Below are 72,089 nucleotides of genomic sequence, written 5' to 3'. Positions count from 1 at the left end.
ATAATCCCACTCAAAGAGACCTACTAATTAAATTTGATGTATCCTTCTAATTCTGTTTGTATTCATGTATATATCATTTACCTCAAAACAGTACACATGCTATGTTTTCTTCTATAACACTTTTTATCTGTTGATATGTCAAAGTTTCTTTCTGTTTCATTAAATACAGTCTGGACAACTACTTTAATAACTCTATGCTAGTCCTTCATATGGCTGTGTCAGAACTTACTTAACTGTACCCCTACTGTGGGATGTTTCTTTCCTATTTTTTGCTGTAAAAAAACTAAATGGATTGAGATAATTATTCTTTTGGTGCATATCTAAATTATTTTTTGGAGACAAGATTTCTGGAAATGTATTTGTTAGGTTAAAGGATATACAGTGTTCCTGGGCATGTATCTGGAGAAAAACATGGTCTGAAAGGATGCATGCACCCTAGTGTCCACTGCAGCACTGCTCACAATAGCCGTGACATGGAAGCAGCCTAAATTTCTCTCTACGGAGGAATGGATGAAGACGATGTGGTGCATATATACAATGGAATATCACTCAGTCATAAAAAAAAATGAAATAATGCCATTTAGAGCACCATGGAGGGTCCTAGAGATTATTATACCAAGTGAAGTCAGACAGAGAAGGAGAAGTAATGTATGGCATTCCTTATACATGAAATCTAAAGAGAAATAATACAAATGAACTTACAAAGCAGAAAGAGATCATAGGATTAGAGAACGAACTTATAGGTGCTCTGGAACAAGGGTGGGGGAAGGCACAGTTGGAGAGTTTGGGATGGACATGTACACACTGCTATATTAAAGTGGATAACCAACAAGGACCTACTGTGTGGCACATAGAACTCTACTCAACATTATACGGCAGCTTAGACCACAGGGGAGTTTGGGGGAGAATGGATACATGTATATGTATGACTGAGCCCCTTTGTAGTCCACCTGAAACTATCATAACCTTGTTAATCGGCTTTACCCTAATACAAAACAAAAAATTAAAAAAAAAAAAGATATGCAGTGTTAAGGCTGTTGATATGTATTGCAATCACAGTCACTGTGAAAATCCTACAACTTCCAAAGTAAACACAAAGAGAAAAATTGAAGGGACAATTATACAGTTCTAGATTTCTTCCCCATCGTCCACTTCCTCTGTGTCTCAAAGCAATGGGTTCCAGGCCAACACTGGCCAAGCCTGTTTGAGGAAAGGATACAGGACTGGGAGACAGGACGCGAGGCTTCTAATCCCAACTCACCCCTTACCCATTTGGGTGATAAGAAATATATCTGGACTTCTGGGCCTAAATTCCTTCACTCATGAAACTGGGGGTCAGCCAGATAGTTCTGAAAGGTCCTTTCTGCTCTTACATAGGAAATTAAGGAAACGGAGAGAAGTGAAGGTGAACTGCTATCAGTGTCCTTCCCACTGACTGTAGCTTCAGTGCTTTCCTCCCCCTTGTTTCCTCCCTTCCCTATGTCTCTGACATCATCCCTGGGCTTGACTGCATCTTTCTTTCACTTGAAAACTCACTCTTGGACAGAATTCAGTTAGCTGGTCAGCGATGACCAAGCCTTTCAATGTCTTTAGGAATTAGAAGTAATCTTTCCCCAATGTTCTTCTTTGCAGTTTATCTGGAGCCTTTGAAATGCAAATCACTCCAACCTGCAGCCAGAGAACTAGATTCTCTAGGGCCTCTGACTGACCTCCACAGCCTGAGCCAGGCCCTGAGCAGGCAGGACTGTACGGCCTGCTTCCGAAGATCAAAGGACCATTGTTCACCTAGAGTCACCACCAGAAAACCTAGATTAGCCAGTAGTTCCGCCCCCATCAATCTTAATATCAAACCTCTATTAACGCGGGCAGGATGCAGAGGCTTTGGCCCCTGGGCTTTGAGCAGCTCAAGGAGAGAAATCACTGTAACATCTCCAAAGAAGGACAGGTATCAGGTAAAGTGGCTTCTCTGATCTCTCTTGACCGAGAGAAAATCAAATTGATTTAGAGCAAGGGCTCAGAGTCAGCTGCCCTGGACTGGCATAGAAGGAGCTGCCAATTCAGGCATCTGGAAGAAACTGAAGGAATCCCTACAGCTGGGTCTAAGGTGACATACAATCCACAGTTTCAGTGGGATGTTTGCAGGCCCTTACTCCTCCTGGAATGAATCCTGACAGGTCAGTGGAGGTCAGCAGGCCCTGGCAAGTGGGGAGTGGATTCTGATCTGTCCAATCACCACTGTTTTCCACACTCGGCTGTTTGGTGGCCTGGACCCCAGACTTCTCTTTCGAGTGAATGCCCTGTGGATACACGTTATCTCCATTGCCTCCTGGAATCCCACTAAAGTGATAGTAAAGGAATGCAAAAGGCATGGGCCACAAGGACAAGAGGAGAGGCCAGGAGAGGAGGTGACAGGAAACAGAATTACAGAACCTGGAAAACAGATGGACTTGTAGTAACTAACTTGGCAGAGAGATGGATCATTTAACTTTCTCCAGTAGGTTAAGTGAACTAGAGAGGAGACAATAGTAAGCAAGAGATGTTGACAAAGTTCTAAAAGCAGAAAAGCGGATTAATGGTATCCAACTGAAAAGGGAGAGAAGGGAATCTAACCTTTCTTCAGTAGACTAGAAAAAACAGATATGAACCCTAGAACTACGGAAAAGTTCAATTGGGATCCCTAGACTTCTCTGAAGGAGAGGATTCAGAATGGGGCTAAAACCTGGAGAATTAGCCCAAAGTCTTCATACAGCGCAGTTAGACCTCCAGGTACCCTATTATATCCCAGACATCCATTTTGGCAAAATGCTGAAAGCTTACTCCCTAAACTATATTGTTGTAAGATTCTTATATATAGTACAATATTACTTTAAGATAGATGTAGAAACTTAAAGATGTATACTATAGACTATAAAGCAACCACTAAAGTAACATAACAAAGAATTGTAGGTAATAAATCAACAAAGGGGTTAAAATAGAATTCTAAAAAAAAAAACAAAACTGAATTCAGAACAATGCAGAAAAGGGGGTAATGGCGAAAAACACATGGAAGAAACAGAAAATAAATAGTAAGACTATATATTTGAACCCAAAGACATGAATAATTGCATTAAACAGAAATGGTCTAATGCAGAATTCCGAAGAATCGCAAAGTGAGTTAAGAAAGCCTTCCTCAGTGATCAATGCAAAAAGATAGAGGAAAACAATAGAATGGAAAAGACTAGAGATCTCTTCAAGAAAATTAGATACCAAGGGAATATATCATGCAAAGATGGGCACAATAATGGACAGAAATGGTATGGACCTAACAGAAGCAGAAGAGATTAAGAAGAGGTGGCAAGCATACATAAAAGAACTATACCAAAAAGAACTTCATGACCCAGATAATCACAATGGTATTGTCATTCACCTAGAGCCAGACATCCTAGAATGCAAAGTCAAGTGGGCCTTAGGAAGCATCACTACAAACAAAGCTAGTGGAGGTGATGGAATTCCAGTTGAGCTATTTCAAATCCTGAAAGATGATGCTGTGAAAGTGCTGTACTCAATATGCCAGCAAATTTGGAAAACTCAGCAGTGGCCACAGGATTGGAAAAAGTCAATCTTCATTCCAATCCCAAAGGAAGGCAATGCCAAAGAATGTTCAAACTACTGCACAATTGCACTCATCTCACACGCTAGTAAAGTAATGCTCAAAATTCTGCAACCCAGGCTTCAACAGTACATGAACTGTGAACTTCCATATGTTCAAGCAGGGTTTAGAAAAGGCAGAGGAACCAGAGATCAAATTGCTAACATCTGCTGGATCATGGAAAGAGCAAGAGAGTTCCAGAAAAACATCTATTTCTGCTTTATTGACTATGCCAAAGCCTTTGACTGTGTGGACCACAATAAACTGTGGAAAATTCTTCAAGGGATGGGAATACCAGACCACCTGACCTTCCTCTTGGGAAACCTGTATGCAGGTCAAGAAGCAACAGTTAGAACTGGACATGGAACAACAGTCTGGTTCCAAATAGGAAAAGGAGTATGTCAAGGCTGTATATTGTCACCTTGCTTATTTAACTTCTATGCAGAGTACATCATGAGAAACGCTGGGCTGGAGGAAACACAAGCTGGAATCAAGATTGCCGGCAGAAATATCAACAACCTCAGATATACAGATGATACCACCCTTATGGCAGAAAGTGAAGAGGAACTAAAAAGCCTCTTGATGAAAGTGAAAGAGGAGAGTGAAAAAGTTGGCTTAAAGCTCAACATTCAGAAAACTAAGATCATGGCATCTGGTCCCATCACTTCATGGAAAATAGATGGGGAAACAGTGGAAACAGTGTTGGGGGCTCCAAAATCACTGCAGATGGTGACTGCAGCCATGAAGTGGCTAAGTTATGACCAAACTACAGAGCATGTTAGAAAGCAGAGGCATTACTTTGCCAACAAAGGTCTATCTAGTCAAAGCTATGGTTTTTCCAGTTATCATGTATGGGTATGAGAGTTGGACTTTAAAGAAAGCTGAGCACAGAATTGATGCTTTTGAACTGTGGTGTTGGAGAAGACTCTTGAGAGTCCCTTGGACTCCAAGGAGATCCAACCATTTCATCCTAAAGGAAATCAATCCTGAATGTTCATTGGAAGGACTGATGCTAAAGCTGAAACTCCAATACTTTGGCCACCTGATGTGAAGAGCTGACTCATTTGGAAAGACCCTGATGCTGGGAAAGATTGAAGGTGGGAGGAGAAGGGAACGACAGAAGATAAGATGGTTAGATAGCATCACTGACTCAATGGACATGAGTTTGAGTAAACTCCAGGAGTTGGTGATGAACAGGGAGGCCTGGTGTGCTACAGTCCATGGGGTCACAAAGAGTCGGGTACAACTGAGCAATGGAACTGAACTGAAGTGAACCTTGAGATGTTTAGACCATCTCCATGATGGCTACCATTGAGACACAACTTCCACTATTCCCATCGTAAGCATTTTCCACTGAACATAAGCCTTCCCTATGGGGAAGACTATGATATGAGCAGTCCTACAGTGGAGTCTACATGCTGACAACCTGCAGCCTCCTGCAGTCAGCCTCCTGAGTGAGCCTAAAAGTGAAGTCTTCAGTCTCAATCCTCAGGGACTACTACTTTTGCTGCTGCCCCGTGAGAGATGCTGAGTCAAAACTGCCCAGCTAAGCTACCTGAGGCTTTCTGACCCTCAGAATCTGGTGAGATAGAAAATGTATGATGCTTTAAGGTGTTGAGTTTGGGCACAATTTGTTACACAGTGGTAGAAAACAAACACAGATTCTAATTAAAAAACAAAACATATTGTTAGTTTGGATTAAAAAAAGCAAGACCCAGGACTTCCCTGGCAATCCAGTGGTTAAGACCCATGCCTCCACTGCAGGGAGCATGGGTTCAGTCCCTGGTTGGGGAATGAAGAACCTGCATGCCACTTGGGATGGTCAAAAAATTAAAAAAAACAAAATTTAGATCCAGTACTTCACATCCGTTAGGGTGGCTATTATTTTAAAAACAAAACAACAACAAATAGAAAATAAAAAGTGTTGGCAAGAATAGCAGGACATTAGAACTCTGGTGCATTGCTGAGTGGGAATATAAAATGGTATAACCCTTGTGAAAATAGTATGGTGGTTTCTCAAATTGGTAAAAGTAGAATTACTATTAATCAGCAATTCCATTCCTAGGTATATACCTGAGAGAACTGAGAGCAGGGACTCAAATCCTTACACACCAATGTTCCTAGCAGCATTATTCACAACAGCCAAAAGACAGAAACAACCCAAATGTTCACTGATGGATGAATGGATTAACAGAATTAGGTATATACACTCAATAAAATATTATTCATCCTTGAAAAGGAATGAAATTCTGATATACCCTACAGCATGGATAAACGTTGAAGATATGCTAAATAAAAGAAGTCAGACACAAAAGGAAAAAAAATTGTGAGATTCCACTTACACAAAGTACCTAGGAGCAGACAGGTTGATAGGAGCAAAAAGTAAAATAGGAGTTACCAGTGACTGGGGATGGGACTTATTGTTTAAATGAGTACAGAATTTCGTTTGGAATGATGAATAAGTTCTGGAAATGGACAGCAGTGACGATTGCACAACATTGGAAATGTACTTGATGCCACTGAACCGTACACTTTAAAATGGTTAAAATGGTAAGATAAAGAGCAAGGATTTACTGTATAGCATAGGAAACTATATTCGAAATCTTACGATAAACATTAATGGGAATGAATAAAAATATACATATAAAACTGAATCACGTTGCTGTATACCTGAAATTAATACAATATTGTAAATCAACTAAATTTCAACAGAAAAGAAAGAAACAGCTACTTACATCATGAAGAAAAATTGGCTAAAATGATAAATTTTATCCTATGCATATTTTGCCACAATCTAAAAAGTGGGGGGAAAAAGCAAGGCCAAATTATATGCTGCTTACAAGAAACCAGCCCTAAATATATAGATACAAATAGGTTAAAAGCAAAAAGAAGGAGGTAGATATGCTATGCTAATGGGATCAAAAGAGAGCTAGAAAGGCTATATTAAGCTATTTCAAGCAAAGAACATTATCAGAGATAAAGCAGTTCAATGCATCAAAAAGACACAGTATCTTAAACATTATATGCCTAATAATTCAACTTTAAAATAAATGAAGCAAAAATTAACAAAACTGCAAGGAGAAACAGACAAATCCACAATTGTAGTCTGAGATTTCAACAACCCTCTCTCAAAAACTATAAAACAAGAAAACATAAGACTAGTGAGGCTACGGAGGGCTTGAATAACATTATCAACCTACTTAATAGACATTTATAGATCACTACCAATAGCATAATATACATTCTTCTCAAGGACACACAAAACATTTACCAAGAGACTATATAGCTTGGGCGCTAAGATAAGCAACTCTATAAATTTAAAAGGATTCAAGTCTTCCAAAGTATGTTCTTTGACCACAGTGAAATAAACTTGAAATCAATAGTAGGAAGAGATCTAGAAAATCCAAAATATTTGAATTCTAAATAACACAAGTCTGAATTATTTGTGGTTCAAAGAAAAAATATCAAGGCAAGCCTAAAAATATTTTCCACTAAAAAGAAATGAAAACACAACATATCATCCAAGATACTATTTGGAAATCTGCAGCATTAAATGACTGCATCAGAAAACAGAAGAAATGTCTCAAGGACCTAATGTTCTACCATAAGAAGTTCAAAAGAAAAGAGCAAATGAAACAAAGAAAGTAGAAGAAAGGAACACAAAAGGTAATCAATAAAAGAGAAAATATATAAACAGTCAGAAGAAATCAGTGAAATCAATTGCTGCCTCTTTAAGATCAATTAAACTGATAAACTTCAAGTCAGACTGAAAAAAATAGATAAAACCAGAAAGGGCCAATTTCAGCAATGAGTGAGGTAGTGAGAAAATCATCTCTAGTTAGGAAAGGGATAATAAATATTACAAACAACTCTAGACAATAAATTTGACAAACTGATGAATGGACAAATTCCTAGAAAGACAAATTACCAAAGTTTCCTCAAGAAGAAATGGATAACCTGAATAACCTTATGTCTTTTAAATAAATAAAATCTTCACCACAAAGGAAATTCCAGGCCCAGGTGGCTTTAATGATGAAATCTAATAAACATTTAAGGAAGAAACTATTCTGATTCTATGCTGAAAAGGAAATAGTATTTCTCAACAGATTCTATGAGACTAGTATTATACTGATATCCAAACCAGATAAAGGTATTACAAGTAAACTAGACCAATATTCCTCATAAGCATAAGTGCAACAATTGTTAATAAAATTTTAGCAAATTGAACTCAACAATATATAAAGAAAAATAATACATCAAGACTCAGTGCTGTTTATCCCAGAAATGCAAAGTCCAGTAACATAATTTACCCTATTAACAGACTAAGTCCGGAGAAGGCGATGGCACCCACTCCAGTACTCTTGCCTGGAAAATCCCATGGACAGAGGAGCCTGGTAGGCTGCAGTCCATGGTGTCGCAAAGAGTCGGACACGACTGAGCGACTTCCCTTTCACTTTTCCCTTTCATGCATTGGAGAAGGACATGGCAACCCACTCCAGTGTTCTTACCTGGAGAATCCCAGGGACGGGGGAGCCTGGTAGGCTGCCGTCTATGGGGTTGCACAGAGTCGGACACGACTGAAGCGACTTAGCAGCAGCAGCAGACTAAGTCCAAAATGAGACCAAGAAAACAGACATGATTACCTCTAATAGATGAGGGGTAAAAGCATTTGCAAAACCTAATATCTATTACTGATAAGAACTCTCAGCCAACTAGAAATAGAGGGAAACTTCTTCAATCAGATAAGTAGCATCTACAAAACTCCTAATATTAACATTGCCCAAAGACCAAATGCTTTCTTCCTAAGATGAGGTTCAAGGCAATGATGCCTTCTCTAATCATTTCTATGCAACATTGCACTGGAGGCGGTAGCTACTCCATAAAGGCAAGGAAAAGAATTGAAGGGCGTCTGGACTGAAAGAAGTAAAACTGTCTCCATTTATGGATGACATGATGGTCTACAAAGAAAATTCTTTTGAATACACAAAAAACTTCTAGAACTATTAAAGGAGACTAGAAAAGTCGCAGGACATAAGATCAATATACAAAAATCAATTGTATTTCTATAGACAGGCAACAAAGAATCAGAAACTAACGTTGAAAAATATGATTTATAGTAGCACTGGAAATATTTACTACTTAAGGACAAATCTGACAAAAGATATGCAAGACTTTTAAATTTAAAATATAAAACCTTGCTGAGAGGAAGACCTAAATGAGTGGAGAGGCACAGGCTCATGGATCCAATGACTCTATACTCTTAAGCGACATCTTAAGAATCTCTACTAAATCTTTCACTAAACCGCACTAAATCTCTCCAGACTCAACAGACTTCCAATAATAATCTCAGCAAGGTTTTTTCCTATAGGAATTGACATGCAGATTCTAAAACTGGTATGAAAATAAAAAAGATTGAAACTCAGATCTACATAGAGAAAGGGTCTCACCAAATGAGTGAAGGTAAAATAAAAATGTTATTTTCTGTTATTATTGATTGACTTAACAGATAGCAGGTTATTCATAATAATAATAGCAACAATATTTGATTATATATGCTTACATGTATATATATATGGATGCTTGCTTATGTATAAATGGAATGATTTATATAAAAATCATTTATATATTTATATGTAAATCACATATAAATCATATATAAATTTATATATAATGATACAAGGACTGGAGACAAGAATTAAGATTATTTGGTTATTATAAAGTATCACACTACACATGAAGTGAACTAGTGTTATCTGAAAGCAAACTAGGATTAGTTGTAAAGGTATATTGCAATTTGTAGGGCAATGACTTAAGTAAAAAAAGAAAGTATAACTGATATCCTATATAAGAAGAGAACATGCAATCACATAAAATGCTTTTTTTAACCCCAGGAGGCAGAAAAATAATGGAAGACAAAAAAAAAAAAAGGAAAAAAGAAAGGTTACAAATAGAATATAGCATTAAGTATGGTTTCAGCTGTACTGGTGTTATATATCCAAGATTTTAACCCATCCATATCATTAATCACTTTGAATATCAATGGTCTAAACGTTATCAATTAAAGACAGGTACTGTCAGAGTGAGTTAAAAAAAGATCCAACTCTAGCTTGACTACAAGAAATTAAAACCACAGTGAGATACTACTAAACATCCAATAGAATGTCTATAGTTGAAAAGACTGATTCTACTAGGTACTGGCCAGAATGTGGAGCAACTGAAGCTGTTATACACAGCTGATGGGAAGGTAATGTGGTACCAACATTTTAGAAAACAGTTTGGCAGTTTACTAAATAAAAGAACAGCAACAAACCTACCTCTGTATGACCTGGTCATTTCTCTCCTAGCTCTTTACCCAAAATGAAAGCACATGTCTGTACATGTCAACATGAATGTTTGTAAGAATTTTCTCTTTGATAATCAAAGAACAGAAATAACCTAAATGTTCTCAATAGGAGAATGGATGAACAATTGTGGAACAACTATATAGTGAGACACTACTCAGCAAACAAAAGAAATGAACTATTGATACAGGTAAAAGCATAGATAAATCTCAAAATAATTATGTTGAGTAAATGAAGTCAGACAAAAACATGTGCATACGAGATAAAGCCATTTGTATAAAATTCTGAAAAGTGCCAACCACTCTATAGAACAGAAAGCAGATCAGTGGTTGCAGGTGGATGGGATAAGGACAGAAGACAGAGATTACAAAGAGACACAAGGGCATTTTAGGGGATGATGGATATATGGTATTTTCATCATCTCAGTTGTGGTGATCATTTTGTAAATGTATGCATGGGTCAACACGTATCAAGTTGTACATTTTAATTGAAGTTTACTGTTTGTTAATTACACCTCAATAAAGCTGTTAAAAAAATTTAAAGCCCTTAAAATAAATACAGGGTATATCGGACTTTGCAGAGCCAACACAAGAGGCAAGGGATGGGAAAGCCTAAGGAATCGGTAAGAGAAGGCATAGGACGCATGCCACGAGATTGGAGCAAGAAGATGGAAAGCCCCAGAAAGGATGTTTCCAAGGAGCAAAAATTAAGGACAGAGCTTACTTGGTGTGTTTGAATGCACCTGTTAAAATACTGAGGAAATTCTGTCCTATTGGAGAATTTGGAGGGAGTTAGAGATAGATGCATAGAAAGCTGAGTAAACAAAATGAGGCCATTATGAATTCCAAAGAATTGAAAAAAGTTGTACATCACGGGAAATGTAATGATGATACAGAAAGTATCGGTGTCCCAAACATATTTATAGTGGCAGAAACAAGGAAGTAAAGATGATTTATTTAGCCGATTTCATATATGGTATTGGGAGAAGTGGAGTAGGAGTTGGTGTGTGGCTGAGTGGTTGGGGAGAGAGTGTGTAAGAGGGTAAGAATCGCAACTCCCCTGCCAAGAAGTTAAAAGACAAAAATCTAAACGCATCAACAAAGAATATAATTCGGTGAAATGATGAAGGTGTTAAGTAGCTTCCTTGTGGTCACTATTTTGCAATATATACCTGGTCAAATCATCACATTTTAAAACTTAAACCTTACACTAATGTTAAATGCCAGTTATATCTCAATAAAGCTGGGAGAAATAGTAATATAAGCATTTTTTGTAGACAGGTGGGGATAAATGGCAGAGACTTAAGCTGAGGAAAATAAAAATAGTTACCTCTATGGAGTAGGAATCAGGGTAAGGAAGAAGACTGAGGCAGTAGACTGCTGATTGTTATCAAAATCCAATCTTCTCTGTCTTTTAAAGCTGTATATAAAGATCTCTCTGTGACCAAATAAAATTTAAGACAGTGTGTGGAAAGAATGTTGGGAGAATATCAATAACTGTGAATACAGTGGGTTTGACTCTTTATTTTCTTCTGCTTGTTTATACTTGCCAGAGTTTTCCCAAGTCTATTTATTACTATCATAAAAGAATAAAATAAGTGAGTCAATAAATGCAAGTGAACAAAAAGCCCATCCTGTTTACAATGCTCAATAAGGTAAAGAAAAAAAAATTTGAAAAGAAAGTAGAAATCGAGATGGAAAATCCCAGAATCAGAGCAGCTGGCAATGCTCCTGATTAGCAGTGCCCAGGAGCAGCTTTCCCGGGGAAATCACCATGGGATTGTTCCAGGATGGAAGCCGGGCTTCCTGAGAGCCTGACGCTTGCTGCTGACTACTGTGAGGGTTAGACCTCTGAGGCATCCTCACACACTTCACATCCACACAGCCTACCAGCAACACCACACACACACACCCCCCACCACACACATCCCACCACACACACCTCACCACACACACCCCACCACACACACACACCCCCCATCACCAGCAAATACACACATCCCACCACACACACACCCGCCCCACCACCAGCACACACACACACCCACCCCACCACACATACACACCCCACCACACACATCCAACCACACACACACCCACCCCACTACCAGCAAATACACATACCCCATCACATACACCCTGCCATACACTCACCCCACCACCAGCACACACACACCCTCACCACACATATCCCATCACAGATACACACATCCCACCACACAAACATCACACACACCCCACCACACACACACCCACCCCACCATCAGCACACACACACCCCATCACATACACCCTGCCACACACCCACCCCACCACCAGCACACACACACACACTCCACCACACAGACACACCCCATCACACACATCCCACCACACACACACACACCCCATCACCAGCAAATACACACATCCCACCACAGACACACCCACCCCACCACCAGCACACACACACCCCACCACACATACACATACATACCCCACCACACACATCCCACCACACACACACTACCACCACCACCAGCAAATACACACACCCCATCACATACACTCTGCCACACAGACACACCACCACCAGCACACACACACCCTCACCACACATATCCCACCACAGACACACACATCCCACCACACAAACATCACACACATCCCACCACACACACACATACTACCAACAGACACACCACCTGCACACACACATCACATCCACCACCACACATACCCCATTACATCAACACACACATGTGCCACCACTCATACACACCACATACAACCCTCACATACAGCACTACCAGCAGCAACACGATCACCACCACACACCACCACCACCAAAAATGTTACACATCACCACCAACTACACCCCATCACCACCACTGTCACAGACACACACACCATCAAAGATTCGGAAAGAATCTCGCCATCACTAACGGGCTGCCTTCCCACGCCTACAACCTAACCTCAACAACGTCTCCCACTTGGAAACGCCAGTGTCCAGTCCTCTCTCCTTTAGAGGGAAAGTGAGAGGTTAAAGAGGGACACTGTGAGTGGGAAAGGAAGTGAGAAGTGGCTGAGTACTATTTTACAGAGAACTTCCTAAAGTTTCCAGGGGAAAAAACTAGAAAAGTGGGTCCTTTGCAATAATGATCTCATCAAATTCCAAACAATAATTTATATCCCCTCTCTGACAGAAAAGGAATCAAAAGCTGAGAAAGGTCGAAGAATCTTTCCAAGTTCCCAAAGTCAAGGTTAGAAAGCAGATGCCTCCATCCTTCCTTGGCCCTGTCTCCCTTCCAGCCTTCCTTTATCATTTTTTTTTCTTCCAAAAGTACTTATACGGCACCCGGGCATGACACTACCATCTGGGTCTTCATGGAACTTACGTTCTAGTGGGAGATCTAGAATAAATAAGTGAACAGGGCAGTTGCAGCTGATTACTAGGGCTGTGACACAAATAAAACCTGGTGAAGCAATTGTAACTGAGTGAGTGTGGGGTGGGGGTTTTAGAGTAAACAGGCAGGAAAGATCTCTGAGGAATCAAGGTTTGGGCTGAGCCCTGAATGATAAGGTGTAGAAAGATCGAGGAGCAGATTGTTTCAGGTACAGAGAAGAGGAAGGGCAAAGACCATAAGATGAAGGTGATAGAAGTCATATAACTCCAAATAGCACGGTGAATCCCACCGGCAGGGATCTGAACACTCCTTATTGGGCTCCCTGGGAAGCTGACTCTGAAAGTGAGATTAAAGTCTAGGACCGTTGTTGCGGAGGGGTCTTGGGAACAACTCGTGTGAAAAGTGAAGGCCGCAGGACTGGTCAGAGGGAAGAACTGAACTGTGTTTCAGCCTCAAGTAACTTTGAACAAGAACTCTGACCTTAGCATAGCAGACTTGCCAAGCTTGAGGATTCAGCCATCTCTGGAGCTCCACTACCCTGATAATTAAGTCCCAGACTTGATACTCAGCTTCTTCTGCCTTCAAGTTGCAGGTGATCTCCCTACATGCTATCAGAAAGGTCCCCTGGCTTTCACACTTGACCTTTTTGATCGCTCATCCGCAGCCTCCCACATCTTTCTCAAACACATCAGTAATTCTCAGTAACAGCCTCCCTACTCCATTGTTCCACCTTTCTGTCAGACTCTCAAATATCTGAGATACTGTCCCCACCAGTGTGGGCTTTCCGGGTGGCACTAGTGATAAAGAACCAATGGCTGCCAATGGTTAGTGGCTCAGAGGTTAAAGCGTCTGCCCGCAATGCAGGAGACCTGGGTTCGATCCCTGGGTCGGGAAGATCCCTTGGAGGAGGGCATGGCAATGCCCTCCAGTATTCTTGCCTGGAGAATCCCATGGACAGAGGAGTCTGGTGGGCTACAGTCCCTGGGGTCACAGAGAGTCACACAAGACTGAGGTGACTTAGCACGCACTCAGTGTATTCCAGTGTATTCCTTTCCATGGATACAACATTCCATCCAAGTTCATTATGGAGCTCTTAACAAAGTTCACAGCATGCCTTGGGGCAATCAGGGCTCCACCACAAGCGATGGGGTCCTCTTGGCCAAGTGGCTAGTGAATGATTGAACTCCAAAAGTCTCAAGGAGAGTCGGTCAGCTTTCTCAGAGCAATCCTGGCAGCAGAATCTCTGAGCGGGAGACATGAGTATGGTAAACACGTTGGGGACAGCTCTCTGAATCAACCCCTGAGGGGCAGTGAAAGAAGTACAATTGGCCAGAAGGAGCTGAACTCTAATATATTTGTAACAAACCTCAGCCGGTTTCACAGGGTGATCTGGAACTAGGGTGGCTCTTCAGACTTGTCCCAGGTTGAAGCGTGGGGCTGGTGGGTTTGTACCTTTATATCAACAAATCAGACTGAGCTGCCTCGTGGGACGGGGGCCATAACTTTGCAAGTAGCAATGGCCTTCAGCCAAGGGTCGTGTCCAGGAGGGACTCAGCTGGGAGCTATCAGTAGGCAACACTGCCAGTAGCTGGGAGCATGAGGGCTTGGGTCCCCAAGGGGGTTCTGGGGAGTATGTGAGGACAGCCACCCCAGGCCAGTTTGGACACTTCTAATGCAAAGAACAATTAGCTTCCTTCCCTGAGGTCTCCATGGAATCAACATCTGGAGGCTGAGGGCCTGAGGCCCCTTACAAGTAGCAAAAGAATTTGGACAGGATGCATTTAATCTTGAGCTAATGGTACAATGCTCCGCCAAGATAAACTTCTCAACCTCAACATATTTTATTTTGAAAAAAATGTTATTGTCAGGTACAAGGGAAATTCCTCCTCACTCAGGCTGCCAGGCCAAATGACATCATCACTGGCCGGGGCCTCTTGTGTGGTGTATTACCTCTTCTTCATCTGAGCAGATCTCTCTCCTGCACAGACCCACCTCCCAAAAAGCTGGCCACAGCTTCGAAAGCAATTCTAGCCTCTGACAGCTGCAGGAAAGAAAGAAATGTGACTTGAAAACAGACATTTTTGGATGTCACGTTTCTAACCACCAGGATCTGCTGGATTTCTTCCCACCCCCGGCTCTGGGTGGAATTCAAAAGGGAACTGAAGGGAGTACTAGGAGTTTATTTTTCATTCCTTACGTTTCTATTGAGTACCTACAAAGTGGCCCATGGGGTGGTAATTATGAATGGTAATGATCGCCCTTCACTGCCTATTTGGGGCCAGGCCCTGTGCAGACATTACATACTTGTTACGTCTGCAGCAGATAGAAAGATGCTAAAATTACCCTAGTTGTCTAGAAGGGGAGACAGAGGCTCAGCTGGGTTAAGCTACCCTATCAAGACTGTGGTAGAACCAAGCCAGGGAGAAGGGCTTTCAATTTTCATGTTCAAGGGTTTTCCATCTATCATGGAGTCTAACAAAGTGAAAAAACTTGACCCACACCTGTTGAAGAAGTAACTGAGTAACTAGGCGATCCACAGGGGGCAGGGGAGGCAGCCATTCCCTGTCGGCCTGTGCCTGCTTCCACAATCTGTCCTGTCTACACTATGACACCTGGATTGGCTTCTTAGGAAGGTCCTGCACCCTCCAAGAACTCTAGAACATTCTAGAACTGCCGCAGCAGCCCAGACCCTGGCAGAACCTCTACTGGCAAGACAGGCAGTCCAGGCCCAGGAAGGGGCTGCCTCTTGGCCCTGAGCCCTCTGCTCTCGGTTGCAGGAAAGCTATGCTCAGCTGGTGTGTTTCCCATCTTCTCAGAACTGGCTCTGAGTTCTTCCAGCCCTGCCCTCAGGGGATTTCCTTTAGGACTGGGATGATGCCAAGGATAGGATAGGATGGGGGCAGAAGGGAGGGACCCAGAGCCACCTGCATTGTAGGATCTCGAGACAAATAAAGAAGTGCAGGGAATAAACACCATCTTTGTTTTGGGCACAGTTTGATGTCAAGTCCTAGATGTATTCACTTATTCCTCAAAGCTTTTTCAGAGACATTTTTCCTGCTAGTAAAGTTGGCAGGACTGGATTCACCAGTCCCATTTTAGATAAAAGAAGTCAGAAAAGCTACCTGACTTGCTCAGGATCACCCTCAAGCACCAAGGTGAAGGCCTCCTCCAAGTCCATTGCTCTTTGCCCCCCACCTCCGTGGCCCCTCAGCCAGAAATCTGAGAGGGAGGGATAGTGTAGTCTAGTACATGGAAGACAGGCTTTGGAGGCAGAAGAGCTGGGTGTGAATCCTGGTCACTAGCTCAGTGACCTTGGTGGAGTTGCTTAGCTCCTCTGGCCTCAGTTTTACCCTCTGTAAAATGGGCTGAGTATGTCTTGCATTAAAGAGATTGTTCTGAAGATGAAAGGATATTGCAGCAATAGCGAAGCTGGCCCTTGCTGTTGAAATAAATCTTATGTCTCTCTTCTACTTCTCAAAGATGTACAATTATTCCTGCATCATTGTGTGACTATCGTTGTATGTTTATATTTACCTGTCTTATTCAAAGAATGTTTTGAGGCAGCTGATACAGCAATGAGCCTGAAGTAGAAGAATTCTGTCCCCTTGAATCCTTGTTCTTCAGGTGTCAGTGGAGGTGGGTATGTCATCTCTGAAATGCAGGAAAGAAAAGTACAAATCCTTGCTTTAACAGGCACCGACCCAGACTGAGGACGAAGCTGCACCTGGCCTGCAGGAGCTCTGCTTTCCTCTCCAGGATCCGCTGTCACCTTTTCCCTCCAGCTTTTTCTTGACTATGCAGCCCTATCTCTGAGCATCTTCAATGCTCTTCCTTCTGTCAGGAACATTCTCCATCTGGCTGACTCACCTGGTCACTTCAGTCCTTCATTTTTTCATCCATTCAGGGCTGAGTGCTCACTACACCGAAACAGTGTGCTGTGACATTCCAGCAGGGAGACAGTCAAGAAACAAGCACACGTGAACAGGACTGCTGTTACGAATGAGTTCTCAGAACAGGAGAGCAGGGCAGAGAATCGAGAGCGGCCAAGTGTCAGACAGGACACTCTGGAAATACGTGTTCAGAGGTGGGGGCGAGGGTAGAAAGGGATGAGAGTAGAGGGCATCAGGGTGAAACGAACTTGAGTGCAAAACCCTCAGTGGGGATAAACTTGATGTGTGTGAAGAGAGAAGGGGATGGGGGTCCAGGCAGCCCTACTCCTTGCGGGGTCTAGAATGTATGCTGCTAGTGGTGGTGGATTTGATTGCCTTTCTGACCTTCTAGGAATGAAAGATCTTAGCTCCTGTGGGCAGCTGGGCAGAGAGTGGAGCTGTGTGGGCACAGACGCTGCGGTCAGCCCAGAAGAGATTGCTCCCTGATGCAGACCACCTGTCCAGAGCTAGGTGGACACACGGCGGGGCTCAGAGTGAGATCGGGCCAACCCATCACGGCCAGCCTGGCTCAGAGATGGAGGGTGTGCTGCTGGACCCTCTGAGAGAGACCCTGCGGACTACAGGTCACACTCATCCTCTCTCCCAGCGCACAGTTCCTTCTTAGTTTCCCCAGGCCGCTATCATGAAGTACCTCAAGCAGCATGACTTCAAACAACAGAAACATATTCTCTGGTGGTTCTGGAGTCTGGAACTCTGAAATCATGCAGTGACAAGGCCACACTCCCTCCGAAGGCGGTGGGGAGAAGACGTCCTATCTCTGCGAGCTTCTGGTGCTTCCTCGGCAATTTCGAGGATTCCTTGGTTTGCAGCCACATGGTTCCAACCTTTGCCTTTGAAGTCAAGTGCCATTCTCATGTGACTCTGCCTTCACTTGGCTTCTTTCTTCTAAGGACTCTGGTCTTTTGGCTGGGGGGCCCCTCTACTCCAGCGTGACCTCATTTTAACTCTGGTGACATCAGCAACAGCCCTGCCTCCAGGTAAGGTGGCACTCTGCGGGTTAGAGCACCCACACACCCTTTTTATTGCAGGAGGTGGGGATCAATTCAGCCTATAACACCTTTCCCGCCTCCCTAACAAAGGGCCTTTCAGCCTCTGATGGGCACTCCCCCTGAGGGCCCCTCGATGCAGTCAGCTCTCCTGCTGGAAATTCCCTCTTCTGCCTCCCTCCCACAAATATTTATCAAGGGATTCATAGAGTCCAGGAACACTGCCAAGTCCTGGTGCCCGACAGTAAACAAAACAGCTAGTGGGAAGGCTGACATGGCCTCCTCCTGGACCCGGGTTTCCCCTGGGGCCATACAGAGCACCCTGGCCCACCCTGAAGAGGGCTCTTCAGATACCTGAGGATGGCAGTGTGTTTCCTCAAATCTCCCTCCAATCAAACACCTTCGTTTTCTTTACTTATTCCTCAAATAGAGTGACAAGATAAATATTTTATGGACCAAACCAGGACAGTTTTGGGAGTGAGAGTGGTTGCTATTAATAATGACTCCACAGAGAAGACAGGCTAAACTCTGAGTCTCCCAGGCTGACCTCTCTGTGGGGTTACTTCATGGGGCACAGATTTCCAGGTCCTTTGTTCTGCTCTCTTCTGGGTATTTTGTAATCTGTCTCCTTTTAAATCATTGCTCCCAGAATTAACCGCCATGAGTGCTTGGCTTAGTGAAAAAAGCCAAATGGGCCAGGGGCTGGTTTCAATAAATGTGCCAAACAGCTTAACAGAGGTGAGAGGGTTGTATCATGGGACCCCTGAGGAAGCAACAATGGATTTTTTCTCAGAAGGCTGGAGATGGCTGCAGAGAGGAGCTGAGGTCTGCAATGGATCTTCCAGAGAACAGAAATTTCCCAGCAGGAAAGTGATGGGCATCTTGGGAAGGGCATCATCGTCAGGCCGTGATGGAGGGCAAGGGCTTCCCGCAGGGGCTCAGCGGTAAAGAATCACCTGCAATGCAAGAGCTATAAGAGATGTGAGTTTGATCCCTGGGTCGGCAAGATCCCCTGGAGGAGGGCTTGGCAACCCACTCCAGTATTCTTGCCTGGAGAATCCCATGGACAGAAGAGCCTGGCAGGCTACAGTCCATAGGATTTCATAGAGTCAGATATGACTGACGCGACTTAGTACACCCAGTGGAGGGGAGAGCAAGCTTCGTCACTCACCTGCTTCTGATGGAGACATGCTATTCTTCCCTACAGCCTGTGAGGTCTTCTCTGAACTAGCATTCCTTTGATTAAATTATGGGATATTATGAGAAAGACACACTTGCCCTGGATACCTGTGGTTCAGTCATACTTCTGATCTTCTGGTTTGTTCTAAGGAAGAACAGCCAAAATACAGGCAGAACCTAGCCAATGAGGGGTAAGTAGCTTAATCCAGGAGTCATGGCACTTCCGAGTCCCAGTGGGAGAGGGTCGTTTACAAGCATTTGCTGAGACAAGGGTCACTGATGGGTTTGTGCTGGTCTCTGGGCTTGAAGATCATGCTTGATCACGGCTCTCAAAGAGGTGCAGCTAGTGAGCAAGACACATGCGTGCAATGAACTTCAAGTCCTGCCAAAACTTCTAAGGACTGTCACACCCCTTTACAAATTTTCCATTTATTTTGGGAACACAGGGAGAAGTTCCAACTGGAGGAGTGAAATTGAATTTTCACTGTAGCGCTTCCAGGGTTTTGATGGCCAAATGGGGCTTTAGAGCTAGAGAAAGGGTGGGCGAGAGGTGTGGAAGCACAGAAAAGGCCTGGAGTAGGACTAGCCTTTGGGGCTGCCCTGGGGGAGGGGGGACAGGTCAGGAAGGTGACCTCAGGAAGCACCACCATCATGCCTGGCCAGCCATCTGTATCCCATCCTTCCCTCTGAGCAAGGTCCAAATGCCAGTGCAGGAACTGCCCAGGAAGAGGTGAGGGCAGCGAAGATCGAGGGAGATGACTTGGCTCCACAGACAAGTAACACACCACCACTGCTGGCTCCCCTGGTCAGCTGTCTGCACCTGCCCCCCTCCCCCTTGGAGACCAGCCCTACATCAGAGGCACCCCTCCTCCAAGGTGGGTGGTGGTGGTTCTCTAGAGTGATGACCCACTGTAGTGCTGGACTTCATCCAGACCCAACACTGTCCACAGCCCAGGCTGATAAGCTACAAGCATAGCCTCACCAACCCTCTGAAAGCTTAGTCTGTCACGGGACCATCGTGGACAGGCGCTGGGACCAGGGGTGTGAACCCCGGCAGTGGCTGGGAGAGATGTTCAAACCCCCAGATGGTCCTTGTTCTGTGCTCTCCTTTCTGGGGTGAGAGGGAAGTTCTTCAGGGACACCTGGAATTCAAGCATCAAGTCTGTCTCAACTCGCCTGAGTGGAGAACCCTCTCTCTTCTCTGAGCTCTGGGTCTCCTGCTGGACCATCTACCGTATGGTACTCCAGTTGGTGGTTTCTTCATCTTCATCATCTCTGGACTGTGGACAACCTGAGGGCTGGCAATGTGGCTTGCTCATGTCCAGATGCTCAGAACTGGTAACCGGTAAGTTGAAAGTGAAAGCGATTGTCTCTCAGTCATGCCTGACTCTTTGGGATGCCATGGAATGCAGCCCGCCAGGCTCCTTTGTCCATGGGATTTTTCTGGGCAAGGATACTGGTGTGGGTTGCCATTTCCTTCTCCAGGGGATCTTCCTGACCCAGGGATCAAACCCGGGTTTCCTGCATTGCAGGCAGATTCTTTACCAAGTGAGCTGCCATGGAAGCCTCTGTACCCAGTAAGTAGTCCACAAATGAGGAGTGAAAGAGGAAGGCCGTGGATGAAGGAAGATCTGAGGACAAATCATCTGGAGTTCTGGAGATAAGAGAAGATGAGGAAGAGGGGAATGGGACTACATTCTGGGTTGGCTTGTAGGGTTCATCCATGAAAAATACTGCAAAATTAAACTTTGTGGCTGTGTGATTATCAGTGTCAATCCAGGCATGATTCATCATTAGACAGTCATTATTATATTCATTCTTTTTCTTCTGATTCAAAAAAAATTTAATTTAAGCCTTTTGCGGGGCCCCAGGCATGACATTTACTGCACTGTAACTGATAAGACAGTCATGGACTGTGAACAGGGTGGTCAAATAGTAATGATTAGTCCCACCCAGCTACCAGACAATCAAAACCAGAGCAAGTTCCCAAAGGCTCCCCAGCCTTCCACTGTGCCAGACCTCACCCCTTGGTTGGCTGGATCGTGGGAAGCACTGCAGACTCTGGAGGGAGAAGCTGCTATAGTGGACAGAGGGACGCTTGGGGAGTGTGGCTCTGGGGCTCTTTACTACCTGGAAAGGAAGGGTTTCCATCTTTGAAAAATGGGTGCGGATATGCTGGTGCCTTCTATAAGCCCTGGATGGAGGCAGAAATAATGAAATCAGCTCACTGCAAAGAAGCCAGATGACTCAAAATGAGGTGTGGGCTCACGTGGTGATCCAGTGCTTAAGAATTTGCCTGCCAATGCAGGGGACGCTGGTTTGATCCCTGGTCTGGGAACTGGGATCCCACATGCAGCAGGGCAGCTAAGCCTGTGAACCTCAACTGCTGAGTCCTCACCCTAGAGTCTGTGCTCTGCAACACGAGAAGCCACGTCAGTGAGAAACCAGAGTGCTGCCAGGAAGAGCAGCCCTCGCTCACTCATAGCAACTAAAGAAAGCCCGTGTGCAGCAACAAAGACCCAGTACAGCCAAAAACAAATGAATGAAGCCTGAATGCCAGGTTTCTGATCTGGGAAACAGGTGATAGGAACATCACTGGAAGAGAGAATTTGGCAGGAGGAGTAGCTTGAAGGGAAAACATTGAGTTCAGTTTGGGATACCATAAAGGTGATGAATCTCTGGAATTTCTAGGGAGAGGTGTCTGCAAGCATTGAATAGATAACATTAGTTGTATTAGTCGCTCAGTTGTGCCCGACTCTTTGCGACCCATGAACTGCAGCCCACCAGGCTCCATTGTCCATGAGATTTTCTAGGCAAGGATGCTGGAGTGGGTTGCCATTTCCTTCTCCAAGAGAGATGAATGGATGCTGCTAAGTCACTTCAGTCGTGTCTGACTCTTAGTGACCCCATGGACCACAGCCTACCAGGCTCCTCTGTCCATGGGATTTTCCAGGCGAGAGTACTGGAGTTGGGTGCCATCGCCTTCTCCGAGATGAATGGATAGGTATAGTTTTTTTAGGAAATAAGGTGAAGATGCAAATGGCAATCTGGAAGGTTAAGTTGGTGCATAGTAGGACCTCAATAAATCAGTCCTGGGATGAATCAGAACCCCTCACACCAACACTTCTGCCCCAGGCTCATTGGCTGATTAGAATGAGCCCACACAGACTGACTTGAAGGGGAAACACAGAGCATCTTTTGTCTGATTATGATCAAAGCAGACAACTGGAGGGCATATTTTAGCTCCAACTACCCAAGGTGTAGGGCCTGTGGGGGCTTACTTCTGTCAGAAGTCAGCATGAGGGGCCAGCAAGAGCTTGTCTTGTTGTCTTGTGCCTTGAAGATCTGGGAGGCATAAGGAGAAGAAATAACATTTTCTAAACCCTGAGGAAATAGTTCTTTTCTATTCACATCTATTTCCCTGAGAGTATTTTTTTCCACTGTGTTGATAGATATTATATAATCACATTGTTTAAATATTTGAGATGGTGATTACACCACCATTCAATTTTAATTGCTGCTTCTGTTAACATTGTCAGACATTCTCAAGGAAAATTAATTAGGACCAAACAATTGATTGATGATCTTTAAAATCCAGGCTTTCAGAAACTAACCAGTTTCCACTCCCAATACTATAAATACACAGTGAATTTAGATCACAGAGCTTATCACTTTAAGGATGTTTTCCCCTAAAGCCACATGTTAGTCTTACCACTAATAAATAAAGATGCAAAGTATACAATTAAGAATCACAAAATTTATTTTTACACAAAAATTCCTTCTATAGTGAGTCTGATGCTTCACTCACCTCTGCCTGAACCCTGTGACAGTCATCTCAGCACTTACTACTAAGATAGCCCCATCCATTTTCAGTTCTAGTTACCAAATTCTAGTTTTAGTTACCAAATTCTTTCTCCTATTGTTAAGACTGGGGATTCCATTCCCAGACACTGCCTCCTGTCACTTGTAAATTTCACTCTCTGGAGCAACATGGACAACTTCCATTTCTAGTCTGAAAGAAGATTCCTTTGAGAACTGAGTTCTGGGGAAACAAGCAGACTCACTAGATGCTATCCTTTGGTCCCTAGTGATATACCAGGGTGAGGCTCTTGTGAGTCTGTGCATGCTAAGTCGCTTCAGTGTATCTGACTCTTTGTGGCCCCATGGACTATAGCCCACCAGGCTCCTCTGTCCATGAGATTCTCCAAGCAAGAATACTGGAGTGTGTTATCATGCCCTCCTCCAGAGGATTTTCTCAACCCAGAGAGTGAACCCACGTCAGCTGACTTCATGTTCCATGGTGGTGGTGTAAGTCTATAGAATTACAGGATTTGAGAGATCTTTCAGAAGGAGTTCTGAATAGATTCGTAAGTTGCTGCAGTTTCATTCAGATGTTATTTACATAAATGACAGTGTACCCTAAGATCTACGTAGGCCATCATCACTTGAGGGTGATGGGGGTCAGCACTGGAAGAAGAGATAACATGCTATACTGAGTATGTTAAAAATCAAATTGACCAAACAAAGATCCGTCTAGTCAAAGTTATGGTTTTTGGATGTGAGAGTTGGACTATAAAGAAAGTTGTGTGCCGAAGAACTGATGCCTTTGAACTATGGTGTTGGAGAAGGCTCTTGAGAGTCTCTTGGACAGCAAGGAGATCCAGTCAGTCAAACCTAAAGGAAATCCGTCCTGAATATTCATTGGAAGGAGTGATGTTGAAGCTGAAACTCCAGTACCTTGGCTACCTGATGTGAAGAACTGATTCATGTGAAAAGACCCTGATGCTGGGAAAGATTGAAGGCAGGAGGAGAAGGGGAAGATAAAGGATGAGATGGTTGGATGGCATCACCGACTCGATGGACATGAGTTTGAGCAAGCTCTCTGGGAGTTGGTGATGGACAGGGAAGCCTGGTATGCTGCAGTCCACGGGATTGCAAAGAGTCGGACAGGACTGAGTGATTGAACTGAACTGAAAGTCAACTTGTATGTATAAGTGTATGTTGATTACAAATTTAAAACTTCTGTTCATGACTTTTAATACAATCTTGAAGATCACGTCAGGGAACCTGTAGAGAGGCAGCTTTATAAACAGATGTGCTAGAGAGAATCCCACAGGCTGCAACAAAGGTCCCATGTGCTGCAACTAAGACCTGATACAGCCAAATAAATAAATACATCTGTAAATAAATATTAAAAACAAATAAAATAAAATATGGACAACTTCTTTTAAAAATACAAGCAGAAAAATAAATAAAAATTCCTTTACCATCCATCCCCTCAATCCTTACATCCCACCCCCAGTTCCACCAAACAGTTTGATATACAACCTTTCAGATACATGTGAATGAGAACATATGATGTTTTTCCTTCAAAAATGAGGTCATGCTGTATGTTTTTCTACAACTTCGTTTTTCATCTATCGCTAGAGCCATGTATGGTTCTGATGGGTTTGAAAAGAAGTTATACATTATTCTTAGCCACGTATTACTCTGATGGGTTTTTAAAGAAGGGTTTCACTAGAAATAATGCCAGTGAAATGTGACGTTTTGAGTCCACGATTCTAAAGAGTTGGATGAAAGCAGAAAAAACTCAGGTTAATATCCAACTATTTCATCTTGGAAATATGGCAGAAATTCAGACAGCAAGTGGGGAAATAATCTAGATAATTAGGGAATTCTGAATGAGTGGGAATTATTTTGTAATATTGTTGATCATCTCTACAGTTACACGGCACTTTGTCATTTATGTCACAGTTGGCAATGACAGCAAACCTGCAAGGATGGAGGGATTAATTACCCCCATTTTAAGTCTGAGAAGACTGAGGTTCAAAGAAGTGTCCATGCAGCTGGGAGACAAGAAGTTGGGAGCGAGGAGGGGGTTGTGTTGGACTGCTTAACAAACCTGCTTCTCCCTGAGCTGACTTATCAAGGTCCTCAGCTAGCAGGTGAACCTACAAAGGAGCACCCCTTGGTATCTGACCTCATGGATCATGCAGAACTGAGGCTACTTCCTCAATTTTGGTGGAATGATGTTTTGGGACCTCTGGCTTAAGGGCTGGGTTCCTTTTTGTCTAAACGTAGTTGTAAATGATTGAGAGTGTTTGGTGAGCACCTCTGAAGTGCTTGCCCCTTGTTGAAAATCACCGAATGCAGGACAGTGGAGCCTGCACTGAGCTGGCATCCTGGCTTCAGTCCCAACCTATGTGTGTTCATTCCTCTCAGGATGCTGTCACTCCAGCTGCCTGAGGAGTGGCTTGGACTAGAGGAGCTCTTCTTGGCTTGGACTTGGGGTCCTTGGGGCTTCCATGAAGGTGGAGAAGGGACCTTATTCGTTCCCAGGTTCAATCAGTGAAAACCTCCTGTATTCATCCTCATGGTTTCAAAGGTGAATGAAGAGCCCGGGATTATCTAAGATTGACTTTGGGTTTTAATGGAGCAGAATGAGGACAAAGAGAACCAGAGACCCTGTCTGGCACTCAATGATGATGCTTGGAAAGTTTGCCAGGCTGTGTAGACCTATCTTCTCAGTGGAAGTCAGGCAAGATGCTGTGGGAAGAAAACAGGCACAGCTGGCTCTAGGACAGCATCCATGTCCGATGGTCTGGCTCTCCTTGGCTCTGATTAGCAACGATGAGACTAGAAGACCCAGGTTTTCTCTGGGCCACTCACAGAGGGGATTATGGCTCTTGTCTGGCAGTATGGTGGGTGGGGTTCTTTAGTGAGCCAAACAGGAGCAGCGAACTGGCAAAGCCTCTTTTTCCTTCTCCCCAGCCTTCCCAAAACCTTGGAGTGTGAGAAATGAGCATCAGATAGAGAGAAAGACAATCTTCCTTGGGAGCCTAAGCAGACTCTGCAGAAAAGGTGACACATGCTTGGGTTCCCATCTTCAGGAGGCACTGGGAGCCTTGCTTAACTTAATCTGCTCTCTTCCGGAGTCCCAGACCTGGAATCTGCAAGGTGAGCTTTTGTGAGGGTCCTGGAGCCAGTGGCTTCTCTCAGCCCTCCACTCGTGAGAACTGCCCACCTCACACTCATATCTGAACATTTCATTCCTTCCTCACAAAACAAAATGCACTACGTCTAAACCCATCACAGGAGAATGGAGAGAACTGCCGGTTTCAACAGTAGGAGGAGATGAAAGCCAGAAACTTCTGCTGCTTTGGTGACAGAGTACCAGCGTTTCTTATTTGTGAGTTTTGATTTATCTAAATGCTTGACATTCAGTCTGAGTTTAAAAATCTTAAAGATGCCCAGAGGTTCTTTGGAGGAGGCCAAAAGAGAAATGAGAAAGTGGGGTTCAGGGTCCCCTATTTTCATATCAATCAGACCTAGTCCATTTATGTCTCATTAAAAAAAAATCTAGGTTTAGTGTAAAAGTTATTTGATTTTTTTTTATTTTTTTAAATAGTTTTGGGGACTTCCCTGGTGGTTCAGTGGTAAAGAATCCACCTGCCAAAACATGAAGCACTAGTTCATGTAGAAGAACTCATCACACATTCTTCCCTGATCTAAGAAGATCCCACATGCCACAGAGGAACTAAGCCCAAGTCCATTTGCCACAGCTGTTGAAACTGTGCTCTAGAGCCTGGGAACCACAACTACTGAAGCCTGCATGTCTGGAGTTCATGCTCAACAACAAGAGAGGTCATCACAGTGAGAAGCGTGCACACAGCAGCCACAGAGTAGCCCCAGCTTGATGCAACTAGAGAAAGGCCATGCAACAAGGAAGACCCAAATTGATCTTTGACCCATAGCCAAATTGGTTAAGCTGGTCCATTGGTTAGGACGCCGAGCTTCCACTGCAGAGGATGGGGGTTCGATTCTGCTTGGAGAACTAAAATCCTGCATGTTGCAAGGCACAGTCATAATTAACTAACTGACTGACTGACTAAATAGTTTTGATGCTAAAACCAGATTTGAAAACCACAGGTCTGTGGTTTCACTTTTCTATGGGGTGCTGGTCCTGTCATTCTACACATATATAGAGCACAGTCTCATTTCAGGAGAACAGAGAAATTCATTCACTCATTCCACTAACATTTATTGAGCACTTCCTTTGTGCCAGGTAAAAAGTGTGCCTCATGAAAAATTTAAAAAGTCTAATAAATGTGCCCCACCCTCCACCCCAGCCCTTAAGGAGGTAGTGTAGTGCTAAAGGGTACAGGTTACAGGCCATGGCAGGTGGTTCAGAGGATCAACAAGAGTATGGGCTGGGAGGCAGGCCTGGGTTTTCACGCTTGTGTGATCTGCCTCCTAAGAGGGGTAGCCAAGGACACAGTTCTCTTCAGGACATCTCTCTTTCTAGACTTAGTTCAGTATCTTCAACCTATGTGGGGGACAGTCATGTTTTAGTTTCTTTTTCCCAAACCATTTTGTCCAACTGAGGAGTCACCTTAATCCAATCAGAGGTTTTAACAAAGGGTAGAACAGCTGCACTCAACTGTTTCTTGCCTTCTTTTTCTTTTCATGAGGGTTTGCTTCTCTAATAAGGATGCTATGTAAAGAGAGAAAACCAAAACCCCCAGAAGCCTTTGTTATATTAAGCCACTGAGATTTAGGGTTTGTTTGTTGCTACTGCACAACCTCATCCATCCTAATATAATTCATCTACTCTAATATTGTGGGCAAACTCCAGTATCTCATCCTGTAGCTTAAATGTCTCCCAGTCTGTGAAGTCATGGCCCACTCCCCCAGATGGAGGTGAAGGATCTTTCTTCTGTGTGTACGATATATTATAACATGGAATAAGTTTAACTGGACTCTCTGGGTCTTTGTCATCCCTACTGGTTTGTATATACCTTGAGAGTAGAAGGTACATATGTATGTATTTGCTGATAGACTGAACGAATGCAAGTATAGTGTTTGGAAATTGATTCTTAAAGCCTAGTGTTTATTGCTCATTTCTGAGCTGCATAGAAACAATCTGTTACTGTGTAAGTGACAAAGTGCAATTGTCAGCAACTGCCCGACAATTTGGGTTAGGTTTGAAATCAAGGAGGTTAGAAAAAAGGGTTTGGTAGGTTTCTTTAGACGCTAACAGCCAGTGTGCTGTGAGCACTGAGGAGCCAGACAGAAACCCTCCGCAGCAAGCGTCAGGGAATACAGCGCAGTCTTCCGTGCTGAAACAATTTGTTGGCGTTTACAAGTTCCCATTTTCTGTATTTTAACTTCTAATTGGTTTCCTCTTTTGTGCTAAGAATGCCATCTGTCCCTTTGACAGGTTTTTGGACTTGGTACCACTTACCAGGAAATCTGACCATCATTGTAAAATTATTCTAAAGTGCCCATTCCAAACAGCCCTGTTTTAATAACTTCACAGAGAATCTCTACTATTCTTGTGGAGAGGTTTTATCATCTTTCTGGCACAAGTTCACCTTCACGTTTTCTAGGAGTTCATCATAAAATGTAAGGTATGGACTTATTTCAATTCCAAATCTCCTATCTGTTCCCTTGCAGTAAAAAGGATATTATTATCCCTGTTTGCAGATGAGAAAACTGACGCTCTGGAAGTGAACTTGTCTCAGATATGAAACAACGTAGTGTGAGGACATTAAACTTAATTTCTGAATCTGAACCCACTGCTCTATGGATACCATTTCTACCTTGTGGAAGCACGAGTAGAGTTCACTATTCCATTTAGTGAACCAAAGAAACTGAGGCCAAAGGAAGTTAAAGGACCAGTGTAATATGCTTCAAGAGTTAATTCATGACTTAGGGCTTCCCTGATGGCACATTTGGTAAAGAATCTGCCTACAGTGCAGGAGACTGCCTATAATGCAGGAGATGGTGGGATGACCCCCAGACTGGGAAGATCCCCTGGAGATGGAAATGAAAACCCATTCCAGTATTCTTTCCTGGAGAATCCCATAGACAGAGAAGCCTGGTGGGCTACCGTCCATGGGACCACAGAGAGTTGGACACAAGTTAGGGACTAAACCAGCACCTCCAATCCTGAAGGACACCAGTCCTCTCCCCACGGTCTTGTGCATTCATTCTTACTATCTTATACAACCTTGGTTTTGTATGATCTTCTTCCAAGGCCAAAGTTACTTGGGTTATGGACAAACTAAGAGGGAAGGGAAGCCACCCAGGGAACTGAGATACCAGGGATCCCCTAACAAGGGAAAGAGATTATTAGAGGAGAAAGAGACAAGATTATTAACTAGACCCACCCAGAAAATGGTAGCTCAGTTGGTAAAGAATCTGCCTACAGTGAAGAAGACCTGGGTTCAATCCCCGGGTCAGGAAGATACCCTGGAGAAGGAAATGGCAACCCACTCTATATTCTTGCCTGGAAAATCCCATGGACAGAGGAGCCTGGCATGCTACAGTCCATGAAGTCACAGGAGTCGGACACTACTTAGTGACTAAACCACCACCAACTTCATAAGGCTCACCCTGGAACCCAACGCTATAATTTGTTGATGTCAAATGTGCTGAGCTACTATTGGTAGGTTAGAGCCAGGACAAGAGAGCACCAAGTCATACAAACCAGATAATCATGATGGTGTGATCACTCATCTAGAGCCAGACATCCTGGAATGTGAAGTCAAGTGGGCCTTAGCAAGTATCACTACGAACAAAGCTAGTGGAGGTGATGGAATTCCAATTGAGCTATTTCAAATCCTGAAAGATGATGGTGTGAAAGTGCTGTACTCAACATGCCAGCAAGTTTGGAAAACTCAGCAGTGGCCACAGGACTGGAAAAGGTCAGTTTTCATTCCAATCCCAAAGAAAGGCAATGCAAAAGAATGCTCAAACTACCGCACAATTGCACTCATCTCACACGCTAGTAAAGTAATGCTCAAAATTCTCCAAGCCAGGCTTCAGCAATACATGAACCGTGAACTTCCAGATGTTCAAGCTGGTTTTAGAAAAGGCAGAGGAACCAGAGATCAAATTGCCAACATCTGCTGGATCATCGAAAAAGCAAGAGAGTTCCAGAAAAACATCTATTTCTGCTTTATTGACTATGCCAAAGACTTTGACTGTGTGGATCACAATAAACTGTGGAAAATTCTTCAAGGGATGGGAATACCAGACCACCTGACCTGCCTCCTGAGAAAGCTATATACAGGTCAGGAAGCAACAGTTAGAACTGGACATGGAACAACAGACTGGTTCCAAATAGGAAAAGGAGTACATCAAGGCTGTATATTGTCACCCTGCTTATTTAACTTCTATGCAGAGTACATCATGAGAAACGCTGGGCTGGAAGAAGCACAAGCTGGAATCAAGATTGCTGGCAGAAATATCAATAACCTCAGATATGCAGATGACACCACCCTTATGGCAGAAAGTGAAGAGGAACTAAAAAGCCTCTTGATGAAAGTGAAAGAGGAGGGTGAAAAAGTTGGCTTAAAGCTCAACATTCAGAAAACGAAGATCTTGGCATCTGGTCCCATCACTTCATGGCAGATAGATGGGCAAACAGTGGAAACAGTGTCAGATTTCATTTTGGGGGGCTCCAAAATCACTGCAGATGGTGATTGCAGCCATGAAATTAAAAGACTCTTACTCCTTGGAAGGAAAGTTATGACCAACCTAGATAGCATATTGAAAATCAGAGATAGTACTTTGCCAACAAAGGTCCGTCTAGTCAAGGCTATGGTTTCTCCAGTGGTCATGTATGGATGTGAGAGTTGGACTGTGAAGAAGGCTGAGCGCCGAAGAACTGATGGTTTTGAACTGTGGTGTTGGAGAAGACTCTTGAGAGTCTCTTGGACTGCAAGGAGATCCAATCAGTCCATTCTAAAGGAGTTAAGTCCTGGGTGTACATTGGAAGGCCTGATGCTGAAGCTGAAACTCCAATACTTTGGCCACCTCATGTGAAGAGTTGACTCATTGGAAAAGACCCTGATGCTTGGTGGATTGGGGGCAGGAGGAGAAGGGGACAACAGAGATGAGATGGCTGGATGGCATCACTGACTTGATGGACATGAGTTTGAGTGAACTCCGGGAGTTGGTGATGGACAGGGAAGCCTGGCTTGCTGTGATTCATGGGGTCTCGAAGAGTTGGACACGACTGAACGACTAAGCTGAACTGATCCAATATAAAGCAGGCACTTTAGGGATTTCCCCCCACCCACCACCACTACCACTTAATCCTCAGTTCAGTTCAGTCCAGTCGCTCAGTTGTATACGATTCTGCAACTCCGTGGACTGTAGCACACCAGGCCTCCCTGTCCATCACCAACTCCCAGAGTTTACTCAAACTCATGTCCATTGAGTCAGGGATGCCATCCAACCATCTCATCCTCTGTTATCCCCTTCTCCTCCTGTCTTCAATCTTTCCCAGCATCAGGGTCTTTTCAAATGAGTCAACTCTTTGCATCAGGTGGCCAAAGTATTGGAGTTTCAGCTTCAACATCAGTCCTTCCAATGAGTATTAAGGACTGATTTCCTTTAGGATGGACTGGTTGGATCTCCTTGCAGTACAAGGGGCTCTCAAGAGCCTTCTCCAACACCACAGTCCAAAAGCATCAGTTCTTCGGCACTCAGCTTTCTTTATAGTCCAATTCTCACATCCATACATGGCTACTGGAAAAACCATAGCCTTGGACTAGACGGACCTTTGGTGGCAAAGTAATGGCAAAGTAACTTAATCCTCACAGAATGCTAATTTAATTTAAAGACTTGAAATTAAGTCTGGGAGTGGCTGTCTGGATTGGCTCATCGAGCAGAGCTCAGTTGGCCTGTCTGTGGTGGGAAAGGCTCCTTCTACTCCGGAACTGGCAATCTTGTTAGAAGAGACACACCTACACAAGAACCTGATAAAGAACACAGCTGGATTACGCTAGCTGGCAATCAACAATGGACAGAGATTTGGAGGGAAAAGTGGGGCTGGGGCTAAGAAGATCAGCATTCCTTCTTAGAGAGTCTCCTGCTGAATTTTGAGAATTTGAAGCAAAAAAGAAAAAGACTTTCTAGGCCAGAAGTAGCAGTGGAACCTGTCACTCATCACTGTTTAAATACAAGCAAACCCCTCACCCTATCCTACCCCCAGGCAGATCTGGGCTATAGGGTTTCCCAGGTGGTGCTAATGGTAAAGAACCTGCCAACAGGAGACGTTGAGATATGGGTTCAATCCCTGGATCAGAAAGATCCCCTGGAGAAGGGCATAGCAACCCAGTCCAGTATTCTTGCCTGGAGAATCCCATGGATAGAGGAGCCTGGTGGGCTACAGTCCATGGGGTTGGAAAGAGTTGGACATGAGTGAAGCAACTTAGCACTCACGCATGCATGGGCTGTAGGGAATTTCTCCAGCATCCTAGGAAACTAAGATTAACAAGAACCAATGAATGGGCAAATCAGCCATTAGTTATGTAACCACCGCAAGAGGTCTGAAAATTTCAGCTGAGGAAATCTGGACACACCCCACCAAACTAAATCAGTGACAATGAAAAGTAGTCCCAGAAAAAAAAGATGGGATGTAGGAAGTACTATTGTTTCTAAGGGGTGGTGCCAAACAGACTTGAAGACCAGATCTGGAGTCAGAATTCCTTGTGGTTCTTATGGGTTCGCACTGAGACTGAGTTCCCCTCCATGCAAAAGCTCTGATGCTGATAAATCAAGTTTGTAGTCTACAGAGTGGAAGCTTCTTTGCCTCTCTCATCCCTCTGAGCCTGGCCCTGAGCCACTTGCCTGTCTCCCTGGACAATTTTCCCATCTCGTTTTTTAGCATCAAGTAAAACAGGTAAACAGGAATTCCAGCTCTATGGCAACTACCATCCCTGAAGTTCTTCGGAGTTTGCAAGCCATTTTTACTCACCCCATCTTCGTGATTTCCCTATGTCTCTGTAACATACTAAGCCTGAAAGAAAGCTTCCTAGTGGAAGGTGGATCTCTGAGCTGCCCCAGAGGATGCGATATCTGTCTGAGGGGAGTAGAGCCTGTTGGATACTTCTGACTTGCTAAATCTGTAATTAAATTACTGGCATTCAATGAAGATAATTTTTGTTTTATATATTATTGTGCTATTACCAGTAAAACTTCTCACCCCCAAAACTCTTTCAGTGTTGTATCTTAAATTTTCCTGCAGCCTCAGAAGTAAATATACATACATACATACATACATACACACATATATATATATATACATATATATATATATATATATGTCTAGTCTTGGGCACATCCAACATCATATACTCAAATGGCTTTGTTTGGCTTGCTTCTAATCCTAATTAAGCCAGTGCCATTTTATTTCTTTGAACCCACTCTCAGCTGACTCAGTTCAGCACTGGTTTGGTTTGAAAGAATGCCAACTAGCCTGGGAGACGAAAGAGAACTTTGGGGATCATATTAGCCTTCACCAAAGGATCTTTTACTTGCCCCAACTGGTCAGCTTAATGACGACTTTTCCTGGGAAGTAATGAAAACATTGTTTTGAAAATTAACCAAAACAAAAAATTATTCCACTGCTTCAAAAATATTGCATGAAGAGGAAATCTTCTCCCTCCATCTGATTCCTTTCCTCAAAGTAAACCACTATTAACCAGTTGTTGCATGTTACACCCAATTTGTTGCTGGGTTTATGCAGACATGTGTAAATGCTCAGATATCCAAAGTGGCAGACTGCTGCCCAAGACCTAGTTTATTTCCCTTTATACTCATAGATACCTCCAAGTCAGTACCTGTAGATCTAACACATGATTTTCAGAGGCTGCACATTATTCCATTGCTTACATGTATTATAAAAGATGCAACCATGTTCCTATGGAATGGATTTAGATTATTAACAGCATTTTTGCTACTGAGGACAAGGCTGTAACACAGCTTCTTGTTCATGCATTTTGACATATTTATTTTATTTTTTCTTGTAGCAATAGGGTGGATTTGGAAGACTGGGATTGCCTTTATTCTTCTGGCTGGAATGCCAACAGTGTAAGGAGGGTCCCTACCCCCCCGCCCCAGCCTTGCCAATACTTGAGCCAATCTGCTAGACCAAAAAATGTTAATCTCCTTGAGATTTAATTTGCATTTCCTTGACTACTAGTGAAGCTGAGCATCTTTTCATATGTTTAGGAACAATTTGCATTTCCTACTCAGTAAATTATCTACTCTTATCCTGGACCCATATTTCTATCGGGCTGCTTTTCTATTTGATGTGTAAGAAAGAGCTCTTTGTAGACATAGGATATGCTTTTTGTCTCTTATAGATGAGGCGAATATTCTTCTATCACACCGTTGTCTTTCGACTTTGGATGTGTTTTCAGTATAACTGAAAATTCTCATTGCTGTCAAATATGTTCAAGTTTCCCGTCTGTGTTTCTGGGCTGTCTTAGAATGCCACTCTATATTTCCTTTAACTTTATTATCTGACTTTTTCCAATTTAAAACTTCAATTTAAGTTTCATTCATTCATTAAGTTGCTTAATTAATTCATTAGTAACTGGGTAAGTTAGGCAGCTAGCTTTATTCTAAATGAAGAGTCAGGAATTTTAAAAGTGTTTAGTCAGCAAAAATGTACACTTTGGTGGTGGAGGGGTGACGTGGGCAGGAAAGGACCCATTAAGTTTCCTAGGACTGAGGTCCCTGAAGCTGGATCCAGATCTTTAACTCACAATCTGGGAAAAACATCTAGAGGTTTTTGATCGCCTAGCCAATCATGGGTTGGACTCCTCTGAATGTGCGTGTGTGTGTGTGATTTAGCTCTGTTTTTTAAAGAAGGGATTTGTAGACAAAAACATTGTTCTCCCTCAAAAATCTCCTTATTTATAAACTGAATCCTGTGGACAACTCCATCCTGTCTGTTGGTCCATTTTGCATGCGTCTCCCTCAGTCTGTGATGAGCTCATTGAGGCTGTGCCTTCACTCGTCTCTGTTCTGAGTGGATGCTGCTGAACTTGTCTTCCAAGTCCTCTAAAGATTTATTTCATGTGTGTCCATATAGTCTGAGAGAGTTTCAACCTTTTGAAGAAGAATTTGAAGGTTTCCCTACAAGCAGACAAGGAACCAGCGGTAGCAAGATTTCTCCACAGACAAAGTCTTTTATCTTTCCATTTGCAAATGAAAGTACCAATAAATACTTGTAAAACTTTATCACTCTGTTAAACTTCAAATTCAGACTTGTCAGTAATTATTGGTTAGCATTAAAAGGATGAGATTAGAGATTGAGGTCCAGGAAGAATACACAACTTGCTTGGAGGCACACAGAGTAACCGGGTCTCTTGTCTTCTCATTTTCTGCTGCACTTTGTCCCTTGACCAAGGACAAATGCTGTGGTGAAGGGTACAGGTCAGGTGAGAGAGGACAAGGTAGGACTCTGTAGCGACAGGGGCCAACCTGACTTGCTGACACTTCCCCTGCCGTGTCGGTAAAAGGGTGGGTCAGGCAATTCTGAGATCCCTTCCTGGGGCTGCTGCCTTGATGGTGTGGTCATCATTCCTCTTTCCCTCTGTTGCTGACAAACGGAAACTCTCTCCGAACAACTGGCTGCTTCAGAAGGACTCATTCGGGGACCTCTGCCTTGAACAATACTATACTGTAGGACAGGTATCTGCTTTGCGAGGTGGATGCCTCCCGGAGCAAGACAGACACAGGTAGGGTGAGGAGGACAGAGCCAGTTTCCTCTCCTTGTCTCGGGGGAAGCTGGCCATAAACAAATTCTCCCAGGCAGATATCATTACAAATGAAGGCAAGTGTTTTGAAGGAAAATCTGGGATGCTTGGGGAGAAAACAGCAGGAGGGCTTGGTTTAGATTAGGGAGTTAGGGAAAAGCAGAAGTAGGGGGTATAAAAGACTTTTGCAAGGGTTTAGAGCTTTACATATGGGAAGGAAATAATAATGAAAGTGTTTGGAAGGGCAGCTCATCCTCATTCATGGGTCACTTCCTAAGACTCCAGGAACCTGCCCCCTCCCCTTGAATTATGTAGGTATCCAGGGTAAGGACTGGGGATTCTTCACAAATGCTAATAGATGAGCATTTTACAGGCTGCCCTCTGCCCCTCCGCATCCTCATCCATAACTAGTTTGAATGTGGAGATGAATGGAGAGGATGATTGGCATTTCCAGTTTGGGAAAAAGGTGGAGAAGCTTTCCCACCCCCATCCCCAACCTGGGGGGCAGGGCAGGGGTGGAGGAGGGCAGGTTTCCCTGCCCCAAATCATTCCAAGAGGAATTCTTCCAGGGGAAATCCCACTTTGTTGTGCATTTGGTTATTAAGGGGGCTGCCGGGGAGACTGGGATTGTTCTGGGGAATATGGGTACTAGAATCTTTATCCCTGTCAACCCTGCCTCCCAACACATCTGCAGGAAAGCTTAATCAGAGCCAACTGAAGATTTCAGTGGCTGAAATCTTCATTGAGTGGTGGTGGGTTGGAAGAGCAGAGGTGAGGGTGTTCATTTTTCCGGAAGAATCTATCAGGGTCTGGTAATTAACAATAGCTGACACTCAACCCTCACCCTGTGCTGCTGGGCACCGTTCTCAGTGCTTTCAAAATTATTTCTCAATAACAGCTCTATGAGGTAAGCACCATTACTAACTCCATTTGGCAACTGAAGAAACCAAGGCACAGAGTCTTGAGTAGTGACAGCAGCCGCTTACCGTTTTGCCTCCGACAACCAGGAGCCAAGATTTCCGAACCAGGGTTTGGGCTGCCAGAGTTGTGGACCACAACTCCTATGTGAACCTCATCCGCCTCCCCAGAATTCGGGAAACCCCTGGTTTCTGAAAGGCTAACTCGGGAGCCCATGGAGACGTTTTGGGGAGCCTCTCGCCCATTTCCTGCGGAAACGGGGCCAAGCCGCCACCCCCTCCCCCCTCGCGGTGGTGGGGATAGGTTCACAGGGCGGCTGGAAGGCGCCGGTGGCCGCGCTCCGACCCCCCCCCCGCCCCCGCCCCCGCCCCCCGAGACCAGGCCCAGCAGCTCCGCTTTCTGCGCGGTCTCCGCGAGGTGTCGCCTTCGGCCGAAGAAACCACCGCTGCGCCACCCTCGTCGCCCGCAGTTATTTATTTATTTTCAAACAAGGGGGCGCCCCTCTCCTTTCAATTTAAAACTAGGAAAACCTCCGGCGGTCTCGTTCCTAAATGGGCGCGTCCTTTCCCTCCCACTTTGCACCCTGGCTCCCGCCTCTCTTCCGAGATCACCCACGAGCAACCACCCACTTCCCCGCCCTCCCCCGCCTCCACTGCCCGGCTGGACATTGGCCTCGAGCTCAGCTGCACACTCGCGCGGTCGAAGAGGGGGCTGGGTTAGGAGCCTCTGAACTGTCCCCCACCACCTCCCGCTCCAACCCCACAACCTCAACCAACACCACTGGAGCCCTCCGGAAAAAATTTTTTTGTTTTTTTAAATGCTGAGCCATGGCCAGGCCCGCGGGTTGGGTGCGGCATTGCACGGCTCGATTCGCAGCTGGTCCGCAGAGTGCACCCGGTGCAAGCCTGGGGGTCTAAAAGGGCGGGAGGAGCACGCCCCGGGCTTCCCAGCTTTGCAGCCTCCGTTCTGCAAAGAAGAAAAGCAAGTGGCTTTTGGCGCGAAAGCCTTGGCGCCTCCCCTGATTTTTATGGAAATCAAGAGGGCGGGGTAAAGCCTCGCTCCTCTGCCTTTCTCCCTCCCCCTTGTCTGTGCCGCAGCCCCCTTCTCTCCCCGCCCCCCGGGTGTGTCAGATTTTTCAGTTAATAATATCCCCCGAGCTTCAAAGCGCAGCCAGTGACAGTCATCTGTCTGGACGCGCTGGGTGGATGCGGGGGGCTCCTGGGAACTGGGTTGGAGCCGAGCTCGCGCTAGCCAGGCGCAAGCGCGCACGGACTGCAGCCACCCGAGGACCACCCCCCGTTCCTGGCCACCCGGAGACCCCCGCACAGAATCGCCTCCGGATCCCCGGCAGTCGGCGGGAGGTAAGGACCGGCGCCCCGGGAGAGGCGAGCGCGGCTGGAAGGCAAACCCCGGACGGGATCGCGGCTGACGCACCGGGGGCCCGAATATGCCCGGGGGACTGTTTCCGAAACAAAACCATCTCGGGGTTTTCCCTGAAAAGCCAGTTCCACTCTCGAAGGCTCCGGGACTGGAGAGACCCGCCCTAAATCCTCTACTGCCCTTGCCAGGGGGGTGTAATGGCTTCATCGAAAGGAAATTCACCCTTCTCTAGAACGTTTGTCTGCATCTGAACTGATGGGGAGCTGGTGCGTCCCCACCCCGAAACTGGGTTCGTCTCCAAAGGGTGCCCCCAGAGGAAGACGAAAAGGGTTCAGCAGGGCGAGGCCGTTGCGGTGGTAATCTGGGTCACGGCTGCTCCAGCTCGGAGGAGACAGCGGCTCTCCGCGAGACCCTCTTAGCGCTGGTGCCCCTGAACCGTTCCCAGGAACTGGGGTTCAGCCTCTCTCAGGAAGAGGGCGTACTTGGGGGTTTGGAGCAGCGGGGGTGGGGTTAGAGACGTTCAGAATCAGCTATTGGCAGTACTTTGCCTGCAGCCAGTGACTGCTGGGGGCGTCTCATCAAATTTTGGCGGGGGGAGGCGGGGGGCGCGAATTCAGGATTGAGGTGCCTGTTGTTGGTCTCGGTATAGAGAAAGGATTTTTTCCATTTGCAAAGTTGTCTGAATTCCGCCCCCTCCCCTTCCCCCGCTATTGCTTGCGGTCCGGAGGTGGCAATTTTACAAAGGAGGAATTGAGGGTACTCTAAATCCTATACCCAGTTGCTGGGTTGGAGGCCTGGTCTTCCTCTGAGCAGCTGGCCCTACTTAGGTGCCACCGGGGCTGTCTGCGAGCTGGTGGGAGCTAGAATTCTGCAGCCTTGAACAGCCCTTTCCCCCAGGCATTGCCTGGTGTGAATGAAATGGCAGTTTCCAAAGTTGCAGAGCCAGGCCACCACCCCCCGCATCTGCATGCCCCCTCCCACCCTTGTCGTAGACAGCTTGTACACAAAAGGAGGGAGGGAGAGAGCGAGAGACACAACTTCCTCCACCTTCGGGAGCGCTGGGCGGAGTGGGGGGCTTGGAGGGGAGACTGAGGAACCGAGGAAGAGGGGGTGACCGCTGATTGTCGTACCCCCCCCCCCACCACCCCCAACCCCGTATCCGGCTCCGCTTGCCAACCCTCTCCTGGTGTGTCTGTCGGTTGCAGTGTCGGAGGTTGGCGCAGGCCCCCGCCCTCAACGCCCCCCACGGGAAGGAAGCACCCCCCGAACTAAAAAGAGCAGAGAGGAAAGAAGCCCTCATTCGGGGGCCAGGAGGCGAGCCGATGCCGAGCTGCACCGCGTCCACCATGCCGGGCATGATCTGCAAGAACCCAGACCTCGAGTTTGACTCGCTGCAGCCCTGCTTCTACCCGGACGAAGATGACTTCTACTTCGGCGGCCCCGACTCGACCCCCCCAGGGGAGGACATCTGGAAGAAGTTTGAGCTTTTGCCCACCCCCCCTCTGTCGCCCAGCCGTGCCTTCCCGGAGCACAGCCCCGAGCCCCCGAACTGGGCCACCGAGATGCTGTTGCCCGAGGCCGACCTGTGGGGCAACCCGGCCGAGGAGGACGCGTTCGGCCTGGGGGGTCTGGGCGGTCTCACCCCCAACCCGGTCATCCTCCAGGACTGCATGTGGAGCGGCTTCTCAGCCCGCGAGAAGCTGGAGCGCGCGGTGAGCGAGAAGCTGCAGCACGGCCGGCCGCCCGCCGCGGGGTCCGCAGCACCGGCCCCGGGCGCCCCCAGCCCACCGGGCCGCGGCCACGGAGCCGCGGCTGCCGGGCCGGGCCGCCCCGGGGCCGCCCTGCCCGCCGAGCTCGCCCACCCGGCCGCCGAGTGCGTGGATCCCGCCGTGGTCTTCCCGTTCCCGGTGAACAAGCGCGAGCCCGCGCCCGTGCCTGCCTCCCCGGCCGGTGCCCCGGCGGCAGCCGCCGCGGTCGCTTCGGGGGCGGGCAGTGCAGCCCCGGCGGCCGCCCCGGTAGTCGCCCTTCCGCGCACCGGCGGCCGCCTGGCCAGCGCCAGTGACCACAAGGCCCTCAGCACCTCCGGAGAGGACACCCTGAGCGACTCAGGTAAAGCGGGAGCCAGGGTCCGGCTGCCTCCTTGGGGCGCTGGGGCTGGGGTGGCCCCGCCCCGTTTGTGGTTCACGAGTTCTGGCTTTGGGAGAGAGTATTTTGGAGACAGTGCTGATGGCTGAGAGGTTAGGTTTTTCCCAAGCAGATCCCCAGAGTTCGGAGGAGAGGGTGAGTGAAAGCTGTGTTCTCCAGCCTCAGGTTAACTGAAGTTCCTTCAGCTCCCTCCGGGAGCCTGACTCCATCACTGACCCCCACCCGGTCCCGCATCTCTCTCGGCAGCGTGCCCTCCAAGGGTGGGGGGCAAATTAGGAAAAGTTGAGTGGTTAAAGCTGAGTTGGGGTTCAGGGGGCCACAGGCTGCATTGCTTGGACAGAAACCTGTTAGCCCAAGGGGTGAAAAAAGACTGAGACACAGGTCAGGGCTGGAGAGACGCTCCATAAACGGCAGGCCTGTGCAAAATCCTATTAAGGGTGCAGGAAGTTAAGGGGCATTGCACAAATCGCGAGTACCGATTTTATTTTTTATTTTTTCAAACCTCCGTACCTTCCCTCTCTCTGGGTGGTGGGCTGTTTGCTTCCGGTCGGTCGCCAGCAGGCGGCGATATGCTGGCCGGCGGGCGAGCGAGGATCGGAAAGGCTGGGGGTGGTGGGGCCACCCCCCCTCTCTTTATTGAGCAGCTGGCGGCAAGTACCACAGCGGTTGTGTGCATTCTCAAGGGGCGGCCTCTTTACAGTGTGCAGTGAAAACCGGCCGGGTTTTGTCTTCTAGCCAGAATTCTAGGACTAATTTCAGATCCGAGTTGTTTCTGTAACCCAGTGCCCTTCAAAGGTGAGGGCGGGCGCTTAGCCGGCTGTCTAGGAATGCTCACACCCAGGAGCACTCATTGATTAGTTCTATTGTGTGCCTGCTGCTGAAACTGAAGGGTAGGGTTAAAACCAAGATTTTGCCTGGAAGTGAAGCACTCTACTCAAATACTGGAATAGCTCTTGTCCCTGGAGCTGGGAGCCTGGGACCTTGAAATCCAGTGTTTTCAGAATACAGATGCATAAAAAGCCTAAATTTCCTTTGGGGCTGAGGACAGATTGGTCCCAGGCTCCTGGAAGGAAACTTGGTGATAAGCCTCCAGTTTGAACGGGTCTGTCCCTTTAATGTCTGTGCCTTGACAGCTTTCGGTGAGGAAGCACTTCCTTCCAACAGCTGTCTTCTTGGCAGAAAACCAAAACATTGGCTTAAAGGGACCCACAGACTGGAACAGCCTCACATTTCGGCTTTAGAACAAATCCCACAATTGTTCAGCTTTCCGGTCCCCTTCAGATCAAGCCGAAGATGTGTTTTGATTTTCATGCTTGCATTTTAAACAATAATTTTCTATCCAAGCCCGGTAGTAAATGAAAAGGGGGGTGGGGTGGGGAATGGACACACGATGCTACACGTTCTTGTGGCTGTTGGTGGTGACTTTGAGAAGAGGTGCCCGCTATTTGGGTTTAGAGCTCCGGTGGATTACAACTTTGCAGTTAAGGTTTAATCTTTGTTGGTTGAAAAACTGCTTACTGTATAGAACTCATGTTCATGGAAGACAAGGTATTTTTCTCCTTTAGTTAATTAAATTGTTCTTTAAGTTTATTTGACTTAAAAATCAAACTCCATCGTGTGTAAGCAGTGGCTAGCTGAGGCTCCTAAAATGAGAAGTGTCAGTTAAGTATGGAGATGGAAATATAAACAAGTCTACGGGGCAGACTAGCGACGATGATGAAAGCTTACTGTTTTATTGAGCTTCTGTCTATATATTATCCCTTCAACTTAACCTATGGTGTCATTCCCCATTTCATTGACGGGGAAACTGTGATGACTTGTCTTGACTCCAAAGCCAAGGTTCTTTTTGTTTCTGCCACCCACTCAAGCTTGAATGGAGGATGAGGATGGGGAGGGAAAAAATATATACATCTCTGTTCAGAGACTGATGCTGATGGATCAGTAATAACAGACCACGTGCCGGGGCCTACCTTGTGAGACTGTGTATATCGCATTCCTATGTGCCTTACCGTGAGAATAACTCTCATCTTGTTCTCAAAGATGATGAAGACGAGGAGGAGGAAGACGAAGAGGAGGAGATCGACGTGGTGACTGTGGAGAAGCGGCGGTCGTCCTCCAGTAGCAAGGCTGTCACCACCTTCACCATCACCGTTCGTCCCAAGAGTGCAGCCCTGGGCCCCGGGAGGGCTGCGTCAGGGGAGCTGATCCTCAAACGCTGCGTCCCCATCCACCAGCAGCACAACTATGCCGCCCCGTCGCCCTACGTGGAGAGCGAGGAGGCGCCCCCCCAGAAGAAGATCAAGAGCGAAGCCTCCCCACGGCCCCTCAAGAGTGTCCCCCCGCCCAAGGCCAAGAGCTTGAGCCCCCGCAACTCTGACTCGGAGGACAGCGAGCGCCGTCGGAACCACAACATCCTGGAGCGCCAGCGCCGCAATGACCTGCGCTCCAGCTTTCTCACGCTCAGGGACCACGTGCCAGAGCTGGTGAAGAACGAGAAGGCCGCCAAAGTGGTCATTTTGAAAAAGGCCACCGAGTATGTCCACGCCCTCCAGGCCGAGGAGCACCAGCTTCTGCTGGAGAAGGAGAAGCTGCAGGCCAGACAGCAGCAGTTGCTAAAGAAAATTGAACACGCTCGGACTTGCTGAACGCATCTCAGAACTGGACAGTCACTGCCACTTTGCACATTTTGATTTTTTTTTTTTTAAACAAACCTTGTGTTGACATTAAGAATGTTGGTTTACTTTTCAAATCGGTCCCCCGTCGAGTTCGGATCTGGGGTGGGGAGCAGGACACGAGGGGTCCTACCAGGACCTGCATTGATGGGATGCTGATGACCCTGGCGGCTTTCCTGTGCGTCACTTCTGAGACAGCGGTTGAAGCCTGTGACCGTTGGGAGCCTTCTAGGGCTGTTGAAGTCACCTTGTTTGTTCCAAGTTTCCAGACAGAAAGTCATTCCTTCTTTTTAAAATGGTGCTTAAGTTCCAGCCGATGCCATGTTGGGGGTTTGCCACTGATACCCCTGGGGAACATTTCTGTAAATACCATGGACACACCTGCCTTTTTGTATACGTCCTGGGTAATGAGAGGTGGCTTTTGCGGCCAGTATTAGACTGGAAGTTCACACCTAAGTACTGTAATACCTCAATGTTTGAGGAGCATGTTTTGTATACAAATATATTGTTAATCTCTGTTATGTACTGTACTAATTCTTACACTGCCTGTATACTTTAGTATGATGCTGATACATAACTAAATTTGATACTTATATTTTCGTATGAAAATGAGTTGTGAAAGTTTTGAGTAGATATTACTTTATCACTTTTTGAACTAAGAAACTTTTGTAAAGAAATTTACTATATATATATGCCTTTTTCCTAGCCTGTTTCTTCCTGTTAATGTATTTGTTCATGTTTGGTGCATAGAACTGGGTAAATGCAAAGTTCTGTGTTTAATTTCTTCAAAATGTATATATTTAGTGCTGCATCTTATAGCACTTTGAAATACCTCATGTTTATGAAAATAAATAGCAATTAAATGATGCAACATTTTTTTTTCCTTAATAGCAGTGGTTAAACTCTTACCTCTTAGGCAGCGATTGTAAGGAGCACATAATCTAGAGAGGGAACTTGGTTTTCCAAAGATAAGTTGCCATTGTCCCCCCTTGGTGGGGAGGATACTGAGCTTAGGAAGGTTATGAGCTTTCTCCCAAATTATACAATATCGATATGTTATTAGTGACTATATGTGCTAGCAATAGCATCGCATAGTTTACAAAACATTTTCCTACGTGGTTTAGTCACTAGGTTGTATCTGACTCTGCGATCCCATGGACTACAGCACGCCAGGCTTCCCTGTCCTTTGCTGTCTCCTGGAGACTGCTCAAATTCATGTCCATCGAGTCAGTGATGCTATCTAACCATCTCATCTTCTGCCATCCTCTTCTCCTTTTGCCTTCAATCTTTCCCAGCATCAGGGTCCTTTTAACAGCTGTGACATCAGATTCTTTAGAATGAGAAGTAAAATTAAGGCCCCAAGTTCTGCAAATTGGTTGTGTTTGGTGTTGGTAACCTTTGTCCTGTTAGCTGATGGCTTTATATTTTGGCATAAAGTATATGTAGTTGGTCTCCAAGAAGAGAGCTCTGGTCAGAATTTACTAAGCTAAAGCATTGGAGCCAAATAAGGATGGAGTTGGTCCCTCCCCTCCAAAAGCTAACTGATGTGTGGTGTGACAACTCTGTGGCCCCAGTCAAGTGCCCCATCCTTTCAGGAGAGGCACTGGGGTATGAGTGTAGCTCTGTCCGCTTGACACTCCTGTTAGTTTGGACTAGCCTATGGAAGCAGCATTAACCTTTGCAGGTTCTGGAGTCTGGGGAACGGGGATGGCAATGAAGTTAGGGGGCAATTTCACAGTTTCCATCATGGGAGGTGATGTCCTTGTTGGGGAGGTGTTCAGCTTCTCAGAATAGAGCCTACAAATACTTCTCTTAGGTGTTGGTGCTATTCAAGGCCATTTCTCTAGGGTTTCATTCATCTCAGATAGGAGCTTTGTACTGAAAAGACCTCTGCTCACAAGAAAACGGGTCCAGGAATGAGAAAGGGCTTTGCTTCCCTAGGCCATGTGGGTCTCCAGCTGCTTTGGCCATTTTACATAGTCCAGTGCAGTTTAGAATTTGAGGTCCTCCCCCGCCCCCGCCTGCTTTTCAGCCATATTTCCTAAGAAGTTGGTGGTATTGCCAATGGTCAGACCATGCTGAAATCTTTCTACTCCTTAATCTCCCTTCTTGCCCCCATCCCCACACTAGAAAGTAACACCCTTTGAAAGCCCTTTTTGAATTGTCATTCAAAAAGACTTCCCATCTATTTGCATTTTACTGGCTCCAAATCTCCCTGCAGTCTGTATTTTGTCTGTACCCATGAGCCAAGAGACCTCAGATTCTTGAAACTCAACTCAGTCATCCCAATTTCTGTTTGTTGTTATCCCATAAGGTGCATGAGGAAGTGTTTCAGATGACTGGAACTCCAGCCCTGGAGGAGATTAAACCATTGAGATGAATGAGGCCCTAGATTGGCATTCCTACCAAGCTTCATTTTTGCTTTGGCTGCTGGGAATCTCAGAGCCAAATTCTGTTTCAAATTTTATACACTTAGTGCCCATTCTCTTCTAAATGTTTACAATCTGTTTTTCATTGTTAGTTTTACAACCTTTTTAATAATGTTCTTTATGCTACCTTAAAGAACTTTTTGCTTTAGGTGGATCAAAAATATGTATTAAAATATTAAAACTAAAATAAAATACCTCTTATTTGCCATTTGGAAAGTGCCACCCAATTTAGCTCTGCAATTATCTAAAAAGTAATTGCTGTAGTCACAGAAGAATTGAACCACTCCTTTCAATAACATGACAGACCCTCTTTGCATTCCAAGAGCAGTTTTGAGACTGTTTGAGAAACCACTCTGTACTGGTTAGATCAATAAATCATAGGACTTGGAGGGATTGTGGAGGTCATCTTGTTGCATTACTTCATTTTATGGAATGGGGTCATAGGATCCCACATCAAATTAGTGGTATAACCTGGGACTGGAGTTTTCTGATAATCACCCCCATGTTCTTCCCATGCTATTGGCTTTCCCCACAGTCACATGGTGGCTTCCTTACCTCCTGGCTCACCGATCCATCTACAGAATGTTTCCATATTAGTCCTAGCTAGCTCACCCTGCACAAAAACTTCCAGTGCTTCCCCACCACTTACAGCAGTGGTCCCCAACCTTTTTTGGCACCAGGGATGGATTTCATGGAAGACAATTTTTCCACTGACTGAGAGTGGGAGGGATGGTTTCAGGATGATTCAAGTGCATTACATTTATTGTGCATTTTATTTCTAATCTAATGCTGCCCCTGATCTGGCAGGAGGTACCAGTCCAAGGCCTGGAGGTTGGGGATCTCTGACTGATTAAGTCCAAATCTTCAGCCCCGCTCACGAGGCTGCTTCCACCCTGGACGCCAGCTCCATCATCCCTTCTCCTCCACAGACACCACTCCTTCCAACCACACGCTCATGGTCTCTCACCTCCGACTTGTCCCACTATATTCCTTCCTCTTGGGATACCCAGTTTCCGTTTACTGGAACATTTTTCAACCTTGAATGGCAAATGCAACATCACCTCCTTCAGGGAGCATTTCTCATATCCAAGGTGGAGGGTGGGAGGGGTGGGTGTTCAGCTCCTAATCCCTCATTACCTCTGAAGAGAGAAGAGCTATCTTCATCACCCTCCCAGAACTCCTTGACCATTAAGTGAAAGTTGCTTAGTTGTGTCCGACTCTTTGTGACCCCACGGTCTATACAGTCCATGGAATTCTCCAGTCCAGAATACTGGAGTGAGTGGCCGATCCCTTCTCCAGGGAATCTTCCCAACCCAGGGATCGAACCAGGGTCTCCTACTTTGCAGGCGGATTCTTTACCAGCTGAGCTACCTCCCTTAAAGCAAGTATAGCATTCTGTTCACCTCTGATTCTTCAGTCCTGGCCAGGTGGCTGGCAGATGACAGGGTCTTGGCAGAAGCTGGTAGAAGGGCTGATGGCTGAGTAGGCAGCAGAGGAAGGAACGCAGTGAGAACCATTATGGAGAGCCTCCTGCCAACTGGTTTCCCAAGCTCTTGGGCTAACTCCTGTCAGGGAAGCAGATCCACTGGGCATCAGTGAACCTTGGAAACAGACTGCTGGAAGTGAAAATGAAACACACACGGGAGGCCTGTCTTCAGGGAGCCCACAGTCTGGAATCAAGTCCTTGGTGGGAAGTATATCACCAGCTTTGGTTGATCCAAAGTCTGTGAGGGGTCCTGTGGCTGAATCCGCCTCCTCCAGGCTCCCGGTATGGAACTTGCTCTTGGAGGGAGCTGGTTTGCTGGTCTACTGTGGGCCTAAGAAGTCTTTACACTCATCTGAGGCCATAGGTCCCCTGCGCTGTAGTGACAATGGTTCCAATCTTCCCACCTCTGTGTAGCATCCGAGAGATCACCCAAGTTTTTATACCTGAGTCTCACAATTCTCCAGCAGGGCTGGCCGGTTCATTCTATACCTGTGTTGGGAACTGGGTCTTCTGGGTTTGACTTTTTCATCCCCATAATGGCTGTCTTTTGAAAATCCTAATTTGGGTTGGGTTTGGATTGTCTTTAGAATCAGAGGTTATTATATTTGGAAGCAGCTTACCTGGTGGCTTGGATGGTAAAGAATCTGCCTGCAGTTCGGGAGGCCCAGGTTCGATCCCTGGGTTGGGAAGATCCCCTGGAGAAGGAAATGGCATCCCCCTCCAGGATTCTTGCCTGGAGAATTCCATGGACACAGGAGCCTGGTGGGCTACAGTCCTTGGGGTCACAAAGTCAGAGACGACTGAGTGACTAACACTAGCAGCCATCAAGTTCGGTGTCCCATTTCAGAGGTGGAACACTGGATGAAAAAGCAGATGGTCCGCTCACTTTTCTTTTTCCTTTCTTCCTTTCTCTCCCTCCCCCTCTCCCCCCTTCCTTCTGTTCCTTCTCTCTTTCATAGCAAACATTTACTTCACACCCACCAAGCACAGATCCAGGAGCTTAGGAGACATCAGTGAACAAGAGACGAAACTCCCCCAAATCCATGATTTAGGAAGCTTATATTCTTGGAGAGGGTGACAACGGTAAAAAAGAAAGAAAATAATCAACTGAATTAAATAGCACTGAATAAGGTGGTGAATGCTGTGAAACTAGAACAGGATGGAGGAATTCTAAGGTGCCGCAGCAGGAGGGAAGAGAGTTGCAGTTTAGAGTAGAATGATCTGGAAGTTTCCCTGGAGCTGAGGGGCAGGGCCAGCGGAGAGCACCCTGGGGCACAGTTGTGCCATCAGTCTTCCCAGTTCAAGGCGCTTCCTTCTGCGTCTTCCTCTGGATGTCTGCAAAGTTGCCCCAATAATGTCTTCTTTCCTACCCCAAAGGGAAGCAAGAGAAAGCCGTAGCTGAGCGTGCTCTAGAGTTAGAGTGTCCGGTTTGAATCTGACTCCCACAGAAAAGCTCTGGGCTGTGTAGTTTCCCCACAGGCACTTTAGGGTTGAAGGCACCATGTACTTCGCCTGGGCTTCTGGGGGATTTCAGACATTAGCTAACACATGGCACGTGGAATAGTGCCTGGTGCATGCTGGGAATGATGTACGTCTATTCAATAATCTGATTTCTTGTTAACAGAAACCTTCCTTTCTCCATTTCCCTAGTATGTTACTAGGGAAAAGAATCTTTTTATAAAAAAACAAAAAACAAAAAACAAACCTTTGCTGGTAGAACAAATTCACAAGCCTGCGCTTAACAAGAACTTTGCAGACTTTTGTTCCTCAATAGAGGCCTTACAAAACCTGAAAACGGGTACCTTGGAAACAAATGAATGTGAGCTTTGAAGCCTGTTTTAAGACGAAGCCTAGGAATTTGAGTGTGGCAGAACATCGACGCCTTCTACAATGGTTTATTAGTTTTCCTTACTTGTAAAGGAAATCTCTTCATAGCCCACTGACCAGAGTTACCTGATCTCTTTTGATATTGGCGTATCCTGCTACAAGACATTCATCCTGAAACCTTTGACCAGGAGAAGTAACAGAGCCTTTTTATGGCTGAAGCAGAAAAACCTATGATACAATGTATATCAGGAGAACACACACAGCACATACCCCTGTGTTAAACACAGCTGGGGTGCTGCGAGATGTGGCCTAAAGAAGCAAGGTGAAATCAATTTTCTTCTGCCTTTCAGCAACCCCAAGAATTTCAGCAGGCTTTAGGGAGGTGGTTTGCGAGAGATAAGTCTATTTTTTCACAAATCCATAGCTTGTTACCCATTGAATTTTGGATCTTATATTACCGTCCACTATTTTCCTGAAGGGGACAATGAAAGCAGTCCTTTCAGCCTACAGAACGATGTTACCTGTGGACCGGGAGGCAACTCTGGGAAATAAAAATACTTGTTCGGGGCTTGGATCTTAGCTCAGTTATTTGCTATTTGCAGTCTTGGCACAGGAGGTAAGCGATTGGTTCTCTATTGTCTTGTCTGGAAGGGAAAGGGGTTGGAGTTGGTGATTTCCAAGGCTCCATTTCAGTTCTTCTTCTTTTTTTTTAAAATCTTTTGATAATTTTGTATTTTGCTTTTTTTTTTTTTTCTTTTCTTTTTAGCAACACCATGCACCAAGATCTTCCCCCACCAGGGATTGAACCTGTGACCATTGCTTTGGGAAAGAGGGGGTCTTAACCTCTAGACTGCCAGGGAAGTCCTTTCAGTTCTAAGGAGAGTCATTGAATTTTGGGAGTGTCTGAAGCCTTGGATTGCTACAAATATCTGCAGTGTGTGGGAACCTTCTCCAGTCTCCAGGAAGCTCTGGGTGAAAAGCAGGACTAGGCTCTGCCATTTACTCAGTCTGTGGCTGAGGGTAAGCCACTTCCCTCTGCCTCTCACTTTCTATAACTCTCAAACAACAATAGCAGTCATCACCCCCAAGGTTCTAATAGGGAATGCCATACAGTGTATGAAGAATGGGACAGCACTGTGGAAGCTGGGGAGTCTTCTATGAGTTCCTATTGCCACAGTCAGCTCTTATTCAGCATGGGCCTCTTACTTCATTGTTTGCTTTCTGGGTTCATCTCTAAGTAGGTTTCCCCCAGCTAAGATACACCTTTAAAGGCAATAGGCATATCTCTGATTGCTCTGCTCTATGGTACCTTTAACAAGTAACTGTCTCATAATATTCAATAATTATTACCAGTGAAAAGACTTGACTCATTGTTCACAGCCAGCTAGAGATTCTCAGTTTGTGCAACTGGATACACAGGCTTGTCTCATCTGGAACTAGAGAAAACGATGATAAATTCAGTTCTTAATTGGGTTGCTCAAATGAAAGCAGAATATGATAACAGACAGCTAATACCTTGAGTATTCGCTTGGGTTGCTGTAGCCACTTTTCTTTGGCATAAAGCTGAGAAGAACAGGGAATTTATACAGATACCATAGATCTGAAGATGCTCAAGCTATAGTTAAGAGGCATCTTTGTTGACAAGGAGGGCAGGGTTGAGACCAAAGTTTACTATTATAAGTGATTGGTTTGCATTTGGATATGAAAGTAGATCTTTCTAATCCTATATTGGTCCTTCTTCTGAATTCTCTGAACTAATATGTTATAGTCTCTCTTGAGGGAAAAGCATCTTTCTACTAGAAACCCTGGTCCCCAAACATCTCATTAAAATAATTAAAATGACGAAGTTGGAGGTTTTCTCCGTGTCTTCCGGGTTGTTGTCTTGTAAACTCCCTGGATGGCTGTGAAGGCATTTCATTTGACAGTTCAGGGAGATCACTTCTCCTCTTTGGAAATTCCTCTGGGTAATATAAGTGCGCATGTCATTTAGTCACCGAGGTCTGAGCCTCCCTTACCGTTGGCTGCATGTGTGTGGAGGCTGCTGTGTTGTATGTGGCTGTGGGTTCTGCTGGTTGGGCAATCCCAGGAGGACTTTTTTCTTGTCCACTGTGACGAACCACAATGTGAACATGTTGGAGCAAAGAAGCAGCATTTAACTGGTCAAGCCCCCACTTCATTGGAGGCATGGATGCTGAGGGCTGGGTAACTGGAGTAGGACCCACCGAGGAAGGCTTACTGTGGTGCTCACTGCCATTCACATGCTATCTCCACAGTGTTTCCATTTCAGAAGGAGAAGCCCTTTTTTGAGAGTTGGCCTTTAAAGAAAGCTGAGTGCTGAAGAATTGATGCTTTTGAACTGTGGATTTGGAGAAAGACTCTTGAGAGTCCCCTGGACTGCAGGAGATCCAACCAGTCCATCCTAAAGGAGATCAGTCCTGGGTGTTCATTGGAAGGACTGATGCTGAAGCTGAAACTCCAATATTTGGCCACCTGATGCGAAGAACTGACTCATTGGAAAAGACCCTGATGCTGGGAAAGATTGAAGGCGAGAGGAGAAGGGTTTGACAGAGGATGAGATGGCTGGATGGCATCACCGACTCAATGGACATGAGTCTGAGTAAACTCCGAGAGTTGGTGATGGACAGGAAAGCCTGGTGTGCTGCAGTCCATGGGGTCATAAAGAGTTGGACACAACTGAGCGACTGGATTGAACTGAACTGGGATGTGGTATCTTCCCCCACCCCCATCCCCTGCCTTTACCTAGCATGACTGACTGGTCCCAGTGGGCCCATGACTGTCCCAGTGTTAAAACTGAAAGTCCTGTGTCCCAGTAAACACCCAGTCTCCAGGCACATCGGAGTGGAGAGTTCCCATTGCTAAGCCTAACCCACACGGCCTCAGTGCTTGCTGTGCTGTCACTGTAGGGTGGGACCAGCTCGGCCAGGCTAGCTGGGTAGGCCTGGAGGCTGAAGATGGGACCCTCACCACACGTACCCTGAGGGCTCAACCAGCCCTGCAGAGTTCAAGGGCCTGGCAAGCAAAGATGAGCTGGAAAGAATATTGCTCTGGTGTCCAAGCATCGGGATTTGAACTCTGGAACCTCTGCTAGGTGACCTGGAACGAGTCATCCTGAGGTTGTGGAAGGAGGAGGAATCTCTCTTTTCCTTTGGAGATGCTGTCCACCAGGAATGGGAAGATGGGAGGGTAACAAAGGCTGGGGACCCACATCCGGTTGGCTGGTCCCCTATACTTCTCTCAGCTTCTGGGTCTCCTTCAAAATAATGATAATGATAACACTAATAATAGTGATGATAATAAAAATGCTATGGAGGCGTGACCATGATGCTGGCTTCTGTCTTCTAGTCTGGCCCTTCTTGCATCCCCTTTATTTCTCACGTCTTTGTAAGGAGCCAAAGGAGCAATTTTGAAGTCACCAAATAATCCCAAGCAGTGAGGGGATGGCCTTCCTAAAGCCATCTGGGGATGGACTGGTCCCAGAGACTGCCTGGGACACATGGCATAAAATCCTCCCCAAGACCCAGTTGGGAGGCGCATTCTGTTTCATCAGAGAAGCTACAGTTCAGGCACCTAAACAGGGCTTGGGGCTTCTTTCCCTGGGTTGAAGACCCTGTGATGAAATTGCTGTTAATGTCATCTGTGAGATTCATGACTCCCGGGTGGAGTTTCCTTTTTATTGGCGGTTGTGAAACCACTTTGGAGAAGTCTGTTGAGGGGGAGGGGCAGTGGAAGGAGGATGGCATCCCTGAAGATTTAAAGGTGGGTTCTTTCACAGAATGAAGGAGAAGGCAAGTCAAATAGACCTTCTGAAAGTGAAAATGTTAGTCACTAAGTCCTGTCAACTCTTTGCGACCCCATGGACTGTAGCCCGCCAGGCGCCTCTGTCCATGGGATGCTCCAGGCAGGAATACTGGAGTGGGTTGTCATGCTGTCCTCCAGGGGATCTTCCTGACCCAGGGATCAAACTCAGGTCCCCATTGCAGGCAGATTCTTTACTGTCTGAGCCACTTTAGGCACCTTTAAAAGAGATGTTTACATATATTTAGCTTTGGGGAGTCACCCTCAGTTAACTCCCAGGGATCAATAGTTTCCACATTCTGAAAATCCTTATTCAAGGGGCACAAGTGCCCAGCTGAAGATCCTCCCTTCCCAGGCCCCCTGAAGGGGAAAGGGTCTGTCATGTTAATGACATGTGCATATTATTAAGAGAAGGGACAAAGGGCCTGGAGCTTGGGAATGAGAGTTGATCTGGGGACTCTTCAATATGCAGATGGTACCCTTATTATAAATCTCATGCTGGAGGGCCCTGGGAGAGTCAGCCCTTAAGTGCAGAATGGCTGCAGTGTGGGGGTTCCCTCTCCACATCCCTACCTCCTCTATAAAATGCTGCTGTGATGCCTGATCACAGAATGTGTTGTGAAGTCGAAATACAATGTTGCTTTGAATACTTGGAGTTAGGGGATTACAGAATGCCAGGCTCCCCAAGTCTCCTGAGCCATGTGACATTTGCCCTTCCTGTACTAGGGCTCCACAGCAAAATGTAAAGCATTCAATGCCGTTCTATTCAACCCTTTCAGGGATGGGACCTGTGGGCAGGTGAAGGAGATGAAGGGCTGGGGGGAAGAACAGTCATGTCTGCAGAGGACTCTGACCATCACCTGGGAAGGAAGGTGAGACGTGAATGCAGATAGTTTTCAGAGACTTGGGGTTGCAGGATGCACAAGAGAGCCTTCCCATAAAGGAGATGGTATGCAAGGTAGCCTTAAAGATGGGTGGTCGGCATGAAGGGGAAAGGCAGGAAGACCATTCTGGGTTAAGGGGCAGCCTGAGTGGAGCTGCATGGAGGTATGAATGGAGTGTGTTTAAGGTACAAGTGCACCCTGGGGTAGCAGGTGAGATGGATGGGTGGAGTCTAAGGACCACTTCCATGCAATGGGGAACTTGCCATGGGGTCTGAGGAGAGGGATTCAGTTGGGTCTCACCTGACTCTGGAAGAACATATAAGCATATTTAGTTCAGCTCATTTCAGTCACTCAATAGTGTCTGACTCTTTGTGACTCCATGGACTGCAGTGTGCCAGGCCTCTCCATCCATCACCAACTCCTAGAGCTTGCTCAAACTCATGTCCATCAAGTTGGTGGTACCATCCAACCATCTCATCCTCTGTTGTCCCCTTCTCCTCCCACCTTCAATCTTTCCCAGCATCACGGTCTTTTCTGAAGAGTCAGTTCTTCGCATCAGGTGGCCAAAGTTTTGGAGCTTCAACTTGAGCATCAGTCCTTCCAATGAAGATTCAGGACTGATTTTCTTTAGGATGGACTGGTTAGATCTCCTTGCAGTCCAAGGGACTCTCAAGAGTCTTCTCCAACACCACAGTTCAAAAGTTCAATTCTTCAATGCTCAGCCTTCTTTATGGTCCAACTCTCCTATCCATACGTGACTACTGGAAAAACCATAGCTTTCACTAGACAGACCTTTGTTGGCATATATTTAAGCCATACAAAATTACCCTGGATAGTGCTTGTCAGCTTCAATAGCTAGTAATCATCGTGCTTGCTTCTCTTGGGGGGCTCCTCAGCACTCCTGAACGTGGTAGGAGGAGCCCAGACCTTTGGGAGCCTCAGAATTGGCTCAGCGAGGCCACTGCTCAGTTTCGTCTACGTCAAGCCTTGTTGGTCTTCTTCCCTCCACTCATCTTCTCACATCCAAAGCCCACACATCTTCCAGGAACTAGCTTTAAGGTCTCTCCTTCACAAAACTTCACACTATGAAGAGGTCACTATGAAAAAAATTAGCCAATGAAGTATAAAAAGGAAACAAAAATATCACTAGTAACCCACCCTTCAGAGAGAACAACTATGAAAATGCTGGTGTACATGTTTCTAGATTTTTCCATAAACATGTAAATACATATGAATATGCCTGTTTGTTTTGTATCTTTATTAGGTCATGAATTATTATCTTATTATGTATTTGGGTCTTATCTCTCTTACTAGGGGTAAGAGGCTCTCTGGCCTTTGTTCCATATTTTCTAGAATGAATTTTGCACATAGTAAGCAAGCAGCAAGTGATGAACGACTGATTGAATGTGTCTCTATATACTGTGTCTCTGTATATACTGTGTATGCTCAATCACTTGGTTGTGTCTGACTCTTTGTGGCCCCATGGACTGAAGCCCACCAGATCCTCTGTCCATGGGATTCCCCAGGCAAGAACACTGGAGTGGGTTGCTGTTTTCTCCTCCAGGGGATCTTCCTGACCCAGGGATCGAGCAGGCAGATTCTTTTACCACTGAACCACCTGGGAAACCTCTCTCTAATACTGTGTCTTTCTGTAAAATGAAGGTTTTGGATTGTGTTATGTTTGAAGTCGTTCTTGTTCCCATAATCTGTAGATTTCTGGTCCTTACGTGTCTGTGGTGGATGAAAGAATCTTCTTAAAATCTGGTTGCTGAGTATGTTCTAACTCAGACTAACATTGTTATGTCCCCAGACTAAAAGGAGATCAAACAATGACTACATGCACTCACACTGTGTCCATACAAAATCTAAAAGCCACCTGGATTGGTGGGGACAGTTCTCTTTTCTTTTTTTTCCGTCTTACCCCAAATGACAGATTTTGGGATATCAGCAGACACTTAGACTCTGACAAAAACAAATTTTGGCGGGGGCTGGGGGTGGGGGAGGTTGTTGTGTTGGGTGTTTTGCTGTACGTGGGCTTTTTCTAGCTCCAGTGAGCGGGGGCTAGTTTCGTTGCAGTATATGGACTTCTCATTGCAGTGGTTTCTCTTGTTGCATTTCTCAGGTCCTAGAGCACAGGCTCAGTAGTTGTGGCGCACGGGCTTAGTTGCTATGATACATGTAGGATCTTCCTGGACCAGGGATTGGACCGTGTCTCCTGCTTTGGCAGGCAGATTCCTATCTACCACACCACCAGGGAAGTCCAGAAACAATTGCTTTGAATGCTATGGATTTCTTATTTCTTCTGATCTGCAGCACTGCCTACATGGCACCTTTGCATGAATTAGAGAAAGGCTTCTCCTCTCCCCTGGTGGCTCAGACAGAAAGAAACTGCCTGCAGTGTGGGAGACTCAGTTTCGATCCCTGTGTCAGGAAAAACCCCTGGAGAAGGGAGTGACAATCCACTTCGATATTCTTGTCTGGTGAATTCCATGGACAGAGGAGCCTGGAGGGCTATACTTTCATGGGGTCTCAAACAGTTGGATACAACTGAGTGACTAACACTTTCACTTTCCTCTCCTCTTTAGGCAGATGCAGACCACACTGGATGCACGGCTTGGTGAACAGAATGCAGTTGAATATCAACTCCCCACCCCAGTCCCGCCCCTGGCCCCAGGAGGGCACCTCTTGGGTAGGACACAACGTGAACAATTGTACCAGCAGCCCTGGTGCAGAGTACCTCAAAGAACTGAAAATGCCAGTTAAACGTTTTATATTTCTGTTCAGTATTTTTCTTTAAACAAAGAAAAATAAGCTGCAAATGACAGAAACCATAGCATTTGTAGGTTCACATAGCAATAAAGTTTATCACAGGGTAAAGACACTGTGTGTCTCTTCCTGGTGATCCCTCTATCTGGAGGCTACCCTGTTCCCCCTTTCTCAACACCACCATTCTTCAAGGCTCAGCTCATAGGCTGTCTCTTCCACAAAGCCCTCTGTGACCCATGTTGTTGGAATTCACTGAATCCTCTTCTGTGCTCCCTTACAACCACTCTACCCTTTTCTGCTGTGTGCATCTCATGTTTCACGTTGGGTGTTTGGTGATTTGTTTACATAGTGGCCCAGCTGGGCCTCAAGTTCATCATCATTAAAATAGAGAAAATAGACTACATCTTCCAAGTTCCTCAATAAGTACTATGCATATCCCAATGAAAATATGTATCTTTTGCTGTCTGTGAAACTCCTAGAGAAGAGTCACAGTCTTTTTGATCTCTGGATTCACTAAGTCCACATGATGCTGAAGATTCTATATTACATATACATTTTATATATCTATATATATTTCAGTCACGCCACTTGGCTTACGTGATGTTAGTTCCCTGACCAAGGATTGAGCTTGCACCATCTGCAGTGAAAGTGTGGAGTCCTAACCACTGGATCGCCAGCAGATTCCTGATGCTGAAGATTTTCAAGGGCTTCCCAGGTATTTCCAAGGTCCAGCAAGGAATGAGAACCACAGTAAGAAGATAGAGCCTAGGCTTCACGGCAGGAAGCACAGGCGTGTTCACTAGAGCAGAGCTGGGGGCGTGAACAAGGGGGCGCAGACAGAGCAGCCCAGAGCCTCAAGCATGAACCGTTAGAGGCTCCAGGGATTGTGCAGTATCTCCCAGTGGCTCTGGGGACTGCTGAGGGCAGAGTGTGGGAGCCCTCTCTTTCCATTTCAGATCTAGAGGCACACACAGACTGAAAGTAAGGAGATCGGAAAAGGTATTCCACGCAAATGGAGATCAAAAGAAAGCTGGAGTAGGGGAATTCCCTGATGGTCCAGTAGTCAGCACTGGGCACTTTCACTGAGGGGCCTGGCTGCAGTCCCTGGCTGGGGAATTAAGATCCTGCAAGCCATGCAGCTAAGCCAAATAAGAAATAAAAACTAGGGTAGCAAAACTCATATCAGACAAAACAGATTTTAAAATAAAGGCTGTTACAAGAGACAAAGAAGGACAGTACATAATGATCAAGGGACCAATTTAAAAAGATATAATGATTATAAAAAATACATGCATTCAATGTAGGAGCACCTCAATATATAAGGCAAATGTTAGCAGACATAAAAGGAGAAATTGGTAGAGACCTGGGCCATAGCCTTGGGAAACGAATTGCTTTCTCCTGAATGCTTGAATGTGTTGCAGTGCCATCCAGGAAAGGGAGGCATTTGTCAGGCTTGACCAAGAGCACAAATAGGGGCCCTGTCTTAGCTTGCCCCTTTTACCTTGCATCACCAGCTTCTTCCTGCATCTAGCGGGCATGTCCCCTTGGGCCCTGTGAGGAGGAGTGTGACTAGGGTAAGACTAAGTGCCTGGATCTGAAGGGGGCACTAGGTGGAAGGGGCTCAGGCCAAGTACACAGGAACCTTTAATCAGCTATCTGATCTTTCACACAGAGCCCCTAGACAGCTCATGCTTCCACTGTGGCTCAGTTGGTAAAGAATCTGCCTGCTATGCGGGAGACCTGCGTTTGATCCCTGGCTTGGGAAGATGTCCTGGAGAAGGGAAAGGCTACCCATTCCAGTATTCTGGCCTGGAGAATTCCATGGACTGTATAGTGCATGGGGTCACAAAGAGCCGAGCACAACTGAGCAACGTTTTCACTTCTACTTTTCACTGCAAGGCTGGTCATCTCATCCATGGCCAGGAGCTCCAGGGCGGTGCCAGGGCCTCTCTGTGGTGGCCCTTCTCCACCTCCATCAGCCCCCTTGCTGATCATCAGCTTGCCTGGACGCTTGGCTCACAAGTTCCTCGCTGTTCTGCCCCTTGCAACTCCTTCAGGCAGCCTGCCCTTTTCCTGGCACGGTGATCACTCAGGCCCCCATGAGAGAATGCCTGCTGTCACACAGCTTTGTCATTCTGTTCACACCGTCTCCTCCCCAACGGACTGTGAGCTTCTGGAACTCAGGAAACATGTCCTAGTGACTGTTATTTGTGGGACAGAAATGAAACATTGTTCTTTCAAGTTTTGCCCAGATTCCCTCTGCTGTGTGGCTCTGGGTGCAATAGTCTTTACAGCTACAATGAGAAGATGTGACTCGGATACCATCCTCCATGTGAGGGCCAGTTTAACATCTCGGGTTGAGAGCATAGGTTCTTGGGTGAGAACACCTGGGTGTGTTTTCCGGATTCCTTTTTAACGCTGAGCCTATTATTCATCTCTGCAAGCCTCAGTTTCCACGCTGGGAAAATCGAAATAAAAATAGTATCTAGCACTTTGGTTTTCTTGTGAGGAGTAAATGAGTTAATATGGGACTTCCCAGGTGGCACAGTGGTGCAGTACAGGAGATTCAAGAGACCCGGGTTCGATCCCTGGGTCAGGAAGATCCCCTGGAGAAGGGAAAGGCTACCCACTCCAGTATGCTTGCCTGGAGAATTCCACAGACAGTGGAATCTAATCACCTCTGAGCTGGGTAGAGGTGATTCCCATATGACAGGTGGAGAAACTGAGGTCAAGCCCAGGAAAGGTGTTGGCAGGCTGGGGAGAGGATGCAGGTTTCTAGCCCCTCCGGTTCTCACTGAGTCCTGCTCCGCTGGAGTTTGAGGCTGCCCTGGTGGCTCAGGTGGTAAAAAAAAAAAAAAGAGCCACCTGCAATGCAGGAGACTGGGATTCGATCCCTGGGTTGGGAAGGAGCCCTGGAGAAAGGAATGGCTACCCACTCTAGTCTTCTTGCCTGGAGAATTCCACAGACAGAGGAACCTGGTGGGTTACAGTCCATGGGATCGCAAAGAGTCAAACAGCTGAACGACTTTCGCCTTCACTAAATGAGTTAATACAGTGAAAAGGCCCATAATAAATATTTAATGATGGTGAAGAATGATTTTTTATCATTAAAAAAAAGGAAACGAATCATCTAGTCCATTTAGGTAAGAGACTCCAGGAAAACCCTGATCAGACATGGCCAGTCCTGAAGATCGATTCCCCTGCCACCCCTCACCCGCCCAGTCCTCCACTGTTCCAGGTCTGCCCTCCATCTTGGCACCAAGCTTGGAGCCTCTGGGGCACGTGTGTGTGTGTGTGTGCGCGCATGTGTGCACATGGGGAGGATGCTTTCAGCTTATTCTTCCTCTCCTCTGAGCTGGGGGTCATTTGAGCTCTCAGGAGTTATGACCTCGTCTGTAACAGGGAGCGATCATTCTAACCTTACTGATTGCAAGGAGGATTAAATGAAATAAAGGACTTCAGGGTGATGCAAAGCATCACAGGAATGGAAGAGGTTATTGTTACCCAATAGCTTAGCTCAAATGGTGAAGAATCCGCCTGCAATGTAGGAGACCCCAGTTCAATTCCTGAATTGGGGAGATCCCCTGGAGAAGGGAATGGCTACCCACTCCGGTATTCTTGCCTGCGAAATCCCATGGACAGAGGAGCCTAGTGGGCTATAGTCCCTGGGGTTGTAAAGAATCAGACACAATTGAGCATGCACTAACACTTTTTTTAAACACTGGCCTTTGTGCTCCAGGAGTCTGGTTGGTTAGAAGCAGCCCCGGGGAATTCACTCTCTGGGGGAGCCTTGGGTGTACCCCTTTGCAGGGACTCAGAGTCTGTCCTCATCCTGGGAGCTGTGGGCTGGTCCACCCGGCCTGTGGAGCTAGGGTGGTGGGGCTGGGCTGGTGTCTCTCTCTGCCTCGCCCCGGGGGACAGGCTCTAATCACTTTCTTTAGAGGCCTTTGTGCAGCCCATTCTTTCATTCCGGGCCGACACAATGCAGGGGTGAGCTGAGGTCAGATTTTCAACCTTCAGCTCTGGATTTCCTGTCTTTTGTGGGGTGGAGGACAGATTCTGCCACCCGGGTTCCTGTCATCTCAGCACTGGGGGCTCTGGCTGCCTGGCGCCAATGTGCCCTGGGAGACTGGGAAATGCTCCTGGGAGGTGAAGAGGGAGGACCTGGCCCCCGGGTCCTGGTGCTCAGACACGTGCACTGGCTCCTGCTGCTGGACACCAAACACTTCTCTTGTTGTTGTTTAGTGGCTCAATTGTGTCTCACTATTTGCAGCCCCATGGTCTGTTACCCCTCAGGCTCCTCTGTCCATGGGATTTCCCAGGCAAGAATACTGGAGTGGGTTGCCCTGCCCTCAACCAGAGGATCTTCCCAACCCAGGGATCCAACTTATGTCTCCCGCATTGGCAGGCAGATTCTTAGATCTTTGGAAAAAAGTTATTGTGAGATTTCTTATAGCATCCTCAAGGCCAGTTGGAAGGCTGTATGTTAAAAAACAAACCATTATTTGTATGAAACAGTGCTTGATGGGTACCAATCTCCTTTGCTTTTTTCTCAGCCCACATTAGGGAACAGGAAGGACTGAGAAATAGTCCCCAAGGAGCAGACAAGGGTTAAGAACTGAAGTCTTTCAGAGACCACGCTGTGCTTCAGGGGAAGTACAGGGGTTTGGAGAGGAGGTGGGTGGAGGCGAGGAGAGCAACCGTTTCCAAGGGCTGCCACAACAAAGTACCAGAGGCTGGGTGGCTGAGAGCAACAGAAACTTCTTTCTCACACTCTGGAGACCAGACGTCTGAAGTCGAGGTGTCGGCGCAGCCTTGCTTTCTCCTGTTCTCTGGGGGGAAACTGTCCAGGCCTCAATCCCACCTCTGCTGATGGCTGGCAATCTTCTGCATTCATTGCCTGTAGGCATCTTTACTTGGCCTTCTCTCTGAATCTCTGCGTCTCCTCATGGCCATCTCCCCTCTGTGTCTGTGGCCAATTTTCCTTCCCCTTATAAGGACACCAGTCATATCGGATTAGGGAATCCGTCTACTTTGGCGTGGCCTCATCTTAACTAATCACCTCTACAATAATCCTATTGCCAAATAAGGTCACATTCTGAGGTTCTGGGGCTTAAGGGTTCAACATGCCTCCTGGGGTGGGGTGGGGGTGGGGGCACGCATCAACCCCATAACAGGAGGGCTCAGGTCAGTCAATTTCTATTTACCATCTGCTCTGTGCTAGGCTGTGTGCCTGTTTGGGGGCCATAGGGATGCACAAGACAGTCTTTGCCCTCAGGAAACTTACAGCCTCCTGTAAGAAATTTAGGAAATTTACACCCTCTTGTAAAAGACAAAAAAGGAAAAGCTGCTACAATACAGTATGAGACCAGCTGGTGGAGACGTAAACTGTGCAGCCACTGTGGAAAATAGCATGGAGTTCTCTTAAAAAACCAAAACCAAAATTACCTTATGACCCAGCAATTCCACTCCTGTGTATATATCCAAAAAACCCCAAACACTAATTTGAAAAGACCCATGCACTTAGTGTTCATCGCTGCATTATTTATAATAGACAAGGCATGGCAGCAAACTTTCCATCAACAAATGAATGGATAAAGAAGATTTGGTGTATATATATAGATGGAATACTAACTCAACTATAAAAGAGAATGAAATTTTGCCATTTGCAGCAAATAAGTAGACTTGGAGGGCATTATGATATGTGAAATAAGTCAGGCAGAGAAAGACAATTGCTGTGTCATGTCACTTATATGTGGAATCTAAAAAATGCAAAACGCTAGTGAATATAACAAAAAAGAAGCAGACTCACAGATGTCTGGAACAATCTAGCGGTTTCCAGCGGGGCAGGAGAAGCAATATAGGTGTAGGGGATTAAGCGGTACGAAGCATTTTGTATAAAATAAACTGTAAGGATATATTACACAGCACCAGGAATAGAGCCAGTATTTTATAACAAATATAAATGGATTATAACCTTAAAAAAATGTGAATTACTGCATTGTACACCTGTAACTTGTATAATATTTTACAGCAACTTTACTTCAATTTTTAAAAAAATGCAGTTTGAGCAATCCCAGCAATGGACTGAAAACAAGGTAACAAGGGAGCAAGGGATCTCATAAGGGGGTCCACCATCCCACTTGGGGACAAGAGAGGGAAGCCTTTCTGAAGGGAGTGACATCCTGCTGAGGTGAGCCGGTGACTCAGGAGGGACAAGAATGGGAAAGATGCGTTTTTCAGATTCCAAGAATACTGTGTGAGATCAAATCTGCCAACAGACTCAGGAAAACCTCAGAAGTCCTGGGGGCGAGGGAGGTTTCTAACAGCTGATGTGGGTCAGGGAGCATCTTTCTCTAACATCTCCTTTCTTTGCCAACTGCCCCAACCGCCTGTCCCCCAGCCCAGATCCCAGGAAGGTGTCAGTAGGCACCTGTGTGATGCTTTCCTTGCCCCTCTGTCCCTGGATCCCCAGGTGAGAAAGAAAAACCAACACTCCAGGAGCTGGATGTGATGTTTTTAACTGTTTTCTTGAATCCTTTTGATTCTTTTTTGGGAGTTGTGGATCCTGACTTATGCTGTGTGAAACTGAGTGGTACCTATACCTGGAAAGAGTGTGGACTTGGACGGGTGGTGGGAATGGGGTCCCTGGGGACAAGGCGGAGCACAGGGGCCGCCCAAGGCCTGGGACCAGAACAATCCGTGGCTGGCGCTCTTGACCGGCTCATCTTTGGCATCTTCCCACAAAGGAACAGGGCGACTGTGGGCTTGGCTTGGTCTACTCCAGGAGTTGTTCAAAGGTACTGTAGATCCATCACTGCAAAATTGAAAACACAAACAATTTTACCCCAAAATGTGTTTAATTGAGGCAGCCATCAAATACCCCTGGGAGGGTCTCTTGGCTAAAATTTTGCATCTTCTTTTTTTTTCCCCCTCTATTTCTCTTCTGCTTTCCCCACATTTGCAAAGACCTTTCAAAGATGAGGCAGCATGGATTCTCACCCAGGCACTTCCTGGCTGTCAGGATGAAACTTTGTTCCCATTTTCCAGTGAGGAAGTCGAGGTAGGTCATGTGACTTTCAGCCCAGATTCACAGGGAGGCTTCCACCTCCACACCTGGGGATCTTTCACCTGTGCTGCTGAAATCTCCTCAACGAATCAGCTCCCACCCTCACCCTCCTTTCACATAATCTGGCTGCCCAGCTTTGGCTGACCCTCATGAATTTTGGTTGGGATGGAGACAGTCCAGCTAGGCTTCTCTGGACTGGAGCCGGCAGGTAGCCTGGGTGAATCAGAGGCTCTGACTTCAGCCTGGATGGGGCGCACTCTGTCTCTCCCTGGCTCTTTGATCACAGCCAAGTTCCTTAATCTCTCCATGTTTCTGTTTCTCCATCTATAAGAGGGACTAATACCACCTACCTCTAGGATTATTATGAAGATTACATTAGCTAATACACACAGATTTCTTGGGGGTGAACTTTGGCACCTAGGAAGTCCCAAACAATGTGTGTTCTTCTTTTTTTTTAAAGTCCTTAATATCATGAGGAACTTTGAAAATCCAACGGTGGCTAGTCTGGTGATGGGCCCATAACCACTCTTCTCTGACTCAGTAGGAAGCTAGCAGATAACTTAGGTTGCCTTCTGTTGAGTTTTTCATCATGAACACTGCATGGTCTCGGTTCTAGAGGCTGGCGATCTGGATTCCAAAGTCATCATCTCATGGTAATAGAGTTACTGACCTGCTCATTCAAATGTTTGCCTGGTTAGAATGTGCGCTCTCCCAGGGTAGGTCCATATTTTATTCCTTTCTGAATTTAGCACCTGATTCAGAACCTGGAAGGAAGAAGTGCTCACTCTGTGCTTACCTCTGGAATACTGTTTCCTACATTTTTTTGGCTGTCTCTTCATCTGAAAACAGTTTTGTAGCAGCATTCTCTACAGAGAGAATGAAAAGATAACCCAGGCTTTTCTCTAGCATAGAATGGCTTGTCATTAAAAAAAAAACTATTTGTACTTTAGGAAAATATCCATTTCATAGTTGTCAGTTTTGAAAAGACTTCCATCAAATATCTTTCGTAGATGACCTGTGAGATCTCAAGGTAGCCCTATGCAAGTGTCAGTCTCTCAGTCACGTCCGACTCTCTCAACTGTTGCCCGCTAGACTCCTCTGTCCATAGGATTCTGGAGCCTGTAGTTACCCCTCCTCCAGGGGATCTTCCCAACCCAGGGAACAAGCCTGGGTCTCCTGCACTGCAGGCAGATTCTTTACTGTCTGAGACATCAGGGAAGCCCAGCCCTGTGCAAGAACAAATCTTAGATATTCTTTGAATTGACAAGTTTCATGAACAAGTTTCTCATCAACACCCTGGTGTGATAGTGTGGGGTTAAGTTTTAGGGTATGTTGTGGTCAGTATTTCATATCAATTTCCCCTGAGCTGGATTGTTAAAATACCTGTAACCACCACATTGCCAACAGAATCAAAGGTAAGCAAGAGCAAGCTGGAGTGAGAAGGGCAGTATTCTAAATCATTCACTGCAAAAGAACTTACCCTTGCCAATTTTATAAAACCAGTAAGGCTATTGCAAAGGTTCTGGAAGCAGTCTGTGAATCAAGGGTCCTGAAGCTTTGGTTTCATCAATTTTACAGAAAATCCACTGCTGTTTGAGGGACAATCAGCAACTATCTTTCCCACCCTTGCTGTTCCACTTTGTGGGACGAAGGAGAGGACAGATGTTGTCTTTCTGTTCTGACTCACTAACCTTGGAATTCTTCCCCTTGGGACTTTCCCTGGTGGTCCAGTGGTTAAGAATCTGCCTTCCAATGCAAGGGACTCGAGTTCGATCTCTGGTCAGGGAACTAAGATCCCACAACTCCTGAGCCCATGCGCTCTCGAGCCCGCATGTCACAAACAGCCCACGGACCCCAACGAGGATCCTGAGTGCCGCACCGAAGACCCGACTCAGCCAAAGAAATAAATACACACTTTCCCTTTCATTTTCCCCTTGCTGCTGCTGCTAAGTCACTTCAGTCATGTCTGACTCTGTGCGACCCCATGGATTGCAGCCTACCAGGCTCCCCCGTCCATGGGATTTTCTAGGCAAGAGTACTGCAGTGGGTTGCCATTGCCTTCTTCTGCTAGTTCCTTCCATTTCCTCCCTCATTGTCTCTGCTGAGTCTTTCTTAGGCTTTCTTTCACTTCACCTTAAAATGAGATTAGAAATAATTCTAACAGCCCTGCAACTTTATGACAGAGGACTGGAAGAGCTAGGGGGAACGAGGAAGGAAACGAAATAAAACTCAAGCCTGGGATGAAAGCGTACCCCAGACTTCCTTCGCGACCTTTCCCTGGACAATTAGAAACTGATACAGCAGGAAAGACATGGTCACTTAGGAGCTTCCAGATTCCTTTAAGGCTGTTCCTCGGCTCAGGAGAGAGGAGAGGAAACATGACCCTGTGTGCTGGGGGCCCCCGTGGCAGAGGGGACTGTGGGAGGGCTCAGGGCCCGGCAGGGTCAAGAAAGAGGCAGGATTCCCTATCCAGAGCCCTCCAGCTGCAGAAAAAAACTGGACCTGGCTTCCGAATGGCAATCCTTTGTCTCTGGGCAGAAGCCGCTTGGCTGCTGCCTTGGAATGGGAGGCAGATCTACGGGTCTTAATCCAAATCTTGCTGAATGCACTCTCTGAGGCTGAGCTGACGGATGACCAGGCCTCCATGGATCTCACTCTTCCCTGGTGGCTCAGATAGCAAAGAATCCACCTGAAATGTGGGAGACCCAGGTTCAATCCCTGGGTCGGGAAGATCCCCTGGAGAAGGGAACAGCTACCCACTCCAGTACTCTTGCCTGGAGAATTCCATGGACAGAAGATCCTAGTAGGCTACAGTCTACAGGGTTGCAAAGAGTTGGACGCGACTCCCCAGCACCCACAATCCCGTGGGGGGTTAGTCCCTACGCCAGGCATGGGGAAGCAGACATGAGTCCAGTGGAATCTTTACCCCGAAAAGCTGGGCGTCTGGACCGGGAGGAAGCAACACTTATCTGACAGATAAGAAGGAGATACTCAGGGAAAAACAATACTGAAGGAAGACATTCCAGAAAGCAAGAAAAGAACAAACAGAGGCTTGGAGATATCAATACTGAGCAACTCAGTTTGCATGGGAACTGCAGGTTATACGGAGGCAGAGGATGACGAGAAATGGAACAAATTTGGGGCTGAGCTATAAAAAAAGGGAGTATTAGAAGTCCCATGGATATCAACGAACTTTATGGAACACATCATTGAACGAGTATGAAAATGCTTTAACTTTGATAAAATACATGTAAATGCAATTCCTGATGGCCAACACACAGACACACAGACACACACAGTTGTGATCTACTGGTGGTGTTAGCAGGATGTTGTTATTCTTGGCAGCTCTTTGTGTATTTCCCCATGCTTCTTCTGGGCTAATTTCAGGAATGTGCTGTGTTTTAGCTAATGTGCCTCCTCCGCTATCGTAGTCCAGATACGGTCTTGTGTTGTTTTCCCAACATCAAGTCAGGGACGTCCTGGAAATGTGAGTGAAGGGTAAGTGTTTGTTTCCTGGAGGAACCCTTGGGGTGCTCTTATTGAACATAATTGGCCTTCGAAGGATCAGCTAAGGCAGAGACACCAAGGATAGTTCCCAGTGGAGGTAAAGAGAGGAAACCTCTGCATTTCCCTCTGGTCTAGGGAAGACCATGGGGGTGGGAACTGAGTCTCCGTTTTGCCAGTGATTTGCTGAGTCACTTTCTATCTCTGAACCTTGGTTTTCACTTCTTCGAAAACAAATGGATGATACAGTCACTCCCTTGCAGATTCAGTGAAGTAATGTGATTTTCATTCTGATCTCTTATCTTTTGTAGACCATTAAGTCACACCCCATAAGATGTTCCTGAATCTTGACTTTTTGCCCATTTCGGTCTGAATTTGGTTCTATTGTCAACAATATAATGTCAAAGACTCCTACTTCCTCTGTCCCCCACTTTTTGCTGTTCTTACCACTTTCTAGATATTGGGTGAGGTAATTCACCTAGAGACCTGCAAGACTGCTGTGAATTTCTCTGTTGGACAGATGAAGAAAACACATTTTTGATAAGTTCATTTTCTCGAGGAAGATATCATGGACTTCAAGACCTGAGTTTTTTTTTTTTTCCCCCCATTACTTCTTGCTGTTTCCACCAACCTGGAGAAAAACAGACCTAATATTGTGTTTTAGGCCCTACAAGGAGCATTGGTTCTGCAGGGAGACTGTGCTTGGTGCTGTCAACATGAACCTGGAAAACTTGTAAATGCATTTTTTAGTAATTCAAATCTTATTTTTAGTGCCCTAAGGGAGCATAATCTATAAAGAAAGTCTCCAGGGAATCCTTTTGTGAAGTGAGGACTTTTTTTCCTGAAACTTTAACAATTTCTGTCTAATTTACCTGCTTTCTAGACCAGAATTTTTAGACAGCATTTTTTCCTCAAGTGGAGTCCTTAGGTATTTGTGCAGCATTTGATGCTGATTTTTTATAAAATAATAGCAAGAAGGATGATGGGAAAGCCTTGAAGATGGATGTAACATTGCAACTGTACAAATCAAAATGGTTCATTGTGAAATTATCCTAAATTTTTAGCCTGATATCCAAGACCATTCATGCTCTGGCTCTCTTTCTAGTCTTATTTTATTTTATTTCCTTTCTTGTTTTGCCATATGCTTCAGCCAGCAGCACCTTCCTCATTTCTTTTCCTTAATATTTATTTATTCGGCTGCACCAGGCCTTTGTTGCAGCATGCAGAATCTTTCGTTGTGGCATATGAGCTCTTAGTTGTAGCAAGTGAGATCTGGTTACCCAACCAGGAGCTGAACCTTGGCCTCCTGCCTTGGGAGCACCAGGGAAGTCCCACCTTGCTCTTTTCCAAAAGATTTTATCTTCACCCCTCTCAGAGCTCTGTGCTCACTGAGATCCCTTCCCTTTGAATACTCCTCATTCCAATACTACTTTTTCAGCCTGGTGTGTTCGAGAACACGGGTGCACTCAAACACCATTTCACTGACATGTCCTTTTACCCATATCCACAGACGTGCCCTAATCCTTCAGATCTGCTGTGTCCTACATAGAAGCTGTTGGTTCAGGGACTTCCCTGGTAGCTGATCTGGTAAAGAATCTGCCTGTAATGCAGGAGACCTTGGTTCGATTCCTGGCTTGAGAAGATCTCCTGGAGAAGGGATAAGCTGCCCACTCCAGTATTCTTGCCTAGAGAATCCCCATGGACAGAGGAGCCTGACAAGCTATAGTACATGGGGTCACAAAGAGTTGACACAACTGAGCGACGAAGCAAAACAAAGCAAAGGGGCTTCCCTGGTGGTCTAATGATAAAGAATCTGCCTGCCAGTGCAGGAGACACATGCTTGATTCCTGATCTGGGAAGACTCCACATGCTGAGGAACTAAACTCATGCACAACAACTACTGAACCCATACTCTAGAGCCTGGGAACCGCAACACCTGAGCTCACACGTCACAACTACTGAAGTCTGTGTCCCAGAGCCTGTGATGCACAACTAGAGAAGTCACTACAATGAGAAGCCTGAGCACTGCAATGAAGAATAGTTGCTGCAACGAATGCAACTGCAATGAGGTTGCTCATTGCAACTAGAGAAAGCCTGCATGCAACAATGAAGACCCAGCACAACCAAAGCTAAAAAAAAATCATTAGTTGCATAAAGTATCAACAGATGAATGACTAAACAAACTGTGTTTTATATCAATTATTCAACCTTAAACAGGAAAGAGATTCTGACACAGGTCACAGCATGGATGAACCTTGAAATCATGCTGAGTGAACTAAGACAAACACAAAAGGACAAACATTGTCTGATTTCCTCTATCTGAGGTGCTTAGAATAGGCAATTCTTTTTAAAAAACATTACTTATTTTTAACTGGAGGATGATCACTTTACAATGTTGTGTAGGTTTCTGTCATACATCACCATGAATCAGCCAGGGGTATACCCGTGTCCTCTTCCTCTTGAATCTCTATCCCATCTCCCACCCTATCCTACCCATCTGGGTTGTCACAGAGCACTGCTGCTGCTAAGTCGCTTCAGTCGTGTCTGACTCTGGGCGACCCCATAGACGGCAGCCCACCAGGCTCCCCCATCCCTGGGATTTTCCAGGCAAGAGTACTGGAGTGGGGTGCCATTGCCTTCTCCGGTCACAGAGCACTAGGCAATTCTTATAGAGACAGAAAGTAGGATAGAGGTTCTCAGGGGGCTGGATGGGGGTAGGTGAGGGAGAATGAAGAGTTACTGTTTCATGGGTACCAAGTTTCATTTGGAGATGATGGACAATTTCTGGAAATGGATGGTGGGGATGGTTGCACAGGGATGTGAATGGACTTAATGCCACTGAATTGGATCTTCAAAAATGGCGAAAGTGCTTAATTTTATTATCTGTATTTTGCCACAATAAAAATGTATGAGATATTTTCTAAATTAAAAAAAAAATTTAAGATAAAAGGCAGTTCCTCAGTCACACTAGCTACATTTCAAATACTCAACAGCCACACATGCCTTGTGACTACTGTTCTCTTCAGAGCTGTACTGTAATGTAGAGAAGATTCTGTGGACCCAGTCGCTTCTGGTCCTTCTAGGCCCACTTATTTAATTTTTAAAGGACATTCCTTGAAGCTCCAATCAGCTGTGATTACTCCCTCCTTGGAATTCTTGTCATTATTTGTCTTGACCTCGGTCTTGTCAAATCCTTCATTGTATTTCAGGCAAATACATAGTCAGTTGATTTCTTGACAAAATTGCAAGCCAGTGGAGGACAGGGATGAAGTTTTGGTAGAAGGCTCATGGATCTGGGTGTACTGATGCCACCCTACCCTCCATGACCCCCCTCGGTGCTTTGCAAACTAATCAGCCCTAACCAAATAGGTGTCTGAAAGGATGGATGAGACAGGAAGACAGACGGCCTTCTGTGTTATGGTCCTCGCTGGGAATGTAATTCTATCGTGTATATTTCAGGAGCCATTAGAAAATGACATATTTGTCTTCCATGAATAAATTTGTATCGCAACTCTTGGGCCATAAATTAGATGTCTTCTGGGTGCTCCTCTGGGGATGAAGGGAGTGTTCTCTGGGAACTTTTGCAAATGAGATAGAAATTTGTCCAGTGGATGTGTGAAATCACTTCTCAGCTAGCCATTGAAGGGAGCTGCCCAGCCTTTCTTCCAAAAACAAATGGCAAAGTCACTTTGTTTTCTGTAACACAAATCCTTTTGCAGCAAATAGAGTCGTCCTCTGCTCATTATCTTGTCATTAAAACCTCTGGCTTGATGTATTTCTCTATAAAATAAACCTGAGACCTTATTCATACAGGGGAAAATGCAAACACGGACTTTAACCACGTATGAAAGGGACCCAGTGTAAAAAGAGCTTTCTTTTGCCTCTTGAGTTCGATGATGAGATCTCGTGGCCAGACAACATTTTTTGACTGGTAAGAGCAGAAACGACCCTCTTGAGTTACTGTTTAGTGAATGAGGGCCTTTGTTTCCCACTGAAGAATTAAAAACCTCTGGGCCTCCCCCAAGCAAACAGGAATACGTTTCACACAGCGGTGTTGGGATTAAATGACTGGATCATGAAAAAAGCCAGAACAATGCCCACTCACGTTTTAATCATTTACCTGGCATTCCAGTTGAGACCATTTCATCGAAAACCAGAAGATTAGGGAAAGACTCTCGTTTCCTCCAAGAACTCTTTCTTTGCCTCTCTGTACCTTCTTGTGTCTCTCCCAGGTGTAGAGTCAAGGAAAATTGTACACTTTTTACTAGTCAGTTCTGAATTGAGGCATATAGACTCTGGACGCTGGAAGGGGCCTCCAGAGGGTGTGGTCCAGCCCCATCATTTTTTTTTTTTTTTAATTACATTTATTTATTTTTGGTTGCTCTGGGTCTTTGTTGCTGTGTGAGGGCTTTCTCTAGTTTCAGAGGGGGCTATTCTCATCCTGGTGGCATCTCTTGTTCCACAGCACAGGCTCTAGAAGGCAGCCTCCATAGTCGTGATGCACTGGGTTGATTGCCGCATGGCATGTGGAATCTTCCCAGACCAGGGATCGAACCCATGTACCCTGCATTGGCAGGTGGATTCTAAACCATTGGACCACCAAGGGAAGTCTCAGTCCCATCATTTTGTAGTGAAGGAAATGAGGCTTGGTGAGAAAGGACTTGCCCAAGGTCACACATGGAGTAAATAATGAAACTGAATGTCCACTCGTGACTCTCAGTCACAATTTCTCCTCCTGCAACAACTGGTTAATTTGACATTTTTGCAAAGGGTTTTTTTTTTTTTTTTTTTTTTTTAATGTGGGCCATGTTTAATGTCTTTACTGAATTTGTTACAGTATTGCTTCTGTTTTTTGCTTTGGTTTTTTTGTCCACAAAGCACGTGAGATCCTAGCTCCTTGACCGGGGATCGAAACGTCACCCCTTGCATTGGGATGTGAAGTCCCTATTTTGACACTTCTGAAACTCAAAATGAGCTTCTCCTTCTTTAAAGTGATTCATGATACACATTTGAGAAAAACACAATTTGTGGTAAGAGAGGAATGTAGTGAGTTTGAGTGGAAAATGCGTAGAGCTACAAATCTACCAGGTCTGTCCTCATGCTTCCATCCATTCCCTAGGTGACCCAGGAAGCAGGCACTCATTTCTCTGGGCCCCTATTCT

At 45.8% G+C, this 72,089-nt stretch overlaps 1 protein-coding gene across 1 annotated transcript; it reads left to right on the top strand.

The window, feature by feature from the left end:
* Window positions 1–38,154: 38,154 nt before the first annotated feature.
* MYCN (MYCN proto-oncogene, bHLH transcription factor) lies at window positions 38,155–43,119 on the top strand. The gene is made up of 3 exons (XM_052649507.1): window positions 38,155–38,310; window positions 39,535–40,438; window positions 42,515–43,119. The coding sequence occupies exons 1-3, from the start codon at window positions 38,155–38,157 to the stop codon at window positions 43,117–43,119; spliced, it is 1,665 nt and encodes a 554-aa protein (XP_052505467.1).
* The last annotated feature ends 28,970 nt before the right edge of the window (window positions 43,120–72,089 follow it).

Source organism: Budorcas taxicolor, chromosome 11 (assembly GCF_023091745.1).
Source record: "Budorcas taxicolor isolate Tak-1 chromosome 11, Takin1.1, whole genome shotgun sequence".
Classification (NCBI taxonomy): domain Eukaryota; kingdom Metazoa; phylum Chordata; class Mammalia; order Artiodactyla; family Bovidae; genus Budorcas; species Budorcas taxicolor.
This window is presented reverse-complemented; position numbering and strand designations above follow the sequence as displayed.

Bases quoted from the DNA above. Each gene is read 5' to 3' on its own strand.
- MYCN (XM_052649507.1), top strand. From the start codon at position 38,155: ATGCGGGGGGCTCCTGGGAACTGGGTTGGAGCCGAGCTCGCGCTAGCC. The intron at 38,311-39,534 runs GTAAGGACCGGC...TGTCGGTTGCAG, and splicing joins TCCCCGGCAGTCGGCGGGAG to TGTCGGAGGTTGGCGCAGGC. The intron at 40,439-42,514 runs GTAAAGCGGGAG...TTGTTCTCAAAG, and splicing joins GGACACCCTGAGCGACTCAG to ATGATGAAGACGAGGAGGAG.